Here is a 72,089-nt window from a genome sequence, read left to right as displayed (position 1 = left end):
CAACAAGTAATACATTTTCAAAATAGAGGAAATCATAGGCACCTGTAGTACATAAACGACTCACCGAATTAAGCGCCCAAGTGCGAGTCTCGCCGCTTGTTGGATGCTTGCCTCTGGCGACGCAAATGCAAGCGCCACAACCACCCTCCAGACACATGAATTTTGTTGCTGTTAGTTGAGCGTGCTCGCGAATGAAGGTGTTCAGCGTGATGTCGGCCGGCAAGTCGGATAGGTCCACTGCGATAGTCCAAGAAAAATCGAAATTATGTTATGGACTGTAATATTATATGTTGTAACCGCTGCGGCGCACAGTGGGCGCTTTTCGACCAATTTTGTTCAAAAATGGCTACTGGATCCAATTTTCTAACAATTTTAATATATTTGCTTTTAAATGCTCGTAATTGTTTTTGGAAGAGATTGCTTGGCCCGAACTTAAATTTTTTTTATTAAATCCAATGTCACCCTTGAATTGGGGTACTTTTGTGAAAAATTCAGGAACACTTGAAACAAATTTGATGTATTCAAATTTGGTTTAGAATTTTTGTATTGCAGTTCTAAACGACGGTATTACCTCAGAGCAAGTACGAAAATTTCTAAACTCTGTTAAAGAAGAACGAGATAGTGCGTCGAATGTTCTGTTCCATTGACCGCGGTTCGAAAACGAGCGGGAAACGCTTCGTTCAGCTTTTAACGAATATCCGTAAGAACAGTCTTGTCCAAGGATGTTCGAGAGTAAATAAAAGTGGGATACGAGATGTGATGTCGCAGAGATTATAATGAAAGAGCTTCGGCGTAACGAATTCGCAAGCAGGTCTGCCGTGGCCAATGTACATATAATAGAAGAAAGTGATGCGCAAGGCAATAGGCAATATCGGACAGAAATGACGACAACGAACGGTTGAGTATACACGTGCTCACAACGCCCTCCGGACATACTACTTTACGGTGGAGTTCCGGGAGGAGATGAAAAAAAAAAACAAATCCTGTTAAAGGGTGAAATCATCCCCTAACTGCCTAAAAACGTAGAGCCTAATTTTTTACATGGAGAAACTTAGAATAGTCACTGAAAAAATTTTCAAAAATATATATATTCGTTTTTGAGGTTGCTGAGCTCGCATTCGTTATTCATTTGTCCTTTTGGTGCCAAATTGAAGGTCAGTTCAAAATTTTAAAAACTTCTATATGGGTTTCTGTTGTTGTTGCGTCAGAACTCGTTGTCGTTAAGGGAAATAAAGAGTAACATAACTTCGCTTATGATTGGTACCCGCAGAAGTGTCCATCTGGCAGAGGAATAAAAAATTCGGACTCTGCAACCTTAAACACATATATATATACATTTTTTGGTAAATATTCTAGGTTTCTTCATGAAAAAAAGTCCTTAAGGGGGGCCTCTTATCAGTCGGCTTCAAAAAATGGATTTTTATTTATTGCAATCGATAGATATATTACAGGAGAATATGCCCTCAAAATTTTACAGCGGAGTTCAAAGTGATTTCGGAGTTACAGGCCTGTGTACCGTCCCTCGTGTGAGTATACTGACTACCTTCTGAAAACTTTGAAACACGTTTTCTCAAAACTATGTTCTTGCAAATGCCGTGTAAGCTTAAAAAAAAAATTCCAACCGATAATCTATATAAAGATAATTAAAATGCGCAACTAATTAACTAACAAAATACTAAAAAATGTCAATTCATTTTTTAATGTTATTTAACACCTTTTTTGAAAAAAATGCGAAAAAAGGACTTTTTTTCAATAATTAATTGTGTGCTCATTTTTTCATATTTTTATGCAAGAGTAGTCTATTGTATCCGGAAAAGCCTTCTGAATAAGACAATATTTTTCTTTTGTGCTTCAGGTGAAAACTACGACCGCAATCTTGCACGCCGTTTTACTAGAGCGCAACGAGAAGCTGTGCGAGATCCCTCATATGTCTGCCATTTTGTTTTTTTTTATTTATGTTAAAAAATTGTTTATTACTCTTCAATCATGCCTTCAAATAAATGTAAAAGATTATTCCTGTGTGTCGCTTTTTTCGCCTCGAAAAAAATTGAGAAAAACACCTTTTTTTGAAGCCACTGATAAGAGGCCCCCTTAAGCTTTTATGTAATTGGGGGATGACTTCCCGCTTTAAGAGGCGCTGGAAATTTGCGTACCTGCTCCGATGTTTTGTCATCTATTGGAACTGCAATACAAAAAGTCCAAACCGAATTTGAATACATATTTTTTTTTTTTTAAGTTTCTCTGAATTTTTCACAAAAGTACCCCAGTTCAAGGGTGAGTTTTGATTTAATAAAAAAATATCAAAATTGGGCCTTTACATTCTCCTCTAAAATAATATATGTAAAAGCTGTGAAAAAAAAACTATTAAAATCGGTAAAGAATTGGCTTCTCTAGGATTTTCGAAAAATTTCCATTGTGCGGCGTGAGCTTACCGTTATAAGACGTGCCATTGATGATAAAACAAGTAGCCATTTGTTCGCCGCTTTTGGATTCCAAGTCAGCGGATTTTCAAAATATTTCTCTAAGATGAAGTAGGCGCTAAAAATTGAACGATTAAAAGTTAGATTTGCCTTTGGGTTTTGTTTGTTTATTTAGTTCTCGTTTTTCCCGATATTTCAAGTTGCGGCACCGTGAGTTCCGATGTTCGCGAAGTGACTACCAAATGTCATTGCGTTCATGCTGTTAAAAGTAAACAAAAGGAGGTTCGACTGACAGGAACGACTAATGATGACTGCAAAAAATTTATGTAGTGCCATAATTGAGATAAGGCGTTAGCTTTTTAATTAATTTTGTACTAATGAAAAGAAAACCAGTTCTCTTCAACGACAATGGGTTACTCCTTTCAAATTTTATGAGCGGCTGAAACTTGTATTCCGATCTATATTGGCTAGTTTTGTTATCAGTGTATTAGGCATTTAAATACATTTTGTGTTAGAGGTAGACATATATTTATGTACATATGTATGTATGTTAAATATTGCCATTTAAATATAGAGTTGTTTTTAAGTTTTGAAGTAATCATTTTACGGTAATTGAAGTTGTGCATTCGCATAAACAAATGTACTAGAAATGCCAACGCTGCTTTGTGTATATCTCGGGATTTCGTTTTTTTTTAAATATCTAAATTCCGTGGTTAGTGGATTTGAATATTGGTGTTGATAAAAGGTTGCATTGCCTCATATATAAACACCCTTTGGAAAGTGTTCTCTTCTTCTTCAATGTCGTTACATGTCAATGTCCCAATCTACAGGCATGCCTGCCAATCAGACAGTGCCCTGTTAGAGCCCGAAGAAGATTTCTCATGCCCTTCCTGTTTAGTTTCAACATTCGGTTTATGCGGCAAATGCTCCATTCTTGCCACGTCATCCTACTTGTTGCACAGGTCAGGAACTGAGTCCATAGCCCGTTAGCAGCTCTGATAGTGTGTTTGCCTATAAGCATCGTACAAGTTGGTCTGAATTGGTCTGGTTGGATCGATAATGTGGTACCCAATCTTGCTAGTTCATCTGCTTTGCAGTTGCCTGCTATGTCGCCGTGACCCGCCACCCAGAGCAGGTTTACTGTAAAGTACTGCGATAGTTCTGCCAAAACGTCGATCCATTCTTTTACTGTCTGCGAGTTAATATTAGGTGATTGTAGTGCTTTCAGGGCCGACTGGCTATCTGATATATCGCACCCTAAATACAAAAGGGGCACAACTCAAAATTTTCCACACTCGAGCTTGACTTGTTTACAGTAACACAGAAAACAAACTATGTGACATATCACGCTGAAATTTGCCATGTAAGCTTATAACAGTCTTACCAAAAAACAAAAAATTTATTTTTGCCATATGTCATCCGCGGACCGTTTTATTGATAACGTCTCGCTCATATTTGAGCACAAGGTACATTTTGAGTTGTGACCCTTTTGTATTTAGGGTGCGATATATTTATTTCTCTTTTGGTGAGAACACTTTTGTTTAGGACTAACAGGCGTTCCCTGATAGCCAGAATTTCATAGCTTAAAGTACACTACAGTTATCCGGTAGCCGGAATGAAATGGTGGCACTGATTTCCTCAGAGTGAAGGCTTCCGCCTACTTGTTCACTTAGCTTGGCAGCATCAGTATAGATACTGATTCTACTTCTATTGTTCATTACCCCGTTGTCCTACTCTTCTCTCGTTGGGAAAGTTGTGGTAAAGAATGTATTGACATGCAACTCTACTGAGTAACAAAAGTCTATCGTTTGATGTATTAACAACTCTTTTGCAAGCATAGAGTGCTGTGGCTGTGTTTTTACTCTATCATCAATCGTTTGTTTCCACGAAAATTTCCTATCTAATAAAGGGTTTTCCAATAAAAGTTGTTATTGGTGAATGGATTGCGCTATCAAGAGATGATTAACGATTTTTTATGGCCGGAATTGGATGCTACTAATTTAGGTAACGTTTATTTTCAACAATGGCGCTAAGTGCCCCAAGCAACAAAACCATTGATCTTTTACGGGAAAAGTTTCCGGACCGTGTTATCTCTCGAAGAGGTGATCACAATTGGCCCCCGAGATCTTATGATTTAACACCTTGTGACTTTTTTCTTTGGGGCCACGTGAAAGAGAAGGTCTACGCCAACAGCCCAAGGCCGATTCAAGACCTCAAAGATGGAATTCGTGAGGCTATCGATGACATAGGGCAGCCACGTTTTCTTGCAATATTAAAATGAAACCTCTTATTGGAAAACCCTTTACTAGTCCTAGGTAGCTTAGTAGCTAGTAGAAATCTTATTGTTCTTTGATAAAAAGTTCGCGTTCGCTCAATAGTGGCTTTTCTGTCAATTTTATGAAAAATAACTGTCCGCGTCAGGCCAAGAGAGTGTCCGCTTAAGGGCGAGTAATTATTAAAACTTGGTATAGGAAAAAATGTCCGTTCAAGGGTATGCCCGACTAAAAGAGAGGTTAGGAGAGGAGAGGTTTCTCTGTATATAACTAGCATTTATTTTAATACAACTAACAATTTAAAGATGAAAGTGAAAATTTAACAGATTTAAGTAAATTTGACTTAAAAAATGTATTTAAATACATAAGTATGCATATATGAGCACCGTCATAGGTTAGGTTAGGCTTGGCAGCCGCATAGTACATAGAGACAGCGATGCTACTTAGACCACGAAATGGGTCCGTTGTGAGCCACAGGATCTGGGCTACATTTCTCCTTTCATATTGAACCATCCTGAGCTGTTGACCAAGCGCAAAAGGTTGTTGATACCTAAGGTGTATAGATTATCTATATTCATTAAGAAGTAGGTTCTTAGATATCGGTTCCTGCTTCTGGCTAGAGTCGGGCATGTACAAAAAAGGTGTTGAATGGTTTCCAGCTGCTCCTCATTCCTGCAGCTACGATAGAAATCATGCATGTAAACGCCTAATCTCCTTGCATGATTTCCTATAAGACAATGTTCTGTGAGGGCCCCTACAAAGGTTCTATTTTGAAGTCTACTCAAGCTTATAATATTCTTGAACAGACGCCTTGGCCATGTTTGCCTAGCAATTCCACAGATATTGGCACTAATTCATCTTTGATTTACCGAACTGATTAGTGCGTCCTTAATAAGAAGCTTATAAGTTGCGAGAGGTCCTACTTACAGCTCAGTCATACTTTAAAAATTCCCTGTTTGCATTAAATAAACAGGTTGCGCATCTATTTGTGTTTAGTTTATTAGTAATTTAATGGGTTGTGTCAAAATGTTTCCGGTTCACAAAAAAAAAAAAAAGCACAAGAAATCACGCATTGGGCTTACACTTTATTTGTATTGAATTGAAGAAAGTGTTTTTCGGTACGAGTCCCTAAATTTGGGATCAGCAAATTAGCGATAGTAGAGGCGCCCTAGTTAGAGTTTTCTTTGGAGCTGTTTTTTAATGCATTGTTCTTTAATCACTGAAAAAAAATTTCCATTATTTGTTTTTATGCCAAGAAAGGAGACGAAAAGTTCGAAAATAACAACAGTTTCCAGACATCAAACAATACTTCACTTTGACACCTGATAAGACACTATTGGGATAACAATGTTGTTGTTTTTTTACATATTTTTCGTATATTTTGTTAATATTTCACTCAAACTCTGCAATAACCAGTAAATTAACTCTGCTAGGCGGTGCTAGAACCGAGATATTCGACATAGTTTTATATTATATATTTAAACATTTTTTTATTTCCACCATGACCTTATAAATGGAATTATTAAATAAAATGAACAAAATGACTATTACCGGCAGAAATTAAGAGAAGATTTACCTCCTACTCCTATATTAAATTTCAGAGAACAAGTTTTACGATCGCTTGAATAACATGCCGCATATCCATATTTGAGCGATTTTCTTTGAAAGTGGTGTAAATGGTTTTTGTTTTATATGGAGGTACTATATTTATTTCTTTATTTTTTTATATAAATAGTACATAGCGAGACTAAGGTCTTTTAATAGTACTTCAACAATATTATAAACAACTGGAATATTTTTAACATACAAGTTTCTGAATCAAAATTTTACCAACTGTAATAATAAGAAGAAAAGAAGCAGTAGAAAAAGAAAAGAAGGATTTAGAAAAGAAAAAACAAAAGTAGTAATTAGAAAATAAAGAGAGAAATTTAATAAAAATAATCTAGATGATGCCAGGTAATTAAATTTTTCAACGATGAATTTGTTGTGTCTGAGAGACCTTACTGGTATCAACTTCTCTGTCAGATAGGGAGGAGACTGAATAATGTAAGTTTGCACATTATGGCGTTATTAAATGCCACATTAAGTTTATGGCATGATGTGGAGTCGAGTTTGCTGTATACCACCTCAGAGTACGTAATGAGAGGCATAATTAACTGGAGAACTAATTTGCGCCTCGTTTTCTCTGGCGTGAATGTTGCAGATACTCTCAGTTTACGCAATGTAGCATAAATGTTCCCCACAACCCTATTTATATGGTCAGCACAGGTAAGTTTTGTGTTGAGAATAAACCCCAAATTTTTTACCTTATCCATAAAGGTAAGGGAACTTGTACCTATCCACAATTTAGGGATATTGTCAACATGCGCAGCACTATTACATATAGGTAAGACATATGACTTTGACGCGTTCAGACATAAAAAGTTTTCATTAGCCCATACAGAAATATCAGACTGTTTATTTTGAAACATAAATCTTCAACGAGACCAATACGACTGGGCATTCACATACTGACAAACGGTAAAAACATCATTGACAAAAATACTGAATAAAAGTGGACCAAGGATAGACCCTTGCAGAACACCAGTGTGTACGTATCTAGACTGAGATGCTAATTTACTGGTCTTGACCTTCTGCTTTCTGTCACCAAGGTAGCTGGCCATGAGCTTCACCGCACTGTCTTTGAAGCCGAAATAGTGTTTAAGCTTCAAACATAACAATTTGTGATTCACTGAGTCAAATGCTTTAGAAAAGTCAAGTAAACAAAGTAGAGTCAAGTCTCCGTTGTCAAAACTAATTCTAATATCGTCCAGTATTTTAACCATTGCTGTCGAGCAACTGTGACTTAGTTTGAAGCCAGATTGTAGTGGAGAGAGTAGACGATTGTCCTGTACAAATGATGAAATTTGCGTGGCCATCAAGTTTTCGCAAACTTTGGAAAATGTGGGCAGTATGCTGATAGGTCTATAGTCACCAGCATAAATAGCATTTGTCTTTTTTGCGAATGGGAAAACTATAGCCTTATTCTCTTTTAAATTAGGAACACAATTTGTTTTCTTACCAACACTAATAAAGTAGTCATTAAGTTCATCAAGGTCAATCTCACGTTCGGGACTTTCCTTGCCATGAATTTTAAATTTTTTTAGGTTGCGCCGCAGTTCTCTTGTTGGAAGTGACTGATCAAGTTTTGAGTAACTGTACCAACGTTTCGCTTGTCGTTTGATTGCAGTGGTTTGATTTCGGATTTCCTTGTACCGTCGCCAAGAAGTATCCGTCCAGTTTTTTCTCCACTTAGCATAACACTTCTTGCGCTTTCTAATGGCAACTCGAACTTTCGAGTTGTACCAAGGACATGAACTTTTAAAACATTTACAGAACGAAGCGGAATGTGCATGTTAAATAACGAGGATAGGTTACGGATGAGGAAGATGAGTTTATTACCAACAGTACTAAGAAACCAACATTCATTCCAATTTATAAAACCCATGTCTGAATACGAGAATTAACATTCAACGATTTAAAATCACGATACTCGTACAAAATATTAAGTCATGGTCAGAGATAAAGTCAACTTGGTCGAATTTAAGAATATGTGACAAGTCACATGTTATAAAATAATCAAGAAGATTAGGTTGTGAGTTATTTGAATATCTCGTTGGTGTAATTCAGTTAACAACACAAAGTCCTGCTGTTGCCAACTGGTCGAATAGTTTACTACTACTAGGCTCATTTTTTAAAAGGTTAACATTAAAATCACCACACAACAGGATACGTTCGTAATTTAAGACAAATTCAGACAGGTCAACAAATAGTGTATCCAGAGCAATACTTTTGTTAGGATTGTAAACACATGCAATTAAAATTTTATTCATGCCATCAGATACTTCAGTAAATAAGTATTCATTTCATTTCACAGTTATTTGACTTTGCTATCAGTTTAAATTTCAAACTTTTTTTGCAGTACACTGCAACTTTTCATTAACGCTCGAACTCAGTTTACCGAACAGACCTATAAATTTGAGTAGAACTGAACAAAAACAGAAACAACAAAGCACAAGCTCGCAAGAGTATATATATGTCAAAAAGTAAGGTGAATTTGGTTGTAAAATGAAAAATCTTTATTTATTCTTGTAAATCAATTTCATCCCCTTCAAAATAATCTCCTCTCGATGAAATATACTTATTTCACACGGAGCCAAATCAGGCGAATACGGTGGTTGCGGAACGATATGCGTGGAATTTTTGGCGAAATGGTCACGAAGAACGAGTGCATTGTGCGACGGTTATCGTGATGCAAAAACCAAGAGTTGTTGGCCCATAATTCTGATCTTTTTAGACGAATTGCTTCACGTAAATGACGCATAACGCTCAAATAATATTCCTTATTAACAGTTTGGCCAGGTGGAAGGAATTCATAGTGCACCACACCACGAAAATCGAAAAAAACGATCATCATGACCTTTATTTTTGAACGACTTTGACGTGCTCTTTTCGGTCTGGCCTCGCCTTTAGCACTATATTCGCTTGATTGGTCGGTTGTTTCAGGGTCGTAAGCATAAATCCAAATCTCATCTCCCGTAATGATGCATTTGAGCTTGTCCTGATAGTCTGAAAGCATTGTATCACACACATCAACGCGACGACTTTTTTCCAAGAAATTGAGAGTTTTCGGTACCAAACGAGATTTGACTTTTCGTAGTTTCGCACTTTTTCAAAATGGTTTTCACAGATCCTTCTGATATTCTGATCATATCATTAAGGTCTTTCACAGTCAACCGACGATTTTTGAGCACTAACTCCTTCACTTTATTCACGTGTTGGTCATCTGTTGACGTCGATGTTCGTCCGAAGCGCTCCAAGTCATCAACACGTTCCCGACCCTCTTTGAAGTCTTTGTGCCACTTATAAACATTTTTCTGCGACATGGTCGAATCAACAAATGCCTTCTGCAACATACTAAACATTTCCGCAGCCGAAATTTCATTCCGCTAACAAAATTTGATGGCACTTCTCTGCTCAATCAAATCAGACATTGTAAAAATCGAAAAATGCACTCTTGGTCGTTTGGTAAACACAAGCGTAAATATAATATACTAGCAAACCCGGCCCCCTTCGCTGGGCACACTAAAATATAATAGATATGGTTTAGAACAGAAAATAATGGTTTTCATATTATTTATTTCTTTATTCTTTATTCAAGCGTTTTGGCATAAACAATATTTTGACGTGATAACGTCTTATAATTCGATTTAACAGGCTGCACGCACGAAAAAATGTGTCGTTACCTTGCTCATTAGTGTTACCTTGCTCATATGTAGTTACCTTGCTCATTAGTGTTACCTTGCTCTTTAGTGTTACCTTGCTCATATGTAGTTACCTTGCTCATTAGTGTTACCTTGCTCTTTAGTGTTACCTTGCTCTTTAGTGTTACCTTGCTCATTAGTGTTACCTTGCTCTTTAGTGTTACCTTGCTCATTAGTGTTACCTTGCTCATATGTAGTTACCTTGCTCATTGCATTGAATGAACTGCAAATTCTTTCACCATTCGAAAGCTACATCCTCCACGAGTAACATGGATTATATTTTATTTTGGAAATAGGGCTCGAGATATAGGTCAAAACGTGGACCCGGGTAACCTTCGGATGTGTATGTACAATATGGGTATCAAGCTTTCGTCTGTCTCAAAACTTTTTGAGATAACAGTAAATGATAAGTTATATTTTGCTGTCAAAGGCCTAATATCTACCAACCAGCATGGTTTCGTTGCAAGTCGCTCCACTGTCACTAATTTATCTATTTTCAATGGTTACTGCATTTCAGCCTTCCAGAACAGATCCCAAGTTGATACAATTTATACAGACTTCTCTAAAGCGTTTGACAAAGTATCGCACCGAATACTCTTGTCGAAGCTTGCATCATTGGGTATACACTCCACGTTTTTGTCGTGGATCAAATCATATTTGTCCAACAGGCACTGCGTTGTAGCCGTTGATAATACGACATCTCGTGCATTTATTGCGTCCTCTGGTGTCCCACAGGGAAGTATTCTAGGACCCCTTCTCTTCATACTTTTTATTAACGATATTGGTTCTTGCTTTTCGTTTGCAGAACACTTGTTGTATGCTGATGATCTAAAAATATTTGCGGTGATTAACAGTCTTAGTGACTCTGAAAAGTTGCAAGCTGACTTGCACAATGTTCGGAATTGGTGCTATTTAAACCGTTTGTCACTAAATATTAGCAAATGCTTTCACGTAAAATATGCTAAATCAAACAATACTTTGCATACTTCGTATAGTATTGCTGGCTTCCCTTTGCAATCCGTTGAGGAAATTAAAGACTTAGGCGTTATTTTCGACTCTAAGCTGATTTTCACCAGCCATGTTAACCACGTCATAAGACGATCATATGCGATGCTAGCATTCGTACGCCGAAATTGTTCTGCATTTACTAACCCATACACTCTCAAAACATTGTATTGTGCTTTTGTTAGATCAAGATTAGAGTATGCCGCTATTATTTGGAGACCGTACCAAATAGGTCTGTCTAATCGGATTGAGAGAGTTCAGAAAGTATTTCTTCGTTTTGCGCTCCGATCTTTAAACTTTTCTGAACCTGTACCATCGTACCGCTCTCGATGTTTATTGATTGACTTAAAACCTCTTGATAGCAGACGATCTATTCTATCGTGCTCATTTATTATTCGTATCATTTCTGGATCTATTGATTGCCCTTCTCTTTTAAGTAAAATTCAATTTAATATACCCAATATGAGGCTCCGACAGTACGAAACCTTTAAAATTGGCTTCTCGAGAACCAACTATGGGGTGAATGCTCCGATTCCTAGGGCATGTGCAGATTTAAATATGTTTTTCAATTCTTCCGATGCTGATTTTACGTGGCCGTATGGGATCTTAGTCAATCATCTTAAATCGTTCTTTTCTTAGTAACTACTAAACTATTGTACATTAGCTTAATATAGTCTGTAAGAATGTATCCATTTAAAGACAATAAATAAATAAATAAATAAATAAATAAATGGAAGCTGTTGGTGAATGCTTTAGTCCAGAGTATTTTTCATGCCGCTCCGTGACTAGGGTCTCGAGATAGAGACCAAAACGTGGACCCTAGAATGTGTTTGTACAATATGGATATCAAATTGAAGCTGTTAGTGAATGCTTTAGTACAGAGTATTTTTCATGCCGCTCCGTGACTGGGGTCTCGAGATATAGGTCAAAACGTGGACCCGGGTAACCTTCGGACGTGTATGTACAATATGGGTATCAAATGGAAGCTGTTGGTGAATGCTTTAGTTCAGAGTATTTCCATCCGCTCCGTGACTAGGGTCTCGAGATAGAGACCAAAACGTGGAGCCTAGAATGTGTTTGTACAATATGGATATCAAATGAAAGCTGTTGATAAGTGCTTTAATACGGGGTAATTTTCATACCTTTTGATGACTAGGGTCTCGAAATATATGCCAAAACGTGGACCCGCCGTGTCTTTGAACCGAATTAAACCAAACTTACACACATTGTTAAGTAGGTATTGAAGATGATTTCCGTATAGTTTGAATACCTATTGGTAGATAGGGTCTCAAGATATAGGTCAAAACGTGGACCCGGGTAACCTTCGGACGTGTACGTACAATATGGGTATCAAATGAAAGCTGTTGGTGAATGCTTTAGTACAGAGTATTTTTCATGCCGCTCCGTGACTGGGGTCTCGAGATATAGGTCAAAACGTGAACCCGGGTAACCTTTGGTTGTGTATGTACAATATGGGTATCAAATGAAAGCTGTTGATAAGTGCTTTAATACGGGGTAATTTGTTATGTTATGTTATGTTATGTTATGTTATGTTATGTTATGTTATGTTATGTTATGTTATGTTATGTTATGTTATGTTATGTTATGTTATGTTATGTTATGTTATGTTATGTTATGTTATGTTATGTTATGTTATGTTATGTTATGTTATGTTATGTTATGTTATGTTATGTTATGTTATGTTATGTTATGTTAAAGTATATTATGTTATGTTAATGTTAACTCATTCTCTATATCCACACAAAATATCTATCAAACAAATAAAATTAAAATTTTCTTTTGAAAAATGCAACCAATCAATCTGTATTTTCTTATGACGTTATCACGTTAAACTATCGTCAGTAAACCGACTTTACAGACACCCTCTTTTTTTTGTTTTTCTATTTGTTTTTGAGTAAATATAAAATATAAATTGAAAATCAGGAAAAAAGAAGATTGTTTTTAAATTTCAAATCAACGCATATGGATAAACAATCGTCTTTTTTCCTGATCATCCATGAATTTTTCGTTTCAATTTATATGTTTTATTAAGCATTGGAGCTTTTTTAACCATTATCCATTTATATTTTTCAAAAAAAAAAACGAAAAAAATTGTTTTTTCCACGAACACATAATTTCATTCGGATTTCACATTAAATTCTCAAATTTCGTAAGAAATTATTCACTGTTCCAAAATCCACTCCAAAAAAATTCACAAACAATTTTTACATGTTGCACTTCCGTTTTTTCCTTATGGCATCCAAATCAGAAAGAAATATTGACACATTGTAACTCACACTGTCAATTTGACAGTTCAGTTCCGCCCCAAGCGTTAAAAAAGTAAGCGACATTATGGCTGGCTCAAAAGAACGCTGTACCCGTTGCCACTGCTCCGAATTACAACCAAACTTTACGAAACCCATTTTCAATACTTACTTAACAATGTGCATAAGTTTGGTTTAATTCGGTGCAAAGACACGGCGGGTCCACGTTTTGGCATATATTTCCAGACCCTAGTCATCAATAGGTATGAAAATTACCCCGTATTAAAGCACTTATCAACAGCTTTCATTTGATATCCATATTGTACAAACACATTCTAGGCTCCACGTTTTGGTCTCTATCTCGAGACCCTAGTCACGGAGCGGCATGAAAAATACTCTGAACTAAAGCATTCACCAACATCTTCCATTTGATACCCATATTGTACATACACGTCCGAAGGTTACCCGGGTCCACGTTTTGACCTATATCTCGTGACCCTATCTACCAATAGGTATTCAAACTATACGGAAATCATCTTCAATACCTACTTAACAATGTGTGTAAGTTTGGTTTAATTCGGTGCAAAGACACGGCGGGTCCACGTTTTGGCATATATTTCCAGACCCTAGTCATCAATAGGTATGAAAATTACCCCGTATTAAAGCACTTATCAACAGCTTTCATTTGATATCCATATTGTACAAACACATTCTAGGCTCCACGTTTTGGTCTCTATCTCGAGACCCTAGTCACGGAGCGGCATGAAAAATACTCTGAACTAAAGCATTCACCAACAGCTTCCATTTGATACCCATATTGTACATACACGTCCGAAGGTTACCCGGGTCCACGTTTTGACCTATATCTCGTGACCCTATCTACCAATAGGTATTCAAACTATACGGAAATCATCTTCAATACCTACTTAACAATGTGTGTAAGTTTGGTTTAATTCGGTGCAAAGACACGGCGGGTCCACGTTTTGGCATATATTTCCAGACCCTAGTCATCAATAGGTATGAAAATTACCCCGTATTAAAGCACTTATCAACAGCTTTCATTTGATATCCATATTGTACAAACACATTCTAGGCTCCACGTTTTGGTCTCTATCTCGAGACCCTAGTCACGGAGCGGCATGAAAAATACTCTGAACTAAAGCATTCACCAACAGCTTCCATTTGATACCCATATTGTACATACACGTCCGAAGGTTACCCGGGTCCACGTTTTGACCTATATCTCGAGCCCTATCCAGCAATAGGTATCCAAACTATACGGAAACCATCTTCAATACCTTCTTAACAATGTATGTAAGTTTGGTTTAATTCGGTGCAGACACGGCCGGTTAGCGAACACACACAAAAAGTTGACTTTATTTTATATATAAGATTTTTTTCAGTTTGTGTCCGAAAAATCCAAATATCTTACGGAACCCTATTTTTTCCAAAATAAAATGTGATCCATGTTACTCTTGGATAATGTAGTTTTCGAATGGTGAAAGAATTTTTAAAATCGGTCCAGTAGTTTTTGAGCCTATTCGTTACAAACAAACAAACAAACAAACAAACAAAGTTTTCCTCTTTATAATATTAGTATAGATTACTGATAATGACATTCACATAGATACATATTAGACATTCTGAGCATTAAATGTCTATCAAGGAGCATTAGGTGGCTGCAGCAACTGCATTTTCAATGCACTCAATATTAGTCACCCTAACAGGTTTACATTTAGGGCGAACGCGTACATACACATGACCACGAATAGTTAAGGCGGCTGTGATTTTTTGCTCTCGCCTGAGCTGCATAGCAAAACGCATTAGTTCGCGATTGCTTTTTGTGAGACATTCGTGTATGTGCAATTTGCCTTCTCATTTGAGCCCAGCATCTCAGAGTAATAGTGGCCGCTTTTTGACTTTGCAGTAATTAGCCACTGATTTGAATAATCTTGAGCTATCAACAGAAGATGATAATTTAATTATAACAGTAGACACAGTAGAGTTGCTCTGCTTACGCAGTCGAAAGGCGGAGGAAACTTGTGGCGCTGGCATGTTAAGCGTATGACACAGGCTACCAAAAATATTGTCAACTAGCAACCCGCCCAGCTTCGCACGGGTATAAAATATATACCCTATGTCACTCACTGAAAAAATGATTAAAATCGATCTAGTAGTTTTGGCTTATTCATTACTGCCCGTGGCCCGCACGCGTTAAATTTGGAGTAAAACAATTCCCCTTTCTTTATAGCATGAAGATTTCCTGCTATCTTTGGGATATCTAAATTCATACCCTACATTTTTGCATATTAACTTTTTGCATTTTTACATATGTATTTATTTTATTTTTACAACAATTACTATATTACAGAATGTCTTTATATACAACGTTCATAGCCTTCTTGTCATTAGACAATACAAACATGTTTTCTCTAGAGGTTACTATTGAAAGAGCGACATACAGTTGGCCATGTGAAAAACAGTCAACACTCAAATCTAAGCCTGCAACGTTGAAGGTTTGACCCTGAGATTTATTAATGGTCATTGCAAAAGATGTCTTTACCGGAAATTGTAAGCGTTTAAATTGGAATGGTAGATCCGATGGTATCAGAGGGATTCGGGGAATCAATACATCTTCTCCGGTACCACATCCTGTGAGTATTGTGCATTCTATTATGAAAGTTTTCAGTGATTTTACCAGCAAACGCGTGCCATTGCAAAGTTTAGGTGGACTTAGGTTTCTTAATAAAATAACAGGACAACCTATTTTCAGCTCCATTTTGTGAGGAGGGAGTCCAGACGGGTTCAAAGAATTTAGAAATTCTGTAGGAAATTGAACAGCTTCTTCCAAATCGAGAACAGTATCGACCGAGTAGTATATTTTCGTCGGCGCATCAATCTTTGAAATAATCAAGTTATTTACTTTATCTACTTGTTCGTTAGTTGGTGACAGAATAGCTCTTTCTTTAAACCAAGATATTGTCTTATAACTTATGTTATCAATGTCTGGATAGACATTGTTGACTAACTCTTGGATGTTGTCTATCAAAACACAAAGGTTTTCTAGGTTAATCCTTCCCTCACTTTGTGTTAATTCTCCATTGCCAACTTTTAGCAGCATCTCTGGAAATAGCCTGTTCTCACGTGAAGATGACGAAATCCTCATATTAGTTTTAAGCTCTAATTTATTGACATACGACTAAAGGTGGGATCTTTTTAGCGAAGCATTTATTTCGTCAGCACGTGTTCCTCGAGTCACAACTGGTAGGCTTTGACGGAAATCTCCTGAGAACAGAATTGTACATCCACCCATAGGTGCATTTTTGTTGCGCAAATCGCGCATTGTCCTATCCAGTGCTTCCACAGACGTCTTGTTTGACATGGTAGCTTCGTCCCAGACTATTAATGAGCAGTCACGCATCAATTTTCCTGTATTGCTCTGTCTAGAAACACTACAGACGCTGTTATCATCATCGGTGGCGATTTTCAGCGAGAGCTTGATTGTAGAGTGTGTGGTTCGGCCTCTTTCCAAAAGACTCTTTCCAAAAGAGTAGCGGCAATGCCGGATGACGCAACAGCTAACGCAATTTTTCCGGTAGATCTCAATTACTAATTACTGTTGTAATATCTTGAAAAATATTGTTTTTAGTTATATGCTGTAAAGAGCCATATACATAGATCTATATGAAAATAACAATGTGTTTAAGGTATTTAATTGGATAAGGATTAATGTTGTACCCATTTGTTGAAATCGCTTCGAAAATAAGCTATTAGTTGTCGTAAAAAGTAAATGACAAATATGTTATTGTATGGAATTGATAGCAAACTAAACGCGCTCCGAATCAATAAAAACTATTCAAAAACTGTATTTTAATTATGTGCGATTTACTAATATAGAACCTGAAAATAGCGTTTTATTTCGCTGTAAAATTGTATGTACATATAATTACATGGAATTCAGTACATACATAGATACATATGTACATTCCGAAATGAAATAATGCGAGCGATTCGTAAATACATACATACATACGTCACCATACGATGTAATTCAACATTAATGAGGTGTGGTGAGATTATCGCTTAACGCCTGTTGCTTCATTCGGTTGACAGCGAACACACACACAAACAGCTTTTTTTGGAAAAAGAGCTGCTTTTGTTAAAACAATTTTGGTTAAATAACAAATGAATCAATTATTTTTTTTGATGCAGAACGAAAGTAAATATTTCAAAGTTAAACTTCAAGAAAGTTTCATTTTAATTGGTTGATTCGTTTATAATTTATGGCCGTGAAAACAAAAAAATTACGTTTTTTTGCCACATTTTGACCGATTGCCACGCCCCCTTTATATCTTTCTTCACATTATATAAATATAAACCTTCCTCTTCAATCAATCTATCTTTAAAAAAAACCGCATCAAAATCCGTTGCGTAGTTTTAAAGATTTAAGCGTATAAGGGGACATAGGGACAGAAAAAGCGACTTTGTTTGTAGTGATATTCTCACCTTCCATGTGCGGCCATGCCGTTGATGATGAGATCAGTGGAGACAGCTTGGTTGTGGCCCTCATCCAGCTGAGTCTTCAGTAGCGCAATTTCACCCTGTAGTTGACCATTCAGTTGGATTTGTGCTTCAGCTTTCCCCACGCGTTCTTCCATTATTTTCATTAGTCCAGTCAAAAGAAGATTTAACTTAGTAATTTTAGGAGTATGCGAGTTTATGGTTTTATTATGTAAAGCCCATCACTGTGAACTTAAGTTTGAGTTTTCGGGGTCGGGGGTTGTGTCCCGCGGCCGCCATCTTGGAAATAAGGGTGCAACTGGCTTTTTGCGATTATCTCGTGAATTTCGAAAGTTACGAAAATTTTGTAAAATAACTTTAAATAATAACTAACTCAAAACTTTTTATTGTAAAATTAATCATAAAGAAGTTATAAACAAAATTACGCGAAAAATTAAGGGATGCATTTTTTTCAAGCGTAATAACTTTTTTTTTATTGATTTTATGGAAAATATACATCAGAGCTTTTTTATAGAGCATTCTTTTGTGAACATTTTTGTCCATAAGTTTTTTCGCTATCTTTATTTAGTCTTATGATTTTGAGCTGCTAAGCGGAGCAACCATTACATTAGCGAAGCGCGTACATGATTACACAGGCCGACAAAATTTAACCAACATTCAGACCCAGAAACCAGACCATATATTTCCGAAGGTTTATGATGCGCTGAATCCAAATCTGGCCTCAGAATTGCTCTATCAGCTCTGGTTTTCGAGATATCCTAACCTAAAAGTGCAAAAAACACAGTTTTTGCCCATATTTGAGGTTATGTAGCCTTGCAGATGTTTTCTTTCACCAAAATTAAAGGATGGCATCTTTAAATACAAGCCTTTTTTTTTCAAATGGCGTTGAGTTTGCTCAAATATCATTTTTTTTCGCTGAGATATCGCATTTTGAAATTTTCATGTTTCTAAATTTTCCTACACCTGAAAATCGATTGGGATGGCATAGACATGATAAAGTCGATTACTAATTTTCTTGAATTGAGTATTGTTTTTCTTAAAATTTTGCCTCGCACCATAAGTGTGCTAACTCACACTATCTAACCCACGGGTACCGAGTCAGACACAGCCCTAACCCCTAGAAACCACCCCTACCATACCGCAAGCAAGTGTAGGGGTGTGGTGAGTGTGTGAGTGTGAGACAAAATTTTAAGAAAAATAAGACTCAATTCAAGAAAATTAGTAATCGACTATATCATGTCTATGCCATCCCAATCGATTTTCAGGTGTAGGAAAATTTAGAAACATGAAAATTTCAAAATGCGATATCTCAGCGAAAAAAAATGATATTTGAGCAAACTCAACGCCATTTGAAAAAAAGGCTTGTATTTAAAGATGCCAACCTTTAATTTTGGTGAAAGAAAACATCTGGAAGGCTACATAACCTCAAATATGGGCAAAAACTGTGTTTTTTGCACTTTTAGGTTAGGATATCTCGAAAACCAGAGCTGATAGAGCAATTCTGAGGCCAGATTTGGATTCAGCGCATCATAAACCTTCGGAAATATATGGTCTGGTTTCTGGGTCTGAATGTTGGTTAAATTTTGTCGGCCTGTGTAATCATGTACGCGCTTCGCTAATGTAATGGTTGCTCCGCTTAGCAGCTCAAAATCATAAGACTAAATAAAGATAGCGAAAAAACTTATGGACAAAAATGTTCACAAAAGAATGCTCTATAAAAAAGCTCTGATGTATATTTTCCATAAAATCAATAAAAAAAAAGTTATTACGCTTGAAAAAAATGCATCCCTTAATTTTTCGCGTAATTTTGTTTATAACTTTTTTATGATTATTTTTACAATAAAAAGTTTTGAATGAAAGTTGTAGATAATATTATTATCTACAAAAAAGTATTTTACAAAATTTTCGTAACTTTCGAAATTCACGAGATAATCGCAAAAACCAGTTGCACCCTTATTTCCAAGATGGCGGCCGCGGGACACAACCCCCGACCCCGAAAACTCAAATTTAAGTTCACAGTGATGGGGTTTACATAATAAAACCATAAACTCGCATACTCCTAAAATTACTTAGTTGGCTATTTTTTTTGTCTCTTTTGACTGTACTACATGGCTTTCCACAGATTCGCCATCTCAGCCGCAATTTCGCCAAACAGCTGCATCACTCGCTCTTCGGAAGTTTTCACTCTTTCGGAAATCTCTTCGATAATACTCCTTCTCTGCAACTCGAGTTGTTCCTCTATCCGCTCAAGCCAGAAAGGAGGTGGCGACCTCCCTTCTTTCTCCCCTTTAGATAGAATGCTCGCGCTGCTTTGCGGAGTGGATACCGTTTGGCGTGTGACTTTTCCTCTTGAAGTCATTTCTTGCTTGTTATAATTTGCAAAATTTTCTACTTTACTTTGCTTTACTTTGTATTAACGCACACAAAATTATTTCGCGACCACAGAATTAGAATATTCAATAAATGTTCAAAGAGACACCTATTCGCTAAAAACAATACAAATAATCGGGGCACAAACGCAAGTAAATCAGAAATAACTGCAGCGCACAAAAAAAAACACGTCTACCTTAGGTTTTGCACTTAAATAATTTAAAAAATTCGGCCCCGATAGATACGTTCCTTAGAAAAGCGTGCAAAAAACCTTAAATCGTGTAAAACAATGCCTGCGACATATTGTAAATTTGGGGATATGTTCCACAACTTTAAAAAGTCGAGTAAGGTGAAGAAACTCTAAATATTTTTCTAAAAAACCGTGCAACAAAAGTAATAATGAAATCCATATTACATAAAACAAAAACAATTACTTTTTATTACAAGAAAAATTAAAATGAGTGCACAGTGAAAATTCAACCCATAAGTGCAAAACATAAAAACTCAAATTGAAATTAGGAATAAAAATCAATTTTGCAACTATTCATATTAATAACAGGCGCACACGTTTATTACGGACTGTTCCAGAAATGCTATCATCAGTAGATGTGTCAGATATGTCTAGCACAACTGTCGGGTTTGGTTCAAATGAAGAATTTCATTCGTTATTAACGACCTCTGCTGTTTTTTTTGATGTTATAAAGTCTGTTATTAGCGGCTGTTTTTTTGGTTTTTCAAGTTGCTTATATACTTCTTGATATCCAGCTACACAAAACTTAACATTATGTTGAAATTTTAATGCACGCTCCATATTTCATTTCAATAACAAAATAGTGTCACCCGAAAAAAAAAACGATAAGTATTGAAAAAAGTGTCTATGCATCCAGTTCTGCTCGCCCGTGTAAGAGAACTGCCTATATCCACTTATTATTCCAAAGAAAATGAAGTCGTATCGGTGCCAGCATTCAAAGCGATTACCTCAGGCGTTGTAGGTGCACCCAAACGTACCCACTCACGCTTCAAACCAGCGTCCTGCCGCGCCGATTGCAGAGCCTGTTGCACCGCGAATATAGAACTGACCGCCAGACAGGCCGGTGGCTCACCGGTAGCCTTAGAACGCATAAATCCAGCAGGGTTGGGGTTCTTTTGCAGCAGTTCTACGCGAAAATCAATGGGTATGTCCTTGGCACCTGGAGGTTTATAATTCCAGGTACGATTAGTTAGCAGCTCTCCGGTTTGACGATTATATACCAAATGCTCGGTTAGCCAGTAGCCAAGCAGCATAACAAATGCGCCCTCAACTTGTCCGATATCAACGTAAGGACTCAGACTCTCACCAGCATCCTCTAGTATATCTACGCGTTCAATTAAATGGTTGCCAGTTAAAATGTCTAACTTTATTTCGGTTAGCGCCAAACCAAAAACAGAGTAGTCCTGCATGTCACCCTCCTTATAATGCTCACTTTGAACCATATTTATTTTTCTAGTCCAGGCTTCTTCCACAATTTTGGGCCAGCTGGCATTTTTACCGAGCGCTGCCTTGACCGGCGCCAGGCGTTCATTGAGCGTGTAGCAGGCCTTCCGTACAGCGAAACAAAGGCTCTCGCTGCCCAATGAACCGCCGGTAACATCCGAATTAGCGCCATTGATTGTGTCGCTATACTCGATTTTCACAAACGATACCGGTATGCCAAGTGTGTAGGCGGCAACTTGCGCAATTTTTGTGTTCATACCTAAAATAAAGAAAGAGTACGTTTGTGTTTAGGTACTTATGGAAATGGCTTACATAGACCCACCTTGGCCCATCTCTATGCCGCCATGTACAATGACTACAGTACCGTCTACGTGATATATGGCTACAGTGGCAGCAAATTGTCCCAACAGATGCATTGGGAATTCCATTATGGCCAACCCAATTCCTCGCTTCACCCAACGATTCTTCTCATTGAATGCTTCAATTTGCTTTCGTCGTTCGCTATACTCAGTCGACTTTAAAAATCGTGGTAACAGTTCAACCATTTTATTTCCTGGTTTTATATTGATTAGACGCGCATCAGCGGGATCTATCTTTGCCTCAAATGCCATGTGCTCTAATATGTTCTCTATCATAGCAATAGCTTCGAGCGAACCAGGTGCTCGACACCACGCCGAACTGGGTGCATCGGTGATGACTGGCTGCCCTGATATGTGCGAGTTCAAATTGTTGAGTTCATAGCAATTTCTCGCTGCCTCGGCTGTGTAATCCTCGACCGGATTCTCATTCAATGTGCAACCGGCATCTTCGTAATATATATTCGTAAGCCCAACAATTTTCCCATTGTTTTTGATGTGAAAGTCATAATCGGATTGGCAAGCCCAACGCTTGCCAACTGAATTCATCATCGACTCGATAGTCTGCACAAAGCGCGCAGGTTGACCGAGTTTGTGGGCGACTAATGACGCGGCACAAGCGACTTGGTTGCCCCTTGTGATTTTAGCACCATATCCGCCGCCGACTCGACGCACTTTTAATTGTACATCATTGACCTTCATTTGCAACATTTTGGCGATGACCGACTGTGTGTGATCCATCCATTGAGTGGAGGTCCATACTTCTAGACCGTCCTCTAACGGTACAGCTATGGTTGTATGAGGTTCCATCGTAAAGTGATACTGAGCTCCAATTTCGAAAACCCCTCTTGCTGAGATATCTGGCTGATCTGAGAGTTGAATTTCATTTTGAGAAGATGCAGTTCGCTTAACCCGCGCCATTGTTTGTGCTTCAAAGACATCGGCCATAGTGGGAAGAATTTTAACACTGGTTGGACGATTGCTGTAGATAACTTTCACTTTCGCGGCAGCACGGTTTGCAATGTCACTACTAATTGCTACAACCACACCCAATGGCTGATTATAATATTTTACGGTACCACTGCAGAATATCTCCTCCACTTCATATTGAAATGCTGCGTCGCAAAAGGTGTTGGTGCCTGGGATGTCCTTGGCTGAATAGAATGCAACCACACCCGTCATTTCCAAAGCCTCAGTAGCGTCGATCTGTTCGATATTTGCGCCTACTTTAGTGGCATTGGCAAATGCACAGTGGACAGCATTGGAAGTGGTGATAACGTCGTTCATATAGGTTGCCTCGCCAGCGCACTGAAGTAATCCTAAAATTAGAGGGTGAAGGGCATGACTTTTTACCACAAAAGAATATTGAAAAATATGAATTTAACACACCGTCCAGTTTCTGTATAGGCTGTGTGATGGGATAATTTTTCTCGATCGTTTCGAATGTTTGTAAGCCAGATGAAAGTGAGCGCTTCAGAATGTCAGCTCCACTTTTATATTCATCTCTAACCTTCTCCGCTGGCGCAAGTCTGAGCAAAGTCTTATAGAATAGTCCACAAGCCAGCACCTTGCGGTATTCGGGGCTGGGATCTGGTAACACATCATTGGGTAAAACTTCCTCATTTAGTACTTTAAATATTTGTGCTACTGTTTCCTTATCGAATAAATTGTTTCCTGCTAGGAGCTTCTCGGTACCAGTGGCATGCACAAAATCGGGATTGATGCCACCGAAGCAAATGCGTGCCGAGTTAACTAAACCCCATGTCGCTACATCCATTTCGAGTAGAAAGGCGGCATTAACAAAGGCATGCGCGTTTTGTGCTCTTGGTGTGATCTGTGGTATGAATGTTATTTTAGAATACCATAATTTGGGTTGAGAATCGCACAATTTTTGTCAAATGAGCTGAGACATAAAGACACTTACCTTGTACGAGTGATAAACAAACCTCTCGTTTGGGTACGCTGCCAATTCAAATGCAATAATTACCGCTTTACCGGAGGGTGATTTAAGATATTCCAGCAGTGGCATAGTTTTCGATTGCGCTGGGGACTCCTGAATAACAACTTGGGCATTGAGTGTCTCGAATGAAAGAAAAATATCGGAGGGAAATTCCGGATGTGCCTTTTTTATGCTGATGTTACCCGCAAGAGTGCCCATCTTGTGATTTATTTGTGATTTGAAATAACAAAGGATTTATATTAACTGAGCTGTAGAATCAACGGTTCAATTCAATGAAAAAAATGCATCTCTCCCTATTCATCTCTCTCTCTCTCTCTGCCTCAAGAAATACTCAGATCAATTTAATGAAAAAAAAATGCTTCTCTCCCACCTAATCTCTATCCCTCTCTGTCTCTCTCTCTCTCTGCTTCAATAAATACTCACATTTCGCACCGGCACATTGGCGACTAAGTCGAAATGTTGCCACAACTGTTGGCAATACTCGAAGCCAGACCGTTGCTCAACTTTTTTGAAAATTTCCATAGCATCCGTCAGACTTAAGTTAGCACCCAGCGTAAGCCTTTCGCCGTCAATAGTATACCGCTTCAACTCGGGCACTGCATGCAGGTCGATAAAATGCTTGATGTTTGGCGATCGTCTGTAGACACCATGCGCTGTATTTCCCGCCACGAGTATATACTGTTCGTTGCCCACTTTGTCGAGTGCAGCGAAAACCTCGGTGAGCGAGCGTGGCCAATACCATTGCCTGTCATCTGCATAAGCCAACGTAGTAAGTTGTTGATGGCAGCTGCCCACGCATTGCCTACCCGCCATTGGACAACCGACAAATTCGAAATCTTCAATGTCGCCACAATCCTCAGGCAATCCAATATTGCTATCCACGGCAAATGATTTCATGGCATCCAAAATGGGCCGATAACCGGTGCAGCGACAAATATTGCCACCAAATGAGTTCTCCACTTCCTCCATAGTAACCTGACCGCCTTTAGACTCCAGCAGCCCATACATATTCATCACCATGGCAGGTGAGCAAAACCCACATTGTGTGCCATTGAGCTGGGCCAAACGCTTTTGAATTGGGTGATAACCAATTCGTTTGCCGCCAATGCCTTCGGATGTGGTGATCTGCCAATCCGCACAAGTATTCAACAGCGTCAGACACTTAAATGATCAACAAGTAATACATTTTCAAAATAAAGGAAATCATAGGTATCTGTTGTACATAAACGACTCACCGAATTAAGTGCCCAAGTGCGAGTCTCGCCGCTTGTTGGATGCTTGCCTCTGGCGACGCAAATGCAAGCGCCACAACCACCCTCCAGACACATGAATTTTGTTGCTGTTAGTTGAGCGTGCTCGCGAATGAAGGTGCTCAGCGTGATGTCGGCCGGCAAGCTGGACAGGTCCACTGCGATAGCCCAAGTAAAATCGAAACTATGTTATGAGCTGTAATATAGTGTAACCGCTGCAGCGTTGGCTTACCGTTATAAGGCGTGCCATTGATGACGAAACAAGTAGCCATTTGTTCGCCGCTTTTCCAAGTCACCGAATTTTCAAAATATTTGCTTGTACGACGAAGTAGGCGTAAAAAACTGAACTAGTAAAAGTTAGATATGACTTTGGTTTTTATTTATTTATTTGGTTTTCGTTTATCTCGATATTTCAAGTTGCGGCACAAATGAGTATAAACCGCGAGGTCCGATGTTCGCGGAGTGACTAGCAAGTGTCATTGTGCTTATGTTGCTATCTACCGCAACCTTCTCGATCGCCACTTGTTTTTTAATAAAAGTAAACGGAGGCTCGACTGGCAGAAACGACTAATGATGACTGCAAAAAATTATGTAATGCCATAAATGAGATAAAGCGTTACCTTTTTATTTATTTTAAAACCGGTTCTCTTCAAGTATAATGGGTTACTCGTTTCAAATGCTATGAACAGCTGAAACTCTTAATGCGATCAATAGTGCCTAGTTTTGTTATCAGTGCATTAAATATTTAAATACAGTTTGTGGTGGAGATAGAGATACATATGTATGTTTATGTAGGTATATGTACCTGTGCGCTGGTTAATTATACCTATTCAAACGTAGAGTTGTTTTTAAGTGTTCAAGCTGTGCATTCGTATTAACAAATATACTAGAAATGCCAATCCCGGCAGTCCAGCAATACCGTAATTTCGGGATCTCGGGATATAGGTGCTTTTTTAAGTATCTAAACTGCATGGTTAGTGGATATGGATATCGGTGATGATCAAGGGGATTTGGCTAGGATGTATTAGTTATTTTCGACGTTAAAGTGTAGGAAATGAATGCAAACGAAACTGCACATGGTGTTTACCTCTCAAAACTTTGCATGAAAGTGCAGAGAATTCTAGATAAAATGGATGATTGGTGTACGATACAAGGTCTTTCCGTCAAACCGAACAAGTGTTGTTCATGAGAAAATGGAAATCGGATGGGCTTTGGTTTCCAGTACTCAAAGGTGTGACACTCAGTCTTGCTGTCGAAGTTAAATATAATATCTAGAAGTTATATTGGATAAGAAATTGACTTGGAAGACACATGTTTCGCTGAAGGTGGCTGGCGCATTAAAGCAATTGCAACCTGTTGTGGTCTTGGGGCTATACAGAAAATTTATCTGACCAATCATCACCTCGGTAGTTTGGTGGCGACGAGCGATGGTTAAGTCCACACGTCAGGAACTATACAGACTTTCATTCAAAGACATTTTATGGATATTTTCTTTACCGATGGGTCGAAGGATGCAATAGGTTTTAGAGTTGGATGGTACTTAAACGATAGTATTTAATATCATTACGCTATGGGAAATTTTTACCATTCTGAAAGTAGCAGATTGGAGTCTTTAGTGACAGTTAAACTACACTGAGGGCCCTGGAAAACGTAAAGCAAACCTCAAAGATTATTCACGAATGTTGGATGAAGCTTAATTTTGTTGCAAGAAAACGAAATCGCCGATGAATGGGCCAACTGCGCACCAGCGGTTACCCCACAGGGACCAGAGCCAATAATCGGAATCATGAATTAGATTAGCGATTATGTATGCAATTTACATAAAAAGCAATGGTCCAGTCCAGAACGCTAAAGAACTGCAAAGTGTTTTCTGGCAAGACCGAACAGAAAACTATCGAACTTTTTTCTAAAGCTTGCTTGAAAAGACGTTTGGTTGATGGTCGGAATTATTATAGACTTAACACATGGAGTCAGCATATGACTACCATTAGAATCATTGAGAACTTGATTTATCTGTTTTGTTTAGAGGAGCTGGATAGCACTGAGCACTTTCTCTGTGAGTCTCTTGCCTTTGCTAGATCAATTCTACGAATTTTGTGGTCCAATGTCGTTAGAATGGGTAAAATTCGCTCTTCCAACCGGAGTTTATTTTCAGATTTGCCAAATAGTCTGGAAAATTCTCACAGGACTAGAATTGAATAGAATAGAAATATGATAGAATTCTTTGTCTCTGTTTTTATTCCACCCTATCTCTTTTCCTCCGTAGCTTCTCCCATTTCCTTCTTTACTATCAACCCTTTTACTTTCCAGAGCTTCGAATACAGTGAACTTTTCTGCCTCAGTGCTGTAAGAGTTACCTGTTCTACCACTCCCTTTTGCAGCCATCACCGCCATGTTTAGCAAAGTAGCTACTTCAACCCACAAGCGAGATTGGCGGTTGACCACAAAGAGAGAGGCTGCAAATGGACGAAACTGATGTTATCTGTCACATCCGAACGACTGTCGCAGATCCTCCTGTCATTAAGTAGAAGCGACTGTAGGCGGTTGGACTAATTGACGGATCACTTTCTACGGGCGAAGCATTATCCATGTGCTTCTGGCATGTAGGCATCTCAGACAGTTCACTATGCCCAGTATGTGGAGAGGGGGGTGAGACGGCGGACCACTTTCTGTGCGTCTGCCTGGCCTTCGCGCGAATCAGACTTGAGGTCCTTGGTACTGATGTGTAAAGAAGCAACTAACCTTGGCTTCTTTGCTCCTCGGGATCTACTCAGATTTCTTCGGAGGTGCAGTACAATGGGCTTAATGGTGTCTGAGTGCTGTACTTGCAAAAAAAAAAAACCTATACATTCAAAAGTCGAAATAACCTTAGAGATGAATATAGGAATCGTGAGACAGATAAATAAGAACATAAAAGAGTAGGATTAATAGAGAGAGAGACAGAGAAATGGGATGAACCCCGAAACTCGGGATTGGTGATAATAGTGACGGAACCTGTTGCAATGTTTTTAAAGGTGTTTCTTTAATGCCTTGTTCTTTAAACCTGAAAAAATTATTTCCAGAAGTTGTTTGTATGACATAAAAAAAAGAGAAAACAAGTAAGAAAATAATAATAGTTTCCAGACCTCACGCAATATTTCACTTTGATACCTGATAAGACTTTGTTGCCATTACGACTTGGTATACGACGTTAATATTTCCTTCAAACTCTGTATTAATCAGAAATAAACTATGCTAGACGGTGTTAGGACCAAGATATTTGACAAATTTATATACAAAATAGCTTATTTACACAATGACTTTATAATGGCTTTCACCTTGCAAAGATACAAGGATCAATTCTTGGGCCCGGTCAGCTATGACAAGATATTCGATATAGAAATGCCCGATAGTACCTTTATAATCGGATAAGCAGACGATATGGCCGCAGTCACCGCGGCCCAAACTTTGAAGAAGCTCGTAGAAAACTTAGTCAAGTCATGATACGGGCACAAACCCGGCTAGATTCACGTGGCCTCAAATTAGCCACAGAGAAAACGGAGCTAATACTACTAATCAAGAAGTACGAATCCCGTTAGGAGTTAGCATGCAAACTTGCTCCTAGGCTTAAGACTGAACTCAAGATCAATTTTCTGGGCCACAATAAAACACGCAGCAGAGAAAGCCGCAAATATGGCAATCCACTCAGTAGACTGATGGCAAACATCGGGGGACTAGCCCAAAAAACGGGAAATAATGATGGCTACCACGCTCTTCATTCTCTTATACGTAGTCGAACTGTGAGTCAAATGCGCTAAAGGCAAATCACCAGTGAGAATCGTGGCTGCCAACTGCGCAGTATCAGTGCCAGCTGCTGAAGTAATAAGAGGTTCAATACCGATCGATTTACTAGCCTTTGAGAGAAAGAAGGAGTTAGCAAACCTGCAAGGTGCGAAAGGACGAAAAAGTAAGTCTATGTCAAGACCGCAGGAGAAGTGAAACACGTGGCAGATGGACGGCTAGGCTAATAAAAGACGTCGCCACATGACTAGGCTAGGTTAATAAAAGACGCCGCAACCCAAATGCTTTCAGGCTACGGGTATTTCCAGAATATTCAAAATAGGGAAATGTGAATATCCCACACGCATATACGGTGATGCCGCCGACGATGACGCTGAGCACACCTTTTTCTAATGCATGCGTTGGGGACAAGACCGTCGAACGCTGGAGAATGCAATCGGTCACATAACCACTGAAAATGTAGTCGAGAAGATGTGACGCAGCGGGGAGACATGGGAACTGATCATTGGTTTCGCAGAAAAACTTGTCCGGAAGAAATGGAAAAGCGGGATGAGGAAGATGGAACGTCACTTTAAAATAATGTGAAAGCGGTTCGAGGATGAGAAACGGTTCCGCACGAGGGGAGTTTTTCAGTCAACGGGCATTGATGCTGCATTGAGTAGGTTTAAACTCATTCGCAAAATAAACAAAGTGACTATTATTGGAAGAAATGTATGAGAAAATATACCTACTCCCATGTTGAATTTCAAATGTACACTTATCTACGCACATACTCTTACACACCATCTGATGACACCATCTTTTCAATAAGCTAGTGCGTTGGAAATTACATCCCTAGCAGATTTCCAATGAAAGCTTGGTGACATTCGGTTCAGTGGGAGCGAAGTCATTGCGTCTAAAGTGTCAGTATGTTTCACGTGTCATCGCACAGTGCGACCGATTCCCGAAAAGCTGGCCAAAACTCACAAAATTAAGTAATTGATTCAAAATTTCTTACTCGGGGGTTGTCGGGGTCGCTGATTACGAATTTGATCTTAAAATTTTGAAAATCCACCCCCTTCCACCCCTATTGGCCACCCCCTCACGTGAAATAGCGTATATTCAAGAACATAATCAAGATGCATGTAAATTTATATGTTTTCGGGGTCGCAAAATAGCAAGTGGTAGCAGCTGAATCTTGTTTTATTCAGTAACCATTACTTTTTTGAGTAACCTTTAATAGGTTTCAAAGCAGCATATGACGGCGTTGTATTACTATACAGTTTGAAAACTCAAATTTTATAAAAAAATTGCAAAAAATGTATCTACGTATTGCTGCAGCTAAAAATTTTGTGTCGAGGTATTGATATGTACTAAAGATTTCTCGTATTTTACTAACCTTCCGAAGATGATTCCATTTGGTTTTGTTCAATTTACTCTATTACAAAATCTTTCAAATGTGTACAACTTTCACTATTCATCGACAGTAATACGATGCTCAAACGAAGGCCACGTTGCGACTGAAAATACAGAGGATACTTAGGGTACAGGACGTTGCTATGAACGGTTTTCACTACTCAAGGCATTACTGTAGCCAACCCAAAGACAAAAAAACTCTATCTAGAAACTTTTTTTTCGATTTTTGGCCAGCTTTTTGGGAATCGGCCGCACTGTGCATCGGTACAAACACGAGTTTCGAACAAAGAGGTATATAAAATTTTGTTTTAAAATCGGAAAACGTTTACCGAAACATTTGAATTGATGAAAAAAGTTTATGGCGATGATTGTCCATCTCGTGCCCGAGTGCATGAGTGGTTTACACGCGTCAGAGATGGTTGTGAGGACATAAATGACAATGAACATACGCGCCCGTAAACTCAAAATCAGTAATCACCGAAAACTCCACTGAAATTAGAATTGGTATTCAAAAATGAGCCGAAATCATCGTTGAGATTCATTGAATCGAAGTTGAATATCTCCAAAACATCGATTTATCGGATTTGGGCTTACGAAAGGTCTGTGCTCGTTTCATTTCGCACAAGTTAACTGATGACCAAAAATTGCTCAGAACTCAACATTCGAAAGAACTCATTAAAGGGCGAGAAAAGACGAGCACTTCCTTTACAACATTGTAACTGGTGATGGAACGTGGTGTTTCCAACAAGAACCTGAAACTAAGCGTCAAAGTGCCGAATGGAAGGCGCCCGATGAGCCACCACCCAAAAAATCGCGTTTGGAGAAATCAAAAATTAAGTCGATGCTCATTTGTTTTTACGATTTCAAATTGTAATTGCCCACAAGGAGTTCATGCCAACGGGCTCAGCCGTTAATGCAGTATTATAATTTTGCGTTTTGAAAAGCTTGTTGTATCGCATTCGTCGAATTCGCCCTGAAGACCGCCAATGAGGAAACTGGTGCTCATTGCATGAAAATGCACCGTCTCATGGATCCACTCTTGTGACTGATTTTTGACTAGAAATTGCATTTTAACCATCAATCACTGAACTTATTCACCTGACATGGCTCCCTGTGACTTCTACTTGTTCGGAAAATTGCATTTGGCCATGAAAGGTAAACGTTTTGCGTCCGTAGAGGCCATTCAAAAGGCTTGTACCAACATCCTGAAGGACATTCCGGTCAAAGACCTGAAACACTCTTTCGAAAAGCTTTTAGATCGCGCAAAACAGTATACCGAGGCCAGAGGGGACAATTATATATAATAAATAAACTCGAAGTTATCAGAACAAAGCTCCTGTGTTTTCTATTTTAGCTCAGTCTTGTGTGGTGCAATCAAACCCTCCCTAAAGATATGCAGCGGGAAGAAATGCATATACGCTCTAACCAACCTAGCTCTATCTTAAGTTTAATAAGGGGACTAGGTTTAAGTGAGGTAATGACGAGTAGAGTGCAAAAAAGACCATGAGTTCGAAGTGCAAACCTCAAATTTATCTATATTACCTATCTATCCATGTGTAGAATGTGCTAAACGTTCCACGGAATTTCATTTCTTATATGCAGATCAATCAGTCTTTCAAAGCTTTTCCGCAGAAGGACAGAAAAATCAGTTGAACTACAATCCTTAGAAGAAACATGCGAGCTCTTGCCTTACACTGCTTAACCCTCCGATGTTCGGTGCCTTATGATGCGGTAAGTGCATCATAAGGGTCTGCCCAGACCCATACAAATAATGTAAGAAATAATTAAAAATAATTTTATTTATTTATTTGAACGGATTAGTATTAATTACGAAGAGCAATTGGGTTTACAACTATATAGTTGCATGGAATGTTCATTAAGACATATGGGACGATTACATTTGCTGCAGTTATAACGAGTTTTACGTCGCTTTTTCGAAGAAGAAGCAGCACAATGGTAGCACGATGACCGTGTTGAAGCAACTTGAGCATGTAATTGTTGCTGTGCTGCATCTGATGTCGATGGACAAGATTTCAGTCAACATTCGATTCATTGTATCTAAACCCGCTTTAAATTTATTGTAGTCCAAGATTTGATCTGGCTTGAATCCTTTCAATGGATCGGTGCTTTGACGGTAATGGGCAGTGGATAACATAATTACTGGCTTTTTCGGCTTTGCTATATACGAGCACAGAACGATATTATTATTGTGATAACAAAATAAAGTGCTTTTAACATCACGCTTCGGGTTAAGCAATTCATGCGGAATGAAGGTCTTATTTTTTCTTACAGTACCGACGAAAGCCACTCTACGATCCATCAACATTTCTGCCAAGTTGTATGTTGAAAAAAAATTGTCAGCATAAACAGTCCTACCGCTGTCCATATAATTTTCCATCAATTTAATGACGACCCGTTCGTCTTGATTCGTTTCTCGCTGGCCACCTGGTGGTTTCCCAGTATAAATTATACCTTTCAAAGGGCCACTTTCCTGCCATATTTTGCCGGCTTACTCGGAATATATTGGGTGAATCGAGTGCGCCCACGATATGGAAATAGCTGTTCATCGACGGTTACATGACAATCCGGAGTGTATGCTTTCTCTAAATTGGCCATCAGCATGAGCCATACATCGTCCAGGGCAGCAGATTTGCTTTGCTTCAACCTCTCAGCACTAGTACCACTGTTATCGAAACAGATGAAATTAGTTAAGCTCTTGAACCGATTCAATGACATAGTGGCCTTATAAATTGGCATTTTGTAACTGGCCCACAATTCTTTCGCTGGCTGAGAATTCGAGTGGAATGCACCAGCAATAAGTAGCATCCCAAAAAAAGCATACATTTCGTCTTCGTTAGTCATTACCCAAGAACGCTGTTTATTACTGGGATGCTTTTCATTCCATAGACGAAACGCTTCAACGGCTTTTCTGTTGGTTTCCCGCACAATGGTACTCACGATTTCAGGAGACAGCAATAGCTTGAAAAGAGCTTTATGACTTGGTGACGCTCCTCGTAGTGGCCCTTTACGAGTAAAAGTTGTAACATTGTGACAACGAGGCCTTCCAGGTGTTGGAGGATTTGAATTCCACATCTTACCATCTTTCGACCTGTATATAAGGCCCTGCGTAGTAGATGCGCTGCATGATTCCATTGTGGCTGAAGCCTGAAGGGCGATATCTTCTCTATACAAATCCTCAATATCATCATGGTTTTCATCCAGAACAGCCTTTAACTCGATTTCCTGTTCTATATCTGATGCTTCACCGAAGTCACCTTCATCTGGAAAATATTCATCATCTTCTACGTCACCACTTGTTTCAAATGGATCGGACTCCTGTCCCATAATTTCTTCAATTTGTGCCTGAAGTAGCTGACGTTCTTCCGGACTCACATTTGCTGCACTTAGCTTACGAAGCAAACGCGTCATCACATCAACTTCATCCATATTTACTTGTTCCATTTTATTTAAAAAAACCCTTCCCACTAATTAAAAAACACGTGTTCACTTTAATTTTCAAATGTCAACTAAAAAATTAGCTCTGCCGCTGCCTCCGCTAACAGTTTAATTGTTTACACCTAACGGTTAACCAATTTACATGAGAAGCTTATATGGGTCTGCACAGACCCATGTGAGCTTAATTAACGAAATTAGTTTAAAGTTATTATTTTTACAACAAATATAGCAAAATTAAAAATTTTGCTACTTCATTGTGTTTAGCACACTACATTTTAGGAAGTCATGGACTAAGAAGCCTCAGATATTAAAAATAAAAGATCTACATACATTTAAAGATCGAATGGGTCTGCCCAGACCCATATGAACATCGGAGGGTTAAAGAACCTGAGAATGTAACATTGGAAAAATATAAAAGATGAACTCGCCTTCAGCTGCATAGCAAACTGATAGTAAACTCATTCAGATTTGGTTGGTTTGATTGCAAGGAGCTAGTTCATATGCCACTTAGTGTCGTTTATATTTACTTCACGCAATTATAACGACATGACTCCTAAGGCTTCCGCTCTTCCATATGGGAGTACATATATTCATAAAGGGTGTCTATAATACAATCACCATAAAGTTTTTATGTGGAATCACTAATGAATTGTAATGAGTTGCTTAACAAGAAACACTTCCTTAATTTCTAGCAAACACGCAAAATAGGGCCAACAATTAAGATTACACAAGTCCCCATGTAATGACGTAAATATGTATGCGTTTATGTAAGTTATCATGTCATGCCTGCCCTAATATTTGACCCAGCAGTTAGCATTGCTTTGATCTTGTTTTTCACAAACAAGGGCAGCAATGAAAAACAGCAAATCCCTTTACGGTACCCAGGTACCCAGACTAAGAGCATTGCTTAACAATAGCTTAGCGGTGTGATCTTGTTTTTCACAAACAAGTGCAACAATGAAAAACAGCAAATCCCTTTACGGTACCCAGGTACCCAGACTAAGAGCATTGCTTAACAATAGCTTAGCGGTGTGATCTTGTTTTTCACAAACAAGTGCAACAATGAAAAACAGCAAGTCCCTTTACGGTACCCAGGTACCCAGACTAAGAGCATTGCTTAACAATAGCTTAGCGGTGTGATCTTGTTTTTCACAAACAAGTGCAGCAATGAAAAACAGCACATCCCTTTACGGTATCCAGGTACCCAGACTAAGAGCATTGCTTAACAATAGCTTAGCGGTGTGATCTTGTTTTTCACAAACAAGTGCAACAATGAAAAACAGCAAGTCCCTTTACGGTACCCAGGTACTCAGACTAAGAGCAATGCTTAACAGCAACTTAACAGTGGCGTTCGCTAACAACAACATAGACAGACAAAGGGTATTTAAGGTGGCAGCGTAGAGTAGGAAGGCAGTTATTTGATTTGTGGGTTTACGACGACAAGTCGTGGACGGGAATAAATAAAGTCCTAGAAAAGGTGTTTTAAAACTTAATTAGACTAAAAATAAAGTAATGTAAAAAAATATATTATAAAAAAGGTGTTTTAAAACTTAATTAGACTAAAAATAAAGTAATGTAAAAAATATATTATAAAAAAGGTGTTTTAAAACTTAATTAGACTAAAAATAAAGTAATGTAAAAAATATATTATAAAAAAGGTGTTTTAAAACTTAATTAGATTAAAAATAAAGTAATGTAAAAAATATATTATAAAAAAGGTGTTTTAAAACTTAACTTGTATATGGGTGTATGTGTTCATATATATGATGTGAATAAGGCGAAGAAGGTTAAAATGGAAAAATGCGCAAAGGGGCATTGAAAATTGCTTTGTACGATAGATTTCAGCTGTGAGATGATACGGAATATATTTAAACATAATCTACGAGCTACAGGCTGGTTGAAAGTAGAGTAAGCGCTACCCATTAATCGGTAGATGATTCACAATGTATACGCCATTCTAATATTTCGTCAATAATTTCATCATTCCTTGTATTTCAGTGTAGTTTAGAATGTAAAGAACCAAAAACTGTGCAGTGATAAAGTTCTTTATTTTAGAAGGGCTAACAGAAACAGTATTAAGTGCAAGATGAATGCTGAAAATGTGCATCCCTATTCACGTGCAATTTCTAACTGTGTATCGCTGGGGTTTAGAGTCTAAAAGTGGCTACACAAGTTTTGAAAATGAACCAGGAAGATTATGAAGATCTTAGTTAAACTAAACCTGGAATTGCTGACACCTTAGGATCATTAGATGAATAAGTACTCGATATGTCACACGAAAAGTTAAATATACCAAAATAAAAATTACATATAAAACGGAAACCAAGCACTGACAGGAAAAGTTACTGCTTACTTGCATACGAAAGAAGAAGATATACAGGTTCACTGGGGAAGTAGTCTTAGATACTTAAGGACATAATTATTTCTGCCATTTCTGATTAGTTTGGCTGTATGAAATGATGCCCAAAACTTAACCGTTTTCCTGATAGTCGATTTTAGAGATTATTAAAATTCTTTTTTTTCTGCATGTACGAGGTGTGTTCAAAAAGTATTGCGAATTTTGTGTTTTTTCAAAAATTATTTATTTTTTCGTTAATATCTATTTTGTGCCCTTCAAAGTAATCCCCATGAGATATTATGCACTTGTGCCATTTTTGCCATCTTCGAAGCACTTCAAAAAATCATTTTTTTTATCTTGTTCAGCTTCGAAGGAGGAGCCGTCTTTATCTCGTCAATCGTAGCGTAGCGTTGTCCTTTCATGGGCCTCTTCAGTTTCGGGAACAAGAAAAAGTCGCAGGGGGCCAGATCTGGGGAATACGGTGACTGTGGCATCATTAGAGTGCTGTTTTTGGCCAAAAAGTCGCGCACAAGCAACGATGTGTGAGCAGGGGCGTTATCGTGATGCAAGAGCTAATTTTAGTTCTTGGCGGGTTGCGGGCGTTTCTGGCGGATTGTTTCACGCAGGTAATATTCCTGTGGCAAGAGCTCATGATGCACAACGTCTCTGCAATCGAAAAAAACGATAAGCAAAACTTTTACATTCGACCGAACTTGGCGCGCTGTTTTCGGTCTTGGTTCGTGCGGCAGCTTCCATTGAGATGATTAAAAATCGAATGGCACGGGCCAATAGATATGTCTAGGTCCTCAGCAACTTCTCCAACGGTGATTCGACGATTGGCCAATACCATTTTCTTCACTTCATCAATTTCTTCGTCTATTGTTGAAGTGCTCGGGCGTCCGCCACGCTTTTCGTCGTTCACATCTTCTCGGCCTTCTGAGAACATTTTGTACCACCGATAAACGTTACTTTGGCCCAAAGTAGCTTCTCCGTATGACACAGTCAACATTCGGAATGCATCCGTGCTCTTAATTTCGTTTTTCACACAAAATTTGATACAGGTTCTTTGGTCCATCTTTTTGAGTAGGTAAAAATCGAAGACGAGCCGAAACACGTGAAGCAACACGCAAAGCAGCTGTCAACAATTAATTGAACATTCAAAATGGCCGAACTCGTCGGTATGAGTGAGAGACATGAGTACCAACTTATCGCCACAAAAAAATCGAAATTCGAAAATACGTAAGCTACGATAATTCAAAATTCGCGATACTTTTTGAACTCCCCTCGTACGTCGCAGTTCTTTAAATGTTATTTCAAGGAGGTAGTTTTTTGGTTCTCTGTTAAAGGGTAAGTCAATTAATAAAAATTAAGAATTAAAGTCAAATCAAGCACTGACAGGAAAAATGAATGGTTGATAAAAATTTGAATTTACGGTTTTTCACTAAGTGTTAACTGCTGCACATCAAGGGAAGACAATTTTTTGTATGGAAACTATTTCGCAAAATATTTTAAAAGCTGATAAGTCTTTTTAGCTATTCGTTGGCCATTGGAATAATAATTATCATATTAACAAAAATTAACTGCCAGCCCAAGCCAAATTCTATTAAAATGTGCGCGAGTTCGGTCCGTACGAGAAAAAGCTTTTCGTGTTTATTTTCATAAAGGTTTGAGTGCCAGACAATTTAGGTAGACAGTGAGAAAAAAATCTATATACTTATCTCTGTTATGCCGCATTTATTGCCAATTGACCTATATTGTAGAAAACTAGTAGCCAAATCTGCGCTAAGATTGAGAGAATCATCGATGCTCAAGACAAACAATCGGGAACACTCGCGCATGCTTCTGATGTTTCCTGGTAATTCTAATACCACCAACTTTTGTGACTCGGTAAATGCATATCTGGACACGCCTTATACAATCAAATTTTCATCCAGAGAGGACTAAGACAATGGTGTAATAACCAATGAAAACGGGGCCAGTGTATTTACTGGTGGCTGAACACACAATGATCTAGTGGGGGGTGGTGTATATTCGGAAACTATAGGCACCAAAATATCCTTTCGCCTGCCTGCTCATTGCACCGTATTCCAAGCCGAAATCTGGGAAATCTCAGATCTTCAATCTTCTAAATCTTCATTTAGTGGGATAGTCAGGCAACTCAGAGATCGCTCCCAATATGTAAACACTCATCTAAGACAGCAAAAGAGTGTTACAAATTATTAAAAATACTGGTAGAGTATTTTTCTATTCATTTACGCTGGGTGCCAGGACTCAGTAACATTAAAAGTAGCTGTAAGACAGATGAGTTCGTTAGATTTGGCTTCTCGCTACAAATTAGTCAGGATACGATTGGCACACTCTTGCCCTTTTTTGTTTTTGTTCCTTGATAAATTATAAATTCAGATGAGATTTTCAATTGAAAATAAAATACGATTTAAGAAAAACATCCCGATGCATATTATATCGCTCCTAGTCGGAACATAGGGCGGAAACATGTGTTCTCCAACGATTTCAGTCAGTCGCTTTGCATCTAATTTGGTTCCAAGTAGCGACGGAATTACTTTCGTGGGAGAATGTGCGCATCCAAGTTTGACATGGGCGACATCTGCGTTGACTTTGATTTCATCGAAAATACATTTGGACAACATTATCGTCTTCTCTTCGGATAGTAAGTCCAATCCAATTCCGTTTCCTTTTCTCATTCTGAAATTAATTGGGCACCTTTTAGTAAGCAGAAGAAGGCTTACAGTGGAGATCGTTCTCGGCGTATAATTCTGAGGTATTTGTTGAAAAATATTTGAAAACATCGACTTGTGTTATCAGACACAATCCAGGTCTCAGAGCCATATAAGAGAACCGATTTTACGCTAATATTGAAGGTATGAAAAATTGTCTCACAGGGTGCGAGATTGCCACAGCCTGTTAAGCTTATGAAACACAGTTCGTGCTTCATAAATACGAGCTGCCATATCGAGAACTGCGTAACCATCATTTGTAAATTGGCCACCGAGGTAGCGGAACTCATCCACATCTTCGATAATGATTTATTTTTTGCTTGTAACAAGAGGGGACGTGCTTTCAAGAGGGGATGTGTTTGTTGTGCGTTCTTTTCTAGTTGGCGTAGATTTGCAGTCAGCTAATATGCAAGTCACAAAGCAGATGTCGTCTAGGTCACTAAGTTTCTGGCTTAGCCTCTATTGCAGTCCTTCTGGAACTTCTACATTTGGGAGTTTTAAGACACCACCTATGCCCTCTGCATCATGTAAACTTCTAATAGAGAGACACATCATTAGTGCTGCTATTTCCAACTGCTATTTCTTTCTCTCCATGCCATCAGGAGTCGTAGTTGGAAAGAGTTGCCAGAGCCTGAATTGTGGTCAAACTCTAAAAATTACCCCGGAAACCCTATTTTTGCACTTGCACGGATGGCTCCAGGACCAAGTATGGTTTTGGCACTGGTGTCTACGTGAAATTCAGCGCGACAAAACTAGACTTTGCCCTCCAACCACTTCAAGGGTAGTTGAGTTCTGTAAATCCAGGCTGCATTATGTCGTTCTGTGTTCCCACTTCTGCAGCCATCAAAGCCACGGTTTGCGAACGGATTCTCTCAACCCACAAGCGCGCTTGGCAGGCTGAGAGAGACCTCGGATGGACAAAACTGATGGCTTTTGAAAGGATACACAAAATGGTCCAGAGAGGACCAAATAGATAGGAGAGTTTCGGTGGTATCACAAGGCGCCTGCAACTGCCCTGGGTGCGTCGAAGGACAGCCACTTCACCCAACCTATACACATCCCTCAACTAAATGCTGTACATTAATAATTTTATTTAGCTCTTACATGTTTTTGAGAAAATGCAAACAACCAACCGTATTTAGGAAATACTGTAAGCAACACTTTTACCTTCCACTCATCCATACGCATGTGGGTACATATACACTGGCGAGCGTAGCTGGATGCACGGTGACTTTTTTAAATTTCAATATTAAGACTTAGGTGGAAATTTGTTTAATTTTTCTGAATTTTGTCAAAAGTTTAATTTACAGCATGAACAATATTTCTTTTCAGTAATTTTACATTGCAAATATTGAAAAAAGTGTCTATGCATCCAGTCACGTTCGCCAGTGTAAGAGAACTGCCTATGTCTACTTATTATTCCAAAGAAAATGAAGTCGTATCGGTGCCAGCATTCAAAGCGATTACCTCAGGCGTTGTAGGTGCACCCAAACGTACCCACTCACGCTTCAAACCAGCGTCCTGCCGCGCCGATTGTAGAGCCTGTTGCACCGCGAATATAGAACTGACCGCCAGACAGCCCGGTGGCTCACCGGTAGCCTTAGAGCGCATGAATCCAGCAGGGTTGGGGTTCTTTTGCAGCAGTTCTACGCGAAAATCAATGGGTATGTCCTTGGCACCTGGAGGTTTATAATTCCAGGTACGATTAGTTAACAACTCTCCGGTTTGACGATCATATACCAAATGCTCGGTTAGCCAGTAGCCAAGCAGCATAACAAATGAGCCCTCAACTTGTCCGATATCAACGTAGGGACTCAGACTTTCACCAGCATCCTCTAGTATATCTACGCGTTCAATTAAATGGTTGCCAGTTAAAATGTCTACCTTTATTTCGGTGAGCGCCAAACCAAAAACAGAGTAGTCCTGCATGTCCCCCTCCTTATAATGCTCACTTGCGATCATATTTATTTTTCTAGTCCAGGCTTCTTCTACAATTTTCGGCCAGCTGGCGTTTTTACCGAGCGCTAGCTTGACCGGCTCCAAGCGTTTATTAAGCGTGTAGCAGGCCTTTCGTACAGCAAAACAAACGCTCTCGCTGCCCAATGAAGCTCCGGTAACATCCGAATTAGCACCATTGATTGTGTCGCTGTACTCGATTTTCACAAACGATACCGGTATGCCAAGTGTGTAGGCGGCAACTTGCGCAATTTTCGTGTTCATACCTAAAAGTAAAGAAAGAGTACGTTTGTGTTTAGTTACTTATGTAAATGGCTTACATAGACCCACCTTGACCCATCTCTATGCCGCCATGTACAATGATTACAGTACCGTCCACGTGGTATATGGCTACAGTGGCAGCAAATTGCCCAAACAGATGCATTGGGAACTCCATTATGGCCAACCCAATTCCACGCTTCATCCAACGATTCTTCTCATTGAATATTTCAATTTGCTTTCGTCGTTCGCTGTACTCAGTCGACTTTAAAAATCGTGGTAACAGTTGAACCATTTTATTTCCAAGTCTTATATTGATCAGACGTGCATCAGCGGGATCTATCTTTGCCTCAAATGCCATGTGCTCTAATATGTTTTCTATCATGGCAATAGCCTCGATCGAACCGGGTGCACGACACCACGTCGAACTGGGTGCATCGGTGATGACTGGCTGCCCCGATATGTGCGAGTTCAAGTTGTTGAGTTCATAGCAATTTCTGGCTGCCTCGGCTGTGTAATCCTCGATTGGACTCTCATTCAATGTGCAACCGGCATCTTCGTAATATGTATTTGTAAGCCCTACAATTTTTCCGTTATTTCTTATGTGAAACTCATAATCGGAATGACAAGCCCAACGCTTGCCAACTGAATTCATCATCGACTCGATAGTCTGCACAAAGCGTGCAGGTTGACCGAGTTTGTAAGCGACTAATGACGCGGCACAAGCGACTTGGTTGCCCCTTGTGATTTTAGCACCATATCCGCCGCCGACTCGACGCACTTTTAATTGTACATCATTGACCTTCATTTGCAACATTTTGGCGATGACAGATTGTGTGTGATCCATCCATTGAGTGGCGGTCCATACTTCTAGACCGTTTTCTAACGGTACAGCTATGGTTGTATGAGGCTCCATCGTAAAGTGATACTGAGCTCCAACTTCGAAAACCCCTCTTACTGAGATATCTGGCTGATCTGAGAGTTGAATTTCATTTTGAGAAGATGCAGTCCGCTTAACCCGCGCCATTGTTTGTGCTTCGAAGACATCGGCCATAGTGGGAAGAATTTTAACATTGGTTGGACGATTACTGTAGATAACTTTCACTTTCGCGGCAGCACGGTTTGCAATGTCACTACTAATTGCAACAACAACACCCAATGGCTGATTATAATATTTTACGGTACCACTGCAGAATATCTCCTCAACATCAAATAGAAATGCTGTGTCGCAAAAGGTGTTGGTGCCTGGGATATCCTTGGCTGTATAGAATGCAACCACACCCGTCATTTCCAAAGCCTCAGTAGCGTCGATCTGTTCGATATTTGCGCCTACTTTAGTGGCATTGGCGAATGCACAGTGGACAGCATTGGAAGTGGTGATAACGTCGTTCATATAGGTTGCCTCGCCAGCGCACTGAAGTAATCCTAAAATTAGAGGGTGAAGGGCATGACTTTTTAATATAAAAGAATATTGAAAAATATGAATTTAACACACCGTCCAGTTTCTGTATGGGCTGTGTGATGGGATAATTTTTCTCAATCGTTTCAAATGTTTGTAAGCCAGATGAAAGTGGGCGCTTCAGAATGTCAGCTCCACTTTTATATTCATCTCTAACCTTCTCCGCTGGCGCAAGCCTAAGCAAAGTCTTATAGAATAGTCCACAAGCCAGCGCCTTGCGGTATTCGGGGCTGGGATCTGGTAACACATCATTGGGTAAAACTTCCGCATTTAGTACTTTAAATATTTGCGCTACTGTTTCCTTATCGAATAAATTGTTTCCTGCTAGGAGCTTCTCGGTACCAGTGGCATGCACAAAATCGGGATTGATGCCACCGAAGCAAATGCGTGCCGAGTTAACTAAACCCCATGTCGCTACATCCATTTCGAGGAGAAAGGCGGCATTAACAAAGGCATGCGCGTTTTGTGCTCTTGGTGTGATCTGTGGTGTGAATGTTATTTTAGAATACCATAATTTGTGTTGAGAATCGCACAATTTTTATCAAATGAGCTGAGACATAAAGACACTTACCTTGTACGAGTGATAAACAAACCTCTCTTTTGGGTATGCTGCCAATTCAAATGCAATAATGACCGCTTTACCGGAGGGTGATTTAAGATATTCCAGCAGTGGCATACTTTTCGGTTGTGCTGGAGACTCCTGAATAACAACTTGGGCATTGAGTGTCTCGAATGAAAGAAAAACATCGGAGGGAAATTCCGGATCTGCCTTTTTTATGCTGATGTTACCCGCAAGTGTGCCCATCTTGTGATTTGAAATAAGAAAGGATTTAAATAAACTGAGCTGTAGAATAAACAGTTCAACTCAATGAAAAAATACATATCTCCTTCTTCATCTCTCTCCCGCTGACTCTCTCTCTCTGCCTCAAGAAATACTCACATTGCGCACCGGCACATTGGCGACCAAATCGAAATGTTGCCACAACTGTTGGCAATACTCGAAGCCAGACCGTTGCTCAACTTTTTTGAAAATTTCCATAGCTTCCGTCAGACTTAAGTTAGCACCCAGCATGAGCTTTTCGCCGTCAATAGTATACCGCTTCAACTCGGGCACCGCATGCAGGTCGATAAAATACTTGATATTCGGCGATCGTCTGTAGACGCCATGCGCTGTATTTCCCGCCACGAGTATATACTGTTCGTTGCCCACTTTGTCGAGTGCAGCGAAAACCTCGGTGAGCGAGCGTGGCCAATACCATTGCCTGTCATCTGCATAAGCCAACGTAGTAAGTTGTTGATGGCAGCTGCCCACGCATTGTCTACCCGCCATTGGACAACCGACAAATTCGAAATCTTCAATGTCGCCACAATCCTCAGGCAATCCAATATTGCTATCCACGGCAAATGATTTCATGGCATCCAAAATGGGCCGATAACCGGTGCAGCGACAAATATTGCCACCAAATGAGTTCTCCACTTCCTCCATAGTAACCTGACCGCCTTTAGACTCCAGCAGTCCATACATATTCATCACCATGGCAGGTGAACAAAACCCACATTGTGTGCCATTCAGCTTGGCCAAACGCTTTTGAATTGGGTGATAACCAATTCGTTTGCCGCCAATGCCTTCGGATGTGGTGATCTGCCAATCCGCACAAGTATTCAACAGCGTCAGACACTTAAATGGTCAAAAAGTAATACATTTTCAAAATAAAGGAAATCGTAGCTATCTGTTGTACATAAACGACTCACCGAATTAAGCGCCCAAGTGCGCGTCTCGCCGCTTGTTGGATGCTTACCTCTGGCGACGCAAATGCAAGCGCCACAACCACCCTCCAGACACATGAATTTTGTTGCTGTTAGTTGAGCGTGCTCGCGAATGAAGGTGTTCAGCGTGATGTCGGCCGGCAAGTCGGACAGGTCCACTGCGATAGCCCAAGAAAAATCAAAATTGTATTATAGACTGTAATATGTTGCTAAAGTGGTTACTGGATCCAATTTTCTAGCAATTTTAATATATTTGTTCTTTAAATCCTCGTAACTGATTTTGGAAGAGATTGACTGGTCCCGAATTTCAATTATTTGGAAATTAAATTAAATTTAAATTCTTATTATATCCAATCTCACCCTTGAATTGAAGTATTTTTGTGAAAAAGTCTGAAAATCTTTAAAAACAAAACATTATGCGTATTCAAATTCAATTTGGTTATTTTTATTGCAGTTCCAGACAACTGTAATACATCGGAGCAAGTACGCAAATCATCCTCTAACTACCTAATAGCTTGAAAACTATGGTTTTTTCAAGGAGAAACCTAGAATATTCACCAAAAAAATTATATATGTACATGTTTTTGAGCTTGCTAAGTCCGAATTTTTGTTCCTTTGCCTCTGCGGGTACCAATCAATTTGGGGCTACTCATTCTCTACCCAAATATTTTAGAAGCAGTGAAAAAAAAAACTGTTAAAATCGGTAAAAAATTGCCTGCTCTAGGATTTTTTAAGAAAATTTGTCGAAAAATCCTCATCGTGCGGCGTGAGCTTACCGTTGTAAGACGTGCCATTGATGATAAAACAAGTAGCCATTTCTTCGCCACTTTTGGATTCCAAGTCAGCGGATTTTCAAAATATTTGCTCTAAGACGAAGTAGGCGATAAAAGCTGAAGGATTAGAAGTTAGATTTCCCTTTGGTTTTTGTTTGTTTATTTAGTTCTCGTTTTTCCCGATATTTCAAGTTGCGGCACCGTGAGTTCCGATGTTCGCGAAGTGACTAGCAAATGTCATTGCGTTCATGCTGTTAAAAGTAAACAAAAGGAGGTTCGACTGACAGGAACGACTAATGATGACTGCAAAAAATTTATGTAGTGCCATAATTGAGATAAGGCGTTAGCTTTTTAATTAATTTTGTACTAATGAAAAGAAAAACAGTTCTCTTCAACGACAATGGGTTACTCCTTTCAAATTTTATGAGCGGCTGAAACTTGTATTCCGATCTATATTGGCTAGTTTTGTTATCAGCGTATTAGGCATTTAAATACATTTTGTGTTAGAGGTAGACATATATCTATGTATATATCTACGTATGTTAAGTATTGCTATTTAAAAATAGAGTTGTTTTTAAGTTTTGAAGTAATCATTTTACGGTAATTGAAGTTGTGCATTCGCATAAACAAATGTACTAGAAACGCCAATGCCGCTTTGTGTATATCTCGGGATTTCGTTGTCTTTTAAGTAGCTAAATTCCATGGTTAATGGATTTGAATATTGGTGATGATCAAAGGTTGCATTCCCTCGCATATACACACCCTCTGGAATGCCGTGATTTCGGCAGAATTTAATAGTAATTTTTCGAAGTTAAAGGGTAGGAAATAAATATAAAGAAAAGTCCGCATTATACACCTCTCTAAAAACAGTCACAAGCGTTGGCAAAGAAATTTTCTTGAAAGCATTTTTGTAAACTTGCGCACAGAATCCGTGAGAATGAAATTGGCTTCCTTTACCACTCTATTCTAAATAAGTTTCTGATTTTTTAGATTGGTGTTAGTGTTAGCGGCCGATCTGGGCGAATTGCTTGGTGCGTGGCTACTATTTAGAAGTGCATAGGTTCGAATCTCCGTGCATGAAACACCAAATGAGAGAAGGGGATTTTTTCTAATAACAATCGGCGAATTCAAAATCAATTCATAGGTGGAAAAGTTCCTGGTAAAATCCGTCTGAGATTGGGAAGTGGCATAAAGCTCCATGTCCCTCCAATTGTGGAAAAGAATCAAGACGCCCACGACAAATAGGTATCCGCAACAAAAGTGTATCCGCCAATTTTTTTTTTTTGTGAGTAGCTGCTCACTTAAATGCCTTATATTTTGTTCGCCTTTGAAGAGTTCGTGTCCGCTCAATAGAGGCTTTTCTGCCAATTTTATGAAAAATAACTGTCCGCCTTAGACCAAGAGAGTATCCGCTTAAGAGAGAGAGTAATTTGTTCCGAAATTCATTATTAAAACTTGGTATAGGTTTCACAGTATATAACTAGCATAAGTTATTGGTTTTATTTTAATACAGCTAACAATTTAAGGATGAAAGTGAAAATTTAACAGATTTAAGTAAATATGACTTAAAAAAATGTATTTAAATACATAAAAATGTACATATGAGCTCCGTCATACTTAAACAATTTCTTGTTTGCATTAAATAAATGGGATTCGCAACCTATTTGGGTTTAATTTATAAGTAATTTAATGCAATGTGTTAAAATGTTTTCAGTTCACAAAAATAAAAAAAGAAAAGCACAAGAAATCAAGCCCAATGACACTTAATTTTTACTGAACTGAAGAATGTGTTTCTCGGTACAAATCCCTAAATTCGGGATCAGCAAAATAGCAATAGTAGAGGCGCCCTTATTAGAGTTTTCTTTGAAGCTGTTTTTTTATTGCATTTTTCTTTAATCGCTGAAAAAATTATTTCCCATACTTGTTTTTATGCCAAAAAAAAGAGAATAAAAGTTCGAAAATAACAACAGTTTCCAGACATCAAGCAATACTTCACTTTGTCACCTGATAAGATTCTACTGTCATAACAAAATTAATATGTGGTTTTTGCATATATTTTGTTAATATCTTTTTGTATTTTTTGTTAATATTTCATTCAAAGTCAAGCAATAACCAGTAAATTAACTCTGCTAGGCGGTGCTAATATACAACCGAGATATTCGACATAGTTTTATAAAGGACCGGCCCTTGAAACTTAATATTATATATAATTATATTATATTTAAAATTTTTTTTATTTCCACCATGACTTTATAAATGGAATTATTAAACAAAGTGAGCAAAGTGACTATTAGCGGCAGAAATGAATGAGAAGATATACCTTGTCGACTTTCAATTATACACTGATGGGGGTCATTGGAAGTCAGAGGCCCGAAAAAATGATAATTTTCAATCATGTTGTTTTTGCTAGTCAATTGCTTTATTTTACAAAAATAAAAGCACAGCATTAATACATTATGTTTCGACGAGTTTTTAGCAAAATAAAAAAATACCAGTCTAACGGTTAGACGCGATAGAAGTGAAACCTTTCGTAAAACAAACTGAGAGAGAATGAGACGAAAGCAGCATTTGGAGCGGCATACTTATAGGTTCATTATAATATTGCTATAAAGTTCATATTTTATTGTCTTCATTTTATTATTATTCATTCTCAATGTTTTCAATTTCAACAAATGATACGAGTGGCTTATGATAGCTAAAATATGATACAAATGCTTTGGTTTCGATGTTGTGAACATATCTTTGAAATATCGCATCAATTGTTGTTTTTGATCGTGTTGTCGATTCAGTGCGATTGTTACACATTTTCAAATTGAATGTTGTATTGAGAAAGTCAATTAAAGGAACCGCTGTGTCCAATGCAAAATTTATGTTAAAATCGCCACTTAAAATCATTAGAACTTTATCGTAATCTTTTTTAAGTATCCGTGATACTTCTGGCTTATACTTTATAATATTTTCGTGAATGAATTCCGTGATGCTATTTATTGATTGATTCGGTGAAATATAAATTGCCACAATTAAAACTGTTTTTCCATTGCTCAATCTGGTTTTTTAGTTTTATTTTCTTTTTTTTTTTTTTCTTTGTCGATATTCACGACACTTTTCTGCATTATTTTTCGGCATAATTGCGGTAAATATTTAAAAATGAAAATATTTACGAATATAAAAATACGGACGCAATACAGCACACGCGGTTGCTATTATGAGCTTCGTAACGCGTATATTACGCAGACGTACTAACATACACACAAACATTCGTAGGACGCTTGGTCTAAGCAAGTATTAGGTAGTGTAGTATAGGCATACATAATGCCTTCTCGCTCACCGTGGCTCCGTAATACGCAGGCGCGCACACATACGTACTAGCATATATACAAACATACATACGTATGACGCTTGAACTAAACACCAAAGCAAGTAATAGGCAGTGTAGTATACATACTACAATACTCACTATACTAGCGTGGCTCAGGAGTACGCAGCCACACACATATACGTATATCAACATATAACGCTTCGTAGCCAAGAGTGTCGCTTTTTCCTTTCATCGAGTCTCAAATCACTCTCAACGATTCTAAAGAAGTTTTCACTTCAAATTTTCATTTCGAAATCGAAGAACATGTCCCTAATAGCCCGGTTGAATTGAAATGGAAATCATCAATTGTAAAAGTTGTCGCTGTTTGTGTGCAGCCCATTTCTCCAGAAGTCCCTTGCGGTGATCATCATAAATCCTTGGAGATTCATCTAAAATCAATCGGACAAGAGAAATTCGTTTTACTAATAGATCATCTTGTGCCTGATCGAATTTTTTTTTCAAAATTAACAATATGGCGGCCTCAGGAAATATTTTTCAGACATTCGAGAAAAAACCGAAAATTAATTGTTTAAAAAAATCGAAATTTTCGAAAAAAGTCCTTCGTCAGGAACGAGTTTTTTATGTTTTTCAAAAGCAGTATACATTTTATTGAAATCTACCAAGCGGCTTTTAACTTACAGTGAGTGCTCACCAGTTCAAAAAACATAGTTTTGAGGAAAAACGCCTTTAAAATTTTGCTATCGAGCTCCGGAGCGCCCAAGCGCCCTTGGTTAATTGTTGAATAACTCGAAAAGTATGTGGTGGATTCACTTGAAATTTTCACACGGCGGCGATATGATAAATCAATCATATCTGTGATTTTTTCGCATTTGATAGGTCTGGAAAGATGATAGAACCATGTGTATTATGTGTACAGTAGTAGGTTGTTCAATAAGTTTTGCGCTTCAATAAGAGAGGGCGTCTTTTTTTGTTTTTGTTTTATGTTGGCACGCTCCTCGTATGAACGTATGTGAAGTTTCATTTCAATCTGTCAATTCATTCTTTGTTTACCGGCCATTTAATATCTACGTAGCACAGTATTTCTACAATGGAAAAAATCAAGTATCGTGCAGTGATTGAATTTCTATTTTTGGATGCTTTAAAAGCAGAGAAAGTTTTTGAACGAACGTTGAAAGTGTATAAGGACTATTCGCCGTCAATTAGTACAGTAGAAATATGAGATGCCGCATTCGCTAACAATGGAACAAAAACTCATTCGAATGCGACTTTCTTAGCAACATTTAGAGCGCTTTCGAAAGGATAAAGTGGATTTTGTAGACTATGGATGAGACTTGGACTCTATTACCATGATCCCAACTCAAAACGAGAGGTTAAAGAGTGGTGTGAACCTGGTTCTTCGGCTGCGAAACGTATCCAGAAATCGGCCAAGAAGGTGTTAGCATCAGTGTTTTGTGATGCTGAAGAAGCTGAGTTTTATTTGTTTGCAAACTAGTAAAACAATAAATTATAAATATTATTGTACTCTTTTAGACCAGCTGAAGGAAAAACTTCGTGAAAAAGACCCAGTTTGCAAAAGAAAACAAATATTTTTCTTCAGGACAATGCACCGTGTCACAAAATCATTCTCACATTGGCTAAAAACCATGAATTAAAGTCAACCGTATACACCAGATTTGGCCCCCAGCGATTTTCACCTGCTTCCAGACCTAAAAAAATTCACGGGTGGATAGCGGTTTTAATCAAATAATGAGGTCATAACAGCAGTGTCAGCGTATTTTGCAGTCCTGCCAGATTTTCACTTCAGGAATGGAATTCATAAATTGGAATCTCGTTAGAACAAGTGTATTGATGTTCAGGGAGACTATACTGAATAGTAAAGTGTATTTGAAACCATAAAATTGTGTTTTCTTATCTAAACGGAAATCTTATTGAACAACCTAGTATAAAAAAAATAATTTTTGGTCGAGATTTTATCTTATGTTATTCCTTATTGAATGCAGTACGGTGCGTATATCAAAGGATGATATTATAGATTTTTGGGTTTGTCCATCCTTGTTAGGGTTCGACATCAGAATTCTGCGTTCTTATTTTACATGCTCTTAGAATCAGTTGTAGTTCAGACGACAACAAAGTAACATGAATGAGGGCTTCGTTAACTTTTTTCATATATCACCAACATAATCTAATTTTTTTGGAAACAAAGAGCGGTCATAACCCCGATGACGCAAATCAGCTGATTCCTTCAAAATGACGAGAGCGAATTAGCGGTCTAATATTGGTCACACCTCTGCATTTGGTACATCATGTCTGACCATATATCACTACTTATTAGGCACTGCTTCATAGGACACGTTTTACTATATATCCAGGCTCGCGATATGAAACGGTTCAGAAGGAGATGGTGGGTCACTTGAACGGTGGATGTTGGGTTACTGGAAAAAAGGCAGTTAAAAAGTTAGGCGACCGTCGTAGCCGAATGGGTTGGTGCGTGACTACCATTTGAAACTACGTGGGTTCGATCCTTGAAACACCAGAAAAATATATTACAAAAAGTGTTTTCTAATAGAGGTCGCCTTTCGGAAGCCTATGGAACATCTCCGAGTGTATTTCTGCTATGAAAAAGCTCATCATAAAAATAGCTGTCGTTCGGAGTCGGCTTAAAATTGTATATCATTTGCTCCCGGTGATATCTTACGGCGATTTAAAGATGATAATACGTTTCAAATTCGCCATCGTCCTTGATGACGTCATGAGGCAACTGACCGTGCACAAAGAAGGCATCGTATGGAGTTTCACCAGACATCTTGAAGACTTGGACTTCGCCGATGGCATCTGTCTCCTCTCTCACAAGCTCTCTGATATGCAAGCGAAGGCGGACAGACTAGTCACGCACTGTCGGTCTGCAGGTCAACATCGCCAAGGCCAAGGCCATTAGAGTTAACCACAATAACGCAAGGCAGATATTGGTTGACAAATGCCGGTGGAATTCGCTGAAAGCTTCTGCCACTTCGGCTGCACCATCACGGCAGATGGTGGAGCAGATGAAGATGTCAACTGCAGGCTAAACAAAGAAAGGGCGGCATTCGGGCGAATGCTTAGAGAATGGGGGAGTTCGCAAGTGTCCAGGCGCACTAAACTACGAATGTTTTGAAGGCAGTACTATTGACTGGAAGCGAAACAGGGCTGGTCTCTAACACCATCACACAGAGGTTACAATCCTTCATCAACAAATGCCTCTGCAACATCTGCAGAATATTCTGGCCAACAGCAGTAGCGACGCACTGTCGAGGAGCCCATTCTTAGGCAAATCATAACCAGAAAATGGCGATGGACAGGTCACTTATTGAGGAAACTTCCTGGTGGCATCACGAAAATGACTCTGGACTGGAACCCGCAAGGGGGCAGCGGTGGCGGTCGACCAAAAAACACTTGGAGAAGGTCGATGCTGCGCGAACTAGCAGATGCCGACATCTCGTGGGACGGTGCAAAAACATTAGCGCAGAACCGTGTGCGATGGAAGAGTCTTGTCCAGGCCCGAGAGAAGTGAACAAAGAAAAAAACGTTTCAAATATTATGTTTATGTTTAGTACATCCAGCTGTGCATTGCAGCGAGTCAAAATGGAGTTAAAAAGATAGAAAATATACATACGGTAGCTCTACGATCAAAGTGAAAAGTCGAACCAGTCCACCAAAATTTTATCCACTGCTTACTAATTCAATGCAGTATCGTATCCACCAGCAAAGTGCCGCTTCCAACATTTTCATGATGTTAATATTGACACTGAAGCTGGGACAAGCACTGGTAGGCCAATCGTCGTATGCGTTGATAGAATCGTAGAAATTGTGGAGTAGGTCCGGCATGTCAGCACTTATTCCATAGCGCAGAAGCCGAAAATGGGATAGTTTGAACTATGGTAATTTTATCGTCCAAAGAAAGCGAGAAATATTCAGAATTGTTATTTCATCTATTTTTACGGAAGGCTTCAGTCTATGTGAAGCTATTCCATGGCCTGCCAGTGCAACCTAATCGAACGAACCTTTAGGGTAAAAATAAGTATGCTTTAGTTATATAGAATTGCTTTTAACTTTTAACAAAATTCTTTATACAATCCATATTAAAACTTAAACAATAGAATTTGTATGGCTATTAAGACTTACCCTATCCCCTCAATGCTGCTTAAAACCAAAAATATATCAGCACAAAGCAGAAAAAACCTAAAGTAAAAAGTACAAAATGTAATTCCCAGGCCATTAAGAAAAACAAACAAAAAAAAAAAAAAAATAGAAATCCTACCAAATTTTTACAAATGTGCTATAAAGGCACATTTGTGTTTGTTGTTGTTGTATGTAAATGAGTGCTCCCAGCGAACAGCCGTAGGGCGGATAACGAGCATTTGTCTGGTAACGTTTCCGTTCTCCAGCGACGAGGGAAGTCAATGTGAAGTGAACAGTCGGACAGCGAAACGACAGAGCACTAAAAATGCAATAAAAGCTTGGAATTTATGCATTTCTTAGAACATTACCATAATACATACATACAAACACACCGTACAACGGCAAATGCAACGAGTGCGACAATAAGCGTTAAGAGGGCAACAAAAAAAAAACAAAATTTAAAAAAAATGAAACAGAAAAGTAAGCACAGTGAGCCAATTTAAAGCAAAGCGCATTAGAGGGGAGTCGAATGGTTGGAGTCTATAAGCGGCAAACAAGCCGAACGGCAAGAGGCAAAGATAAAAACGCAAAAAAAAAACACAAAAAGTGAGCGATAAGATTTCAAGCAAAAAGCTTGGAGAAAACGTAAGAGCACCAAGCGAATGGCAAATGTATTTACATATATGGAATTTAATAATCAATTATTGTGCATTTACACAGAGGCATGTGGGACCCTGAAAAAGTGAAAAAGGGTTACTAAGATCTCGCTGGTAAATTCCTAATATGTGGCAAGAAAAGCAATGCACTGCCGGCAAAGGCATGCGAGTCAAGTACTTACTTTTGTATTTTCAACATTTGACTTACATTAGAGTACATACATACATACATACATACAAGCAGCAAACAAATGTGTGTGCATATACATATGTATTAACAGTATTGCTCAAAAGTTTAAGACCTCCAGAGTATTGAATTAAAAAATTTAAGTTTTTCTTTTTTTGGAAGAAAACTTTTAAATTTATTGATCTAAAAATTTTTACACATATTATGTTATTTTTTAATTGTATTTTAAGACTTAGTATTAGTAAAAATATTTATTTGGAAAGGAGCTACAGCTGATCTCCGGGAGCTCCTCTCAGAACAGACGTTTTGCGGTGGCCACTCTATCTCCGAACTGGATCATCTGAAAGTAAAAAAACAAACAGATTTCGTTAAAGTAATGTCAAATCCAGTAATTAGCCGAAGGAATAAGCAAAATGCAGTTTTTTGATTGCACCAATTGCACCTCTCACGTTCGTAGTTGATGAACATTATGCATAAAGACTTGCATTTACACGCTTACAAGTTGCAATTGACTCAAGAACTAAAGCCTCTTCACCATTTCAAGCGTCGTCAATGGTCAGAATGCTGGCAGGAAATGGCAACAGTGAATGACCAATTTTCGAAGAAAATCATCTTCAGGGATGAGTCACATTTTCACCTCAGTGGATTCGTCAATAAGCAGAATTGCCGCATTTGGGCGAATGATAACCCAAGAGGGATTGCCGAAAAACCAATGCACCCACAAAGAGTGACTGTTTGGTGCGGTTTATGGGCCGGCGGCATCATTGGGCCGTATTTTTTCCAAAATGAGGCCGGTCAGGCAGTTACTGTGAATAGTGTTCGCTAACGTGAGATGATAACGAACTTTTTATGGCCCTAGTTTTAAGATATGGATGTGGACGATATGTGGTTTTAACAGGACTGTGCCACTTGTCACACAGCTAACGAAAGAATGGCTCTTTTGCGCGAAAAATTTGATGACCGAATAATTGGCCGCCAAGATCATGTGATTTGACACCGTTGGACTTCTTTCTTTGGGGTTATTTGAAAGAACATCTTAAACGTCGATAAGCCAGGATGAGATGATTCGGCACATTAACGGCATAGAACCTCAATTTTGCTTCAGCGTCATTGAAAATTTAACCACCCTTTACATCGTTCGTAATGATTTAGAAAGAAAAAAGTTTATGTGAGTGGAGAAGTTGATTTTGGAGTCAAAATAAACACCGAGGTCCTTCAATTGATTTTAGCGGCGTGTTCGAGATGTAGTAAGCTGTTGGAACAACATTAAAAACTTTCGCATACGAAGTAAAGTGACATTTATTTATGTTTAGGAACAAACGATTACGCACACACCAACTATATAAGTTATTCAACTCACACTGGAGAATGGATGAATCTACCGGACATTTAAATTCGTAATAGATTTTTAGATCATCCGCGAATAAAAGAAATTTATACAATGAAAAACAGGAAGAAATATCGTTAATGAAGAGGGTAAATGGTAGCGGACCTAGGACACTACCTTGAGTAACACCAGACGAAGCAATAATAGAATAAGACAACATTATCAAGTCGAACGACACAGTGCCTATTATTGTGATAGAAAACTAACCACTTCAGAAATTGAGAAAAGAAAGCCGAAACACTTAAGTTGAGCTATAGATATTGCGTGAGATACCCTATCAAATGCCTTAGAGCAATCTGTATAGATCGCATCCATTAAGAAACCTCTTTGAAATGACAGCTAAATCCGTTAATGTAGATCTGGCCGGAATTAATCCATGTTTAGAGGGACATAGCAAATGTTTAACAGCAAAGTATATTTTGTCCTTGACTATATACTCAAATAATTTCGAAACTGTATGGTAGATAGTTTGGAAATCGGCCTATAATTTTCAATATTATTTTTATTGTCGCTTTTAAGAATAGGCGTAATGTAAGTTAATTTCCAGTCTTCAATGAAAACTCTGGCGGAAAGTGACATGTTGAAAATGTGCTTAAAGGCAAATCAAAGCTGGACAACTTTTAATTAGAATAACCGATAGACCATCAACATCGGTACTAGTGGACGGCTTAAGCTGATTTATGCCAATAATGACATTCTCGTCAAATTTAATTTGCCAAAGTCGATGGAAGTCTCTAAATTAGACGGAATATCTTCATGAGCAAACTCAAAATCCGTATTGCCTGAAATAAAATACGAAGAAAAAAAATTAGTAAAGAGTTTGACAGCATCAGAAATAGATTAGCTGAGACCTCTGTAGGATGACGGGACGCAGGTATATTTTAACAGTTTTGTGTAATTACAAAATGATTTGGCCACAAAGTTGACTGTCACCTACTTTCCCATATAGAACTAGAATATTGTCCTATATATGACATCAGAGCTGTCAGGCGGAATATAGGACACACAAATATACGACTAACGCGCCTTGTTTGTTGTTTTACGCAAAGTTGAAAGTTGGTTTAGCATTTGGATTTAGTGCTACAATCTTTTTACATGATCGTAACCCTTCACTTTTGCACACTTCTTGGACGTATTTTTCCGACATACGGCCCTATTTCAGCTTTTTTCGAAATAATAACACGATTCTTTGGTTTTTGTTTCATTTTGAATGAAACGTAAAAGTTACGCCAAATTAATAATGGCAACAAACACGATAAATATGTATAGGTAGATAGGTGAAATAGTTGAAGTGCACCTGGCACTCCTCAAGTAGTACTAAAGCGCCGTTTTGCTACCATTATGAGACCTCCAACGGCAGATAACTAGAGCCAACCAGAGCTGTTGATATGCTGGAGAAGATTGATTGGATTTAGGGTGGCGCACTGCACCAGGCTGTCGAAGAAAGGAGCTCCCAGTGACCTTAGTCTTCTAGCTGCCAAACTCGGACATTTACAGAGAAAATGCTCTACAGTCTTCTTCTCTCAAAGGCCCCCACAGCTTCTGCAATGGGGGTTAAATGGTAGCCCTAGCCCAGTGACCAGTTACCATTAAACACAGCTACGAGTTTGGAAATTGAATGGCGAGGAGTCCAAAGAACTTTCTGAGTCCTTCGTATATCGTATTGGGGCCAAAGGGGTTTCGAAATCGCACATGAAGAAATGGAGCTCCATCTTTTCTGCGTTTTTCTGAGAAATAATTTGTGCAGTTACCCTTTAACAACTGTCAAGGGGATGCCGATGACCGGAATTCGCGTCCGTCGCCGACGACCGAAGTACGCCGAACTGATTTGCTACCTCCCCTATTCCATCCAGTTCGCCGTCCGGGGCACCAGACGCGGGGAAGATATTAAGTTTGGCTTTGTCCTCGGTTTTCCATGAGGTATTCGATGATCATTTCTGACAGCCGCCCCTCAATGGCACCCCAATTGGCCAGCACCTCCCTACCACTATGGAATTTTAAGTCTACGAGGGCAATTTGGAGGTGATCCCAGGCCACCTCGCTATAAGAACCTTCGCAGGCGCAACCACCGCTCTTGTTGTAGGGCCCTCCACTCCCTGAGTCGAGACATTTTTAATTTTCTTGGTAGCTTGCCCGCTCACATCTTGTGATCGATTACGCTTAACCGCTGGTGGCTTCTGAGGATTTTTATGTGATTGAAGGTCGGAAGTTTTCCTAGCGGCCGTAGTTTCGGAGTACGAAACCATGACCTTGTCCCCTGCGTCGCGATCATATGGTATACCGGCTAATTCATTCTTAGCTATCCTAGCCAGAATGGCTCTCAGGTAGCGCGCTTTGAGTAGCGACCCAGAGGATTTTTTATTTTTCTTTTTGGCATCCCTACCAGAGGTCGCCGGAGAAGAGGACTGCGTTTGTTGGTTTATTGGCTGTAGACAGCTGGGCTTCAGCAGTGGAGTGCTATGGTGAGCACTCGACGTGCTGGGTCCGACCATTGTGACCTGGCTAGAAGCCAGCACCTCGCCTTACGAGAGTGTGCCCAGCACATTCTCAGTTTATGTTTTTTCCGTAGTGGTTTTTGTTGTATGTTCCATAATTCAAATTTTGTTCCTACGAGTATGCACGGAAGGAAAAGGTCCCCTCAAGCTCTTAAAAAAACACTCTGTAGTGGTTTTCGATAATATCACAAATTCGTCGATAATAGGTTTTAAAATCTAGATAGGGACACTCAAAAGTTATGTAGTAATAATTTTATGAATTAAAACATGCTAAACTATTCGAAGGTTATACAAAACACAGTGGTTTGAAAACTTTTTCTCATAACTGTGCGGTATATACATACATCCATACATACATACATATGTTTGTGTGTACCAGCATTGTGCATAAGTGCCAAAAACTTATATATTCGTTCGTTTGTTATTGCCTGATTACCTCTTATTCTTCTTCTTCTCCACATGTCAAAACCAAAGTCGACCGTTGCGGCTTTGTGCCAGAAAATGTTGCACATTGCACTACTGGCACAGCAAGTGGCTTGAAATACCGGTGGTGACTACTGCGGCGACTTATTCGTATTTAAATTTTTAAGTTTTTTTGTATTGCTTATTTGAAATTTGTATGCAAATAAAGTGGGTTCGCCGGAGAAATTGGCAACGTTTGCGCAATGTATTCTAGGATTTAACAGTAACAAAGGCAAAGCACGGAAGTAGTAAAAGTGTATGTACCTTCATACTCGTGCATACATATATTTATATACTATACAGCTCGTAGACGCCTATGCGGATTTGGTTTTTTATCGCAGCCATAAATGTTGAATGGTGTTGCGGCAAAAACTTCTATTATGCATTTTGATTGCTGATGAATGTCGGCCTTTCAGTTTCGATTATGTTTTACTACAACCTTTGAATGCGATTGAAAATGTTGTCAATTCATTAAAGTTTGTGCTAGGAAAATTGGGAAAAAATTGCGTTCATTCAAAATATTATCTCTCAAAATATTTGTCAGTTGAATTATCTCATTAAATAGATTAATTTATTCTATCATACATCATGCATTCTAAGCATGATTATATGACGAATAATGGGCTTTTAAGGGGGGAGCCTGGTTTATAAGGTCAAAAAATCAATTTTTTTTTGTTTTAAGCGATTTCTAATATATTTCAGAATATTCACACAAAGTTACAGAGCCTAATTCTCAATATTTCCGTAAATACAAAGAAAAAGGTAGGCGAGCGTTAGGTAGTTACGCTGTGACCGGACAGCTATAGTACAAACTTTATCTTCTTTTCTCGACTTTTCATTTTTATGATTTCTTTGAATTGGCGTACATGAATGAAAAAAAACGAATGAACCTTTTGAAATGAATCATAGCTTGTTCCCTTCAGTATTAAATTCTCTTCTATTTGAACTAACAAAATAGATTAAAAAAAAATTTCAAGATTTTTATACCAAGTTGAAATTAATTTTTTTTATAGAAAGGCATTCTTTTCTTTAAATCCTCCAAAAAGTTGAAATTTTGGAATTTCTCTCAGTTTTCTTAGTTCATCTAGAATAAAAAATCATGATAATTAGAAATCCATTTGAATTTTTTGCTTTAGATAATAATTACGAGTTGTATCTTGTACGCCAGTTGGAAACTCCAGCGTTGCAGCGCTCTACTAATTTCTATGTTAACTATTTTTTTCAACTTATTTTAACCAGTACAAAAATTTTGTATACTTTTTAAATGTTCGTTAAAAGATAGAAAAACTTTGCAGTGCTAAATTAATTTTTTCCTTAAAAAAAAAATCGCAAAGAGATGCAATTTTTAGACCTCATAAACCAGGCCCCCCTCTAAATGTACTTGCAAATTTTTTGTGTACCTTTGCAAGTCTTTAACGAATTCGCTTACCTTGCCTTTTAAACGAGAAATTTTCCTTTCAGTATCAAAGTAGTCTTTTAGGGTCTTCCTTCATAAAAGCTCTACTTCTGTCAGCTCTACTTCAGTCATAAAAAACTACCAGAACATTGCCGGATATTATTTTAAATAATTTTCCCCAAATCCCCAATTTACTGTTGTATTTAAATTGAATTCACAACTCACGTTTCAACTTTTAATTTTTTCTGCCAGTAAACAGTCTTAGATCTCGACGCCTTCGATGATATAGGACTATGAATAAGTTCGTGCGGTTTTACAACAGATGGCGTAACTTGATTATTATTCCATCGATGCACATTTCCAAACATTCATTGGAGAGCTACTGTCGTAAGGCACAAACGTCAGTATAAGTTTTTTATTTGAAGCGTAAACAACAATATTTTTACCACACTTGAAAATGTCGAATTTCGTGCCAAATAATGTGTTTTTGCGGGGAATTCTTCTTCATTATTTTAATATGAGGAAAAAAGCAGCCGAAAGTCATCGTATCTTGGTGGAAGTTTATGGTGAGCATGCTCTATCTGAGCGAACGTGCCAGAAGTGGTTTGCACGCTTTAAAAGTGGTGATTTTGGCTTGGAAGACGAAGAACGCGAGGGTGCGCCGCCAAAGTTCATGGATACCGAATTGGAGGAATTGCTCGATCAAGATCCGGCTCAAACGCAAGAAGAGGTTGCAAAAACTTTGGGAGTTGATCAATCAACCATTTCCAAACGTTTAAAAGCCATGGGAATGATCCGAAAGGCAGGCCATTGGGTGCCGTATGAATTGAAGCCAAGAGACGTTGAACGCCGTTTTATGGCATGCGAACAACTGCTTCAACGGCACAAAAGAAAGGGTTTTTTGCATCGAATTGTGACTGGCGATGAAAAGTGGGTCCATTACGACAATCCAAAACGTCGGGCAACGTATGGATACCCTGGCCATGCTTCAACATCGACGTCGGCGCAGAATATTCATGGCCTGAAGGTTATGCTGTGTATCTGGTGGGACCAGCTGGGTGTTGTGTATTATGAGCTACTGAAACCGAATGAAACGATTACGGGGGATGTCTACCGACGACAATTGATGCGTTTGAGCCGAGCACTGCGAGAAAAACGGCCGCAATACGCCGATAGACACGACAAAGTTATTTTGCAACATGACAATGCTCGGCCACATGTTGCACAAGTGGTCAAAACATACTTAGAAACGCTCAAATGGGATGTCCTACCCCACCCGCCGTATAGTCCAGACCTTGCGCCATCCGATTACTATCTCTTCCGATCGATGCAACATGGCCTGGCTGACCAGCACTTCCGTAATTACGATGAAGTCAAAAAATGGATCGATTCGTGGATTGCGGCAAAACCGACCGAATTTTTCACAAAGGGAATCCGTGAATTGCCAGAAAGATGGGAAAAAGTAGTAGTAAGCGATGGACAATATTTTGAATATTAAATTTGTAACCATTTTACGTCAATAAAGTTTCAAATTTCGAAAAAAACCCGCACGAACTTATGCATAGTCCTATTAGCACGTCAAAATGAAAACGGATCTGTATGGCATGTATGCGACGCCCCGTTGATTGGTTGGCTGGGAGTAAAATTTTTAAAAACGCGTTTACCAATTCAATAAAGTCACTTCGTGAAAGCTGTTTAAATAGGTACAGTTGAGGGGGGCTAAATTGTGTTTTATTAGCTTATGTTATATTATGTTTTGCTATGCTATGTTATGTTTTGTTGGGTTGTGCTATGTTTTGTTATGTTATGTTATGTTTTGCTATGCTATGTTATGTTTTGTTGGGCTGTGCTATGTTTTGTTATGTTATGTTATGTTTTGCTATGCTATGTTATGTTATGCAATGTTTTGTTATGCTATGTTATGTTTTGTTACGTTATGTTGTGGCACATTATTTTATGTTATGTTTAACGCAACAGTCATTTTGTTTTCTGTTATGTTCTTATAACTATTATATTATGTTGTTTTCTGCCATGCTTTGTTTGTTATGTTATGCTCTGATATGTTATGTGTAATTATGCTATGTTCTGTTATGTAGTTTTATGCTACGTTATATTTTGCTATTTTATGTTATGTTTTGTTATGTTATGTAGTTTTGTGTTTTTTTTATATTATGCTTTGTTACGTTATGTTGCTTTGCATTATGTTATGTCTTACTACGTTATTTTGTTCTGCAGTATGTTATATTATATTGTGTGCTGTTATGTTTTGTTTGTTATGCTAAACTCTGATATATTACATTTAGTTATGCTATGTTCGTTAATGTTGCTCTTAGTACGTTATATTTTTTTGTCTTGTTTTGAGTAATGTTATGTTTTATTATGTTATGCGGTCTTAAGTTGTGCTATGTTACTTTACATTTGCTACATTGCTATTTGGTTGTTCTATGTAAATTTATGTTTTGTTATGTTGTGTTATGCTAAGTTATGTTTTGTTACCTTCTGTTATGTTTTGTTACGGTATACTGTTTTGTGCTATGTTATATTAAGTTTTGTTATGCCATGCTTCGATTTATTACGTTAATTTATTTTGTGTTGTGCTGTTATGTTATGTTGTGTTACTTTATTTCGTGCTGTGCTATATCATGCTGGGTTCTGCCAAGTTTTGCTTTTGTTACGTTATGTAAGTTTGAGTGATGTTATAGTTTGTTATGTCATGCGGTCTTATGTTATGTCGTATTTTATGTTTTTGTTAATCTATGTTAATTTTTGTTGCGTTGTGTTACGCTATATAAGTACTTTGTTATTTTATGTTAAGTTTTGTTATGCTATTATGTGCGTAAACTATTTGATTGCAAATCACTTTGTAATTTTTCTTTTTTTTTTAAATCACCCAGATTTTTTGGAGCTTATTAATATTTCTGTACATTTCATTTTATGTTAACATTGTGAGGGGAGGAGAACTTAAAAATGTTAGTAAAACGAAAGCAACTTATACATTTAACTCAACTTACATACATACATACATCTTCATATAAGTTAATTTACCCGGTCACGGTTGTTTTAAAAAAAACAATTTTTATCCGGTGAACGGTCTTTATTTGTTGAAACTTAATTTACAACTGACTTAAAAATTATTCTTAGTTCTAATACTAAAGCTAAGCCCGTGTGCCAGCAACGTGACCCATTCTTTGCTGAATAGGCGTTTCCCACGGAAACGCCAATCGCTGCTCTGGTATCTCTTCAAAAGCGTTGCGCGTGTGGAGTGTTGGGTTACCGTCATACTTTGGTTGAGGTGTGTGAACTGTTGCATTAGTTAAAACGTTGCGCATGTGGGGTGTTGGGTTACTATCATATTTTGGTTGAGGTGTGTGAACTGTTGCGTTAGCTCCTCCCTCCTCAAGTGCGGACGTCCCTGTTCGCATCTCCGTAGATTCAGGAGTACCAAGGGCGTTTGGTTTATTACAATTCCTTTGAAAGTCCTTCGGCTTTCTTTTTCCGGAAATTTTAAGTGCGATTAGTATGACAGCTATTATTATGGATATTGTGAGTGCTGTATTGGAGGTTAAACCCACTTTATTGATTTTGTTGATCGTCTCCAGCTTCTTCAAATTTTGTATTTGGAGACCTTTCATCATCTGCAAGGATAATATTTCTTCGAATGGCGTCTTCGGGTTTCGTTTTTGTAGAACAGGTGGAAGAGGTTGTAAATTACTCATTTCATGTACGTAGAATTTTTTGTTTTGCACGTTGATAGTGGAGTTGTGGTGTTGGATTATAAATGTTCCATTCAGTTCTATTGATTTGCCATCTATTTCGATTAAACCATTATAATTGTTCAAAAATAGTATTCCAGGTTGTACTTCTTCTAGGTTGCTAATGTGGTCAGCGTTGATAAGCGTGCAATTTGGGCGTCTACTATTTATAAGATTACTAATACAGCTATTATTATTTATTTCTATAAAATCTTTTTCATTACAAATTGTTATTTTATTATATGCTCTACATTCCTTTTTTAGTCCGTATATTTTCGTTTTACATTTTATTATTTTTTCATAATCAATTTTATTAATTTTATTTTCCTTTTTTACTCCTTTGAGTATTATTTTTTCACAAGTTTCTTTATTAGTAGTAGGTAAGCTTAGAATATAAATTATAGAAGTGCCATTTGAGGCTATTCTAATATCGGTAAATTCTAGTTCTTCTTCAATATTAATGTAAGGTATTTCTTCTTTTCCAATAATTTTTTCAATTGTGCTTATTTCTAGATTCGACAATATAAATGAATTAACAATATTTGATTTTGCCCAATGTAAGGCGTATTCAATATTAATAAGCTCTTCCTGAATTAATTGTAATTTATATTTAATTTTAAGACCTAGTTCTAATTTTACATTTTCATTATTTTTTAAGCTTTTCAGTATTTCATTTGTGTTATTACTTGCTTCATTTATTTTATCTAAAAATTTTTGTTTATTATTACTTGTCTATCGTTATTTTCTAGTAGATTTCCAATATTTTTATTAATTATTTCTAAGTCATGGTGGTCTGGGTTACCAGCAATCCATTTCCATGCTGTGCCTATAAAATCTAATGAACGTTTAGTTTTAATTCGAGGGGTGAGTTTTGAAAGAAGTGTGCGAATTTGGATTATCTCGTGGTTAAGGAAAGGATGTAATGGATGGTTGATTTGGATATTTTGTGCGATAGTATTTTCAAGTTCTTTCGTTAAGTTGTCGTACTGTCTCGTGTCTATTATATGAATAATTTTAAATGTTCCTTCCTGTATTCTTGCTGTTCCGTCCTTCAAGGTTATAAGCTGTGCGTTCGTATAATCTAGGATTTGTGTTTCTGCGTAAGCCATGGCGGCAAGGGTACTGTAAAAAGGTTGTAATTATGGACCTATAGTTATTTATCTAATTTTTAAATTTGTATCGTTGGCCTATGGCATTTATAACGATTTTTCTTATTATCTAATGATCGAACGCCTATGGCATTTTACTCGATTTTTCCTATTATCTAATGATCGAACGCCTATGGCATTTTACTCGATTTTTCCTATTATCTAATGATCGAACGCCTATGGCATTTTACTCGATTTTCTTATTCACTAAAGATTACATTAATTATTTTCAAATTGAATCTAATCATATTAAAATTCCTTTGATTTTAATTGTATCAAAATTAATTCAATTTAATAGAACTAAATTTGGTTTCATTTCTTGAAATTAATTTAATTCGATGGATGGGAATTTAAATTAATATGAAGAAATTCAGTTCAAGCTTTAATTTTCTATAATTAAAATATATTTTTTTCTTTGTCCTTTTCTTTTTCTTTTTCTTTTTTTTTTTTCCTGTTTTTTTTTCTTTTGGTGATTTTTCTTCTTGTTATGAAGCCTGGTGAACCAAGTACGCTTTGGGTGGTAAGGCTAACTTCTAATATTACTTTTGTGAACAGTTCGGCCTGATTGGGTTTTGACTGTAGTCCTATTATTTTCTGCAACTATTTCCTTCTTGTATCTTGATGATAGTTTAGAGCCTAATCTTTTATTTATTTTGACAAATATCTCTACACCTACGGAGTAATCTTTCGTTTTTTTTCTGTTTTTATTGTGATAGCCAAGGTCCTTTATTTGCTTCTTTGTAAGTAATTCTATATTCTGTTGTCTATGTCTTTCTAACTCTTGGGGGTCTGTGGTAACTCTGGTACCGAAAAATGTTTCTAAGGGTTTTTTCTTGGTGGTTGAATGAATTGTCGAGTTGTATTCTTTAACAGATTTAAAAAGTAGTTCCTCGAAAGTCAGACTATTGTTGTCGGATTTTAAGCATCTCATAATTTCAGAGAGAGTAGAGTGAAATCTCTCCACTTGTCCGTTTGTCGTGCTAGCGTAAGGCGGTGTAACATATACTTCGATGTTCATTTGATCCTTCAATAGTGATGAAATTGAGGCGGAGTTCAGTGATTTCTCATTGTCAATTACAACAAGTTTGGGAATTCCAAATGCAATCATTAGCTCGCGTATTGGATCCTTTATGTGCTCTACTGCTCGGGATGGGATTATTTTTACTTGTGCGTATTTGGAATATTTGTCAACAGAAGTAAGAATGAACCTTTTTTCTGTGGAGTAAATGTCTATATGGACTATTTCTCCAGGGTTTTGTGGAATCGGGGTGGCTTGGATTTCTGGCTTTGGGGGGTGTCTATCGTATTTTTGCTGAAGGCAAGTTGAGCACTGTTTGACCTTTTTCTCTATTTTGGAGTTCATGCTAGGGAAATAGTATTTTTTTAGAATTTGAGTTTTATTCTCACGGCTATTTCTATGAGCTCGTTGGAGCTCAGTTAGTATTATTTCTTCTTGTTCGGTTTCGTTTGTGATATCCTGTAATAAAGTTTGTGTAAAACGGATTTTAATGTTTCTGAAATGTAGTGGATACATTTCTTGAATTTTACCCATAATATTTTCTGTTGTGTAGAGTCCGTTAACAAGAGCTGGGTCTAAACGTTGTTTAAAAATGTCTATTAAGTCCTGGGTGGAATAGTGAGTTTTGGTTATAGTATGTCTGTGAAAACTGGGGAAAGGCAGTTCAAAAGTGTAGTTGTTTTCATGTCCGATTAATAAAAATAACTGATTCTTAAATGCGTTTATTGGGGCTTCTGTAGCAGGTATGAGGATATGAGCAGAGCTTTCGTCACTATGGTCGGTTGTCGTGAGGGTATTTACCTCAGATTTAGGTGGTCTTGAAAGAGCGTCTGCAACGACATTAGTTTTGCCAGGTTTATAGTAGATTTCATAGTTATACTCTTCTAAAATGCATTTCCATCTTTTCATTTTTGCGTTATGATTTTTATTGCTTAAAGCAAACGTAAGGGGTTGGTGGTCGGTGTAAATTATTACTTTGGCTGAACCGTAGAGATAATTCCGTAGCGTGTTCAATGCCCAAATTATCGCCAACATTTCCTTCTCATTGGCGGCGTAATTCTCTTCTGTCTTTGATAAGGATCTAGATATGAACGTAATAGGTTTACCGGATTGTTCTAAAACAGCACCTAACGCGTAGTTTGATGCGTCGGTTGTCAGATGGAATTCCTTTTTGAAATCTGGGTATGTGAGTATAACTTCCTCAGATATTAATGAAGTTTTTATTTGGTGGAAAGCTTGCTTGGCATTATTATTCAGCGTGATTAACTTTTTACTGGAGCTAGTTTTTGAAGCTCGTCCGTCTTCTCCTCTAAGGAGTGAAGTCAGTGGTCTTGCTAATTTAGCGTAGTCTCGTATAAATCGTCGGTAGTAACCTGATAATCCAAGAAATGATCTCAGATCTTTCAACGTCCTGGGGTAAGGGAAATCCTGGATGGCTTTTACTTTATTAGGATTTGTCTTAATACCACTACGTGATATTACTACTCCTAGAAACTCTACTTCGTCCTTAAAAAATTCACACTTATCCAACTGTACTTTCATTCGAGCGTTTTCGAGTGTTCGGAAAATGGTTTCTAAGTTCTCTAAGTGGCTACGTTCGTCCTTACCAAGTACTATTATGTCGTCTATATAGACATAACAGATTTTTCCAATGTGATCCCTAAGTATGTCATCAAGGGCACGCTGGAAAATGGCTGGTGCATTTTTCAAGCCGAATGGGAGTCTTGTAAATTCATACTTCCCATTATTGACTGAAAAAGCTGTCTTTTCCATGTCGGATTCCTTCAAAGGAATTTGGTGGAAGCCGCTTTTGAGGTCGAGAACAGAGAAAAATTGGCTACTTCCTAGTTGCGAGATTATTTCATTTATTTCAGGTATAGGGTATTTGTCCGCTACTGTCACTGCGTTCAATTTTCGGTAATCGATAACAAGTCTATATTTTTTCTGTCCGGAGGCGTCTAGTTTTTTGGGTACTACCCAAATAGGTGAATTGTATGCAGATCTTGATCGTCTAATGATTCCATCTCTTAGTAAGGTTTCAATCTCTTGGGTTACAAAGTCTCTCATAGCTAAAGGATAGGGATAATATTTGGAATAAATTGGGCTGTCCGAAAGAGTTTTAATTTCCCCAACTACTGTGGTGGTATAGGTAAGCTTTGCATTGGGTTCCGAAAATAATTTGGAATATTTTCTTGTTAAATAATTTATGTCATTTTTCTGCTGCAATGTCATGTGTTCAGTCCTAATATCAATTTTATTAACGTCCGCTGAGAATTTTTGTTTAATTTTAATAACTGTATTGTTACCAATTTTTAGTGTATTATCGTGGATATTTATAATAGCAGACAAGTCTCTTAGACTATCGTTACCAAGAATTCCGTGGAAAGAATTTAATGTTGGGAGTAGGAAGAATTTTAAATTTGTATCATTTTTCCCGAAAAGATTTACCAAGGTGTGATGGGTGATTTCTATTTTTCCGGCTATGGAGTTTGCGAAGAAGGGTTGTTCATTAAGAAGAGGCTTTAAAACAAGATTTGGCTGAATATAATTCTTACTAGAACCAGTATCTAGTAATATCTTAATGATTTTTCCGTTCTTCGTCCGACACTCTATGTACGGTAACGAAGAACACGTCATTCTAAAAAATGTATATCCGTAAAGTCAGCTGAGGTTTCATGTTCCTGAGACAACTGCGGATTATATCCATGATTCAATGCCGTCTCATATTCGTCCATTGTAGGTATACATTCTTGTTCGTATCCTTCCTGTTGGACTTCCTGTTGTTGCCGTTCACTTTCAATATGAAAGTTCCTCTGAAACTTGTATGGTATTTGATGAGAAGTGTTGGATGGCCTCTTTTCAGCTGGTTTACTTGGTCCTGGTCTATTCATGTAATTAATTGCCTTAGATTGCATGGAACGATCAATTTCCATGGGTTCCGGTCTCGGTAATGGTTTTGGAGCTATTGGGCGAGGGGGTGTGAATGTATTTCTAACCTGAGGGTAAGGTTGAGAAAGCCATGGTTGAGTTGGCGGTTGAAAGGATGTAGGATACTGTTGAGAAGTTCGTTGTGTATTCCAACCAAATTGAACAGGAGAAGTCCTTTGGTAGTACTGTGACATATTTCTGGGTGCTAGAGGTGGAGGGGTTTGTTGTGGGTAATATGGTCGAGGAACATGGTAGGATGCTCGCGTATTTAGAGGCATATTCCTTTGTCCATTTAACTTTACAGGTGTTGGAGGTGCCTGTCTGTTTGACCTATTATGAGGGGAAAAGTTTACTTGGTTTTCGAGGATTTCACATAGATGAAGTGAATGTGGGAGGTCCTTTGGTTCCTTTACCGCTAGAAGCCTTGGCATATCGCCGTTGAGTCCATTTATGAAGGCATCTCGAGCTTTTTCTCTATACATGTTCGTTAAGACTCTTATAGCTTCTGGGCTCTCCTCCATACAAGATATTTTGTTCAATATCAAGGACAGGTGGGAATAAACTAGTTGATAAAAATCCCGAATCTGTAAACGTCCCTGAACCAAACTACAAAGTTGGTACTCGAGAGTTTTTAGATCTCGTTTATCAGCATAGTGCCAAGTTAAACAGGAGCGAATAGCCGTCCAATTTAATGGAATATTGTAAGATTCCAAAACTTCGTCTGCATGACCTACAATTTTGTTCCTTATTGTCATAAGTATCCCGAAATATCTCGGAGTCCCCTGATACTGACCATAGTATTCTAAAAGTCTCTCTATACTTTTTTTCCAGGAGCTAAACTCACTTGGATTTCCTGAAAATTCTCTTATTGTCCTAGCTATTTCTGGGACACGGTCCGAATCTGTGGTTCCTTGTGCAACTACGGGTTCGTCCCTCAAATTAAGGAATTCATAGTTAGGGTTCACTATATTGTTCACTAGCTTCTGTCCTTCACTTTCAAAAATATTTTTTACTACCCTACGGATTGTCTCTTCTAATCCTGTCATTGCACTGCTGCTGGCCGCGGTGCCAGTGTTCAGCACGGAAGGTCGGAGTATCGAAGATATGTTGTCGTCAGGCATTTTGGATTTCTTTTTTTAAATAAAATTTCTCTTGATTTTTTTTTTTCTTTTTGTTTAGTTGCGTTAATTTTCTTACAAAATTTCTCTTTTTAGAATTTTTTCCTTATATAAAGTTTCTCTTGATTTTTTCTTTACTTTTGTTGCGTTAATTTTCTTACAAAATTTCTCTTTTTGGAATTTTTTTCTTATATAAAATTTCTCTTGATTTTTTCTTCACTTTTTGTTTAACTACATTGATTTTCTTAAAAAATTTCTCTTTTTGGAATTTTTTTTTCTTATATGAAATTTCTCTTGATTTTTCTTCACTTTTTGTTTAACTACATTGATTTTCTTAAAAAATTTCTCTTTTTGGAATTTTTTTTCTTATATGAAATTTCTCTAGATTTTTCTTCACTTTTTGTTTAACTACATTGATTTTCTTAAAAAATTTCTCTTTTTGGAATTTTTTTTCTTATATGAAATTTCTCTTGATTTTTCTTCACTTTTTGTTTAACTACATTGATTTTCTTAAACTTACAAACTATATTGAACTTAAAGACTTACACAAATAAATAGATCTCCATCCTGTGAGGTGACGGGCAGGACTTATCCGTTTTGTTCTGAGGGTTCTTCCCGCGATGACTCCGGGTCCTGTATCCGCACACGCTTTGTGTCCACCGACTGAAGCGTTCCTCCAGGTTGTGGCTGCCCAGTCGCCTACTGCTATTTTTGGTGCTGAAGTGTTGAAGATTGTTCCACCACTGCTTGAGGGGCCTTTAGAACTGTATTCTTTTTTCACTCGCGTCGAAGGATATTCCGCCACTACTTAGGGGCCTTGGAAATTTTCCTTCGTTTTAGCACTTGCGACTGGGCCCCACGTTGCGCGCCAGTTAATTTACCCGGTCACGGTTGTTTTAAAAAAAACAATTTTTATCCGGTGAACGGTCTTTATTTGTTGAAACTTAATTTACAACTGACTTAAAAATTATTCTTAGTTCTAATACTAAAGCTAAGCCCGTGTGCCAGCAACGTGACCCATTCTTTGCTGAATAGGCGTTTCCCACGGAAACGCCAATCGCTGCTCTGGTATCTCTTCAAAAGCGTTGCGCGTGTGGAGTGTTGGGTTACCGTCATACTTTGGTTGAGGTGTGTGAACTGTTGCATTAGTTAAAACGTTGCGCATGTGGGGTGTTGGGTTACTATCATATTTTGGTTGAGGTGTGTGAACTGTTGCGTTAGCTTATACACCATGGGGGAAATAATTGAGATGGTGTGGGCAATAACCGTTATCCGGCTCTCAGCGAATTTGACAGAATCATCGGATAGGCTGGCGTAACTGGCGATGATAAAACTAAGATTGTGTTAGTGATATGCGAAAAAAATCAACAACAATGCCACTTCATTTCCATCTAAATAACGACCCATTGGACAAGTGTGTGAGTGCATGATCGTACAGAATTCGGCTGCAGAGTCTCCCGTGACGGGCAGTTGAATTTCCACACACAATTTTCTTTTCGAACGAATCCACCCAAAAAAACAGGGAAACAAAATATTGCTAATTTCCATTTGCCATCTTCCAGCCTTTATTTTCCTCACTATTTTTCCGCCTCAAAGTTATGTTTGTAAAATTTTAGCACTATTTATATTTTAAGTTTAAAAAGCTAAAGTTTTCGTGTACTGATTGAAAAAAAGAAGAATTCTACAATATATCGTTTAGGTTAAGACATTTGTTTTTGTTGTTTTTTTGTTAAGTTTAGTTGGCGAAATGTTTGCATGTTTTTACCCACTGACTTTTGGCTGAGATTTTATTTTGAGAAACACGAAAAATTAGAATTGTCCTGAAATTTAGTCTAAATTTTATTAAAGTTCTTCCATTATATTGAACAACTGAATTTCACTGAATTTTGGGATCATTCATCATTGAATATGGGAATTTAATATAGTATATACAATACATACATACATATGTAACATATATACGCACGCTTTTCATATATTATACTTCGAGACATAAGTAATTTCCATAAATTGCGTCAATATTTACTATAAAATGTATCTTTATTTTTTAAACTACACTAACACAAACGTGACTTGAACCTTTTGCCAACTTTTTTTGCCGTTAGTCGAAGGTACCCTAAGTTCATTTGCGCTGCTAACGAGGTGCCATAACCATCATTTTAGTTTTCCCGTAACAACAAACAACAATAACAACCAAAACACTCAAAATACACAAAAGCTTGTTATTCGAAATTCAATTGAAATGCGCCATGTTGACCACTAAAACGAACACGAACTAGCTAAAACACGAAATATTAGGCCAACAACAATAATGCCAACAATCCTAAGTACATAGAGGGTAATTGAAAATAGTGCAGCGCATAAAAGGCGAGGCAAAGTGGAGAAAAATGTATAAACAAAATCCATTTGAGGAAATGTTGTGTGTTGCAGCTGTAGTAGCAAATATTTATATGTACATATGTATGTGTGTATAGAATAGCGGTAGGAGCAGCAGCAGTCGCCGAAGAAGAAGGAGGAGAAGAAGAAAATACGTAGTAATGTGAAGTAATGCAATAATAATAAAACCAAAGATGGTTAGCTGAGCGAGTTCAGCGGTGAGTGTGACTGACTGCCTTGTGCCGTTTACCGTCTGCGGCCGTCGATGATGGCGGGCGTAAAAAGCATGGCGTGGCAAATGCCCTTAACAGGAAAAACATAAAAAGCCAGCTGATGATAGGATGTTGGTTTATACTCCTGCTATGGCGGGTAAACGAGCGAGCTTGAAGGAGAAGTGAGCAGAATGTACAAGGGGAAATACGCTTGCCTAGATTGGAAGTATGGCAATGTACATACATATGCACAGTTCACTGTGGTATAGCTTTGGCTAAGACATACATACATTATTGTAGTTGTACACTCTAATGGAAAAGCCGCGAAGAAGTTGTGTTTGCGATACTTTAGCTGCTGTCAAAGTCG

General features: G+C 38.1%; 4 protein-coding genes across 5 annotated transcripts in view; all 4 read right to left on the bottom strand.

Moving 5' to 3' along the window:
• LOC128863126 (uncharacterized) overlaps window positions 1–2,861 on the bottom strand; it is a 7,139-nt gene extending 4,278 nt beyond the window's left edge. The window contains exons 1-2 of the mRNA XM_054102087.1: window positions 2,433–2,861; window positions 65–237 (exon numbers count right to left, since the gene is read on the bottom strand). Coding sequence (XP_053958062.1) covers window positions 65–237; window positions 2,433–2,472 — 213 coding nt within the window. The 5' untranslated portion in view covers window positions 2,473–2,861. The remainder of the gene's footprint in view (window positions 1–64; window positions 238–2,432) is intronic.
• A 17,706-nt stretch (window positions 2,862–20,567) lies between these two features.
• Window positions 20,568–25,767, bottom strand: LOC128863119 (uncharacterized). The gene is made up of 7 exons (XM_054102076.1): window positions 25,429–25,767; window positions 25,182–25,354; window positions 24,370–25,107; window positions 23,911–24,144; window positions 23,376–23,820; window positions 21,953–23,305; window positions 20,568–21,889 (listed from the first exon to the last, which is right to left on the bottom strand). The coding sequence occupies exons 1-7, from the start codon at window positions 25,466–25,468 to the stop codon at window positions 21,084–21,086; spliced, it is 3,789 nt and encodes a 1,262-aa protein (XP_053958051.1). The 5' UTR covers window positions 25,469–25,767; the 3' UTR covers window positions 20,568–21,083.
• A 7,079-nt stretch (window positions 25,768–32,846) lies between these two features.
• Window positions 32,847–33,716, bottom strand: LOC128871752 (piggyBac transposable element-derived protein 4-like). The gene has a single exon (XM_054113796.1). The coding sequence runs from the start codon at window positions 33,714–33,716 to the stop codon at window positions 32,847–32,849; it is 870 nt and encodes a 289-aa protein (XP_053969771.1).
• Window positions 33,717–39,971: 6,255 nt separating this feature from the next.
• LOC128863105 (uncharacterized) lies at window positions 39,972–45,407 on the bottom strand. Of its 2 annotated transcripts, XM_054102062.1 has the most exons (8): window positions 45,117–45,407; window positions 44,326–44,498; window positions 43,514–44,251; window positions 43,145–43,378; window positions 42,610–43,054; window positions 41,187–42,539; window positions 40,314–41,122; window positions 39,972–40,073 (listed from the first exon to the last, which is right to left on the bottom strand). In XM_054102062.1, the coding sequence occupies exons 1-7, from the start codon at window positions 45,154–45,156 to the stop codon at window positions 40,317–40,319; spliced, it is 3,789 nt and encodes a 1,262-aa protein (XP_053958037.1). In that variant the 5' UTR covers window positions 45,157–45,407; the 3' UTR covers window positions 39,972–40,073; window positions 40,314–40,316. The 2 variants fall into 2 exon arrangements, with proteins under 2 accessions (XP_053958037.1, XP_053958030.1); XM_054102055.1 differs by having other exon boundaries at window positions 39,972–41,122; window positions 45,117–45,406.
• Window positions 45,408–72,089: the final 26,682 nt, after the last annotated feature.

Source organism: Anastrepha ludens, chromosome 2 (genome assembly GCF_028408465.1).
Source record: "Anastrepha ludens isolate Willacy chromosome 2, idAnaLude1.1, whole genome shotgun sequence".
NCBI lineage: Eukaryota > Metazoa > Arthropoda > Insecta > Diptera > Tephritidae > Anastrepha > Anastrepha ludens.
This window is presented reverse-complemented; position numbering and strand designations above follow the sequence as displayed.

Excerpts from the sequence above, each read along its gene's own strand:
- LOC128863119 (XM_054102076.1), bottom strand. The coding sequence starts at position 25,468 with ATGGCTACTTGTTTCGTCATCAATGGCACGCCTTATAACG. Across the intron at positions 23,821-23,910 it reads TTGTTTATCACTCGTACAAG|ATCACACCAAGAGCACAAAA; the intron begins GTAAGTGTCTTT and ends TTCATACCACAG. Across the intron at positions 23,306-23,375 it reads GCCTATACAGAAACTGGACG|GATTACTTCAGTGCGCTGGC; the intron begins GTGTGTTAAATT and ends CTCTAATTTTAG.
- LOC128871752 (XM_054113796.1), bottom strand. The coding sequence starts at position 33,716 with ATGGGACAGGAGTCCGATCCATTTGAAACAAGTGGTGACGTAGAAGAT.
- LOC128863105 (XM_054102062.1), bottom strand. The coding sequence starts at position 45,156 with ATGGCTACTTGTTTTATCATCAATGGCACGTCTTACAACG. Across the intron at positions 44,499-45,116 it reads CAATGGCACGTCTTACAACG|TGGACCTGTCCGACTTGCCG; the intron begins GTAAGCTCACGC and ends GGGCTATCGCAG. Across the intron at positions 41,123-41,186 it reads CGGCATAGAGATGGGTCAAG|GTATGAACACGAAAATTGCG; the intron begins GTGGGTCTATGT and ends CTTTACTTTTAG.